The 67,500-nt window shown below is 42.0% G+C and overlaps 2 protein-coding genes across 2 annotated transcripts; one reads left to right on the forward strand and one right to left on the reverse strand.

The window, feature by feature from the left end:
• Nucleotides 1-11,267: 11,267 nt before the first annotated feature.
• Nucleotides 11,268-25,771, forward strand: tsg101a (tumor susceptibility 101a). Its single transcript, XM_080438381.1, has 10 exons — nt 11,268-11,634; nt 13,296-13,383; nt 13,520-13,585; nt 14,213-14,376; nt 14,780-14,906; nt 18,874-18,934; nt 19,102-19,196; nt 21,440-21,642; nt 22,087-22,326; nt 24,300-25,771. The coding sequence occupies exons 1-10, from the start codon at nt 11,593-11,595 to the stop codon at nt 24,387-24,389; spliced, it is 1,176 nt and encodes a 391-aa protein (XP_080294507.1). The 5' UTR covers nt 11,268-11,592; the 3' UTR covers nt 24,390-25,771.
• A 1,574-nt stretch (nt 25,772-27,345) lies between these two features.
• On the reverse strand, nt 27,346-36,816 carry ldha (lactate dehydrogenase A4). Its single transcript, XM_080437171.1, has 8 exons — nt 36,661-36,816; nt 33,255-33,380; nt 32,237-32,354; nt 31,543-31,716; nt 30,852-31,025; nt 30,338-30,455; nt 29,103-29,226; nt 27,346-28,512 (listed from the first exon to the last, which is right to left on the reverse strand). Exons 2-8 carry the CDS (start codon nt 33,378-33,380, stop codon nt 28,348-28,350), a joined length of 999 nt encoding a protein of 332 aa, XP_080293297.1. The 5' UTR covers nt 36,661-36,816; the 3' UTR covers nt 27,346-28,347.
• Nucleotides 36,817-67,500: the final 30,684 nt, after the last annotated feature.

Raw genomic sequence — 67,500 nt, forward strand, 5'->3', positions numbered from 1 at the left:
ACGCAGCTTGTTTAAGATGAGAACCCCATGCACACAAATCATGATGACATATAAGAGACAGACAGATATACACACTACTATACAGAATGTCATACAATCAGCTTTCAGATTACTGGTATGAAGAGAGAACAAAAAAATATACAAGAGAAGAAGCTGAAAGAGGGGGGGGGGTAGGGGGGGGTAGGTTAAGACTTAGACAGGGGCCATTTTCGAATTGCAGCCTCCTGAAGGTGTATCTTTAGGGCAGTTTTGAAAGTGAGTAGGGTTTTACACTCCTTTACTCCTTTTGGTAGGGCATTCCACATTTTTGATGAATAGCATGAGAACGAGTTCATTCCCTTAGTTGAGCCAAATCTGGGTTGAACATGATTTGTGGAGCTTCCTCTGGTGTTATGATCATGGACTTCATGAACATTTTGGAAGTATTTTGACAAATACAGGGGGATCCCAATGTTGTGGTGTATCTTGAAGACCAGGCCCATAGCAGGTTGCTGTACTCTGTCCTCAACCCTAAGCCATCCAATCCTAGCAAAATGAGCAGGGGTTAGATGGGTTTTGTGATTGAGGCCAAGAAGTAGCCTTACAAGTTTGTTTTGGGATGTTTGGAGCCTTGTTTTTAAGGCCTTGGAGGTGTTGTGATACCATTACAACATTATAACACATTATAACACTAGTGATATATTATAACATATATTATATATATTATAACACTAGTGACACCAGGCATGTCCATATATGGGCATATCTTTTCCAGACAGACAACTTGCACTTATAGAATAGAGTATCTTGTTTGGGACCAAAGTAATGGCCAGACAAATGGATGGAAGAACAACCAACAGAGTGCCCCACTGCTACAGCTATTAAAAAAACAATGATATATATTTTTGGGCGGTGAAACCGCCCCTATAAGTGAGGTTTGGATATTTGTACAATTATCCTGCGCTGTGATTGGCCAAAAAGTACCCCGCCTAACCCTGCACCGTGATTGGCCAATCACAGTCTATTCAGGACTGTGATTGGCCAGTGTCACATGACACATGTGCATAGCCCTATATAAGAAACCATAACTTTAAAAAAAACATAAAATTGTTTTTTTTAAGTTATGGTTTCGTCCATCATAAAGAGTGTTTCAATAAATGTATTTATTTTTTGTAAATTATTGGTTGACTCCATTCAGTATTGTGATTAGCTAGCAAGACACCGCCCACTTCACACAGGGTGTGATGTTTTTTACTGGCAAACAGTTTGTGCACTCTCCCTCAGGCAATATTGTTTGGCTCATATATTACATCGACTGATAGAGATTGTTGTGGAAATTCAATAATTCCTCGTGAGAGAATGAAGTGTCAATACTGAAATATGGTTTCAGTAGATTTATTAAATACAACAGATGACAATAATATAACAATAATTCCTATGTAATATAATGATGAGAATAATAATAAAGAACAGACAGGGAAAGGGAAAAGGGATGGACGGAGAGGAAGGAAAGGTGGACAGGGTCCGGTTGTCTCGGAAGGCAACGGGAGTCTGACACAGATCTGTATGTTGGGGCAGCTTAAATACAGATTCTACAAGGATACATACAACATTGTTAGGATAACACTGAGGACTGACATTCTTCTGTCTGACCAAAAGATGTGTTCTCAGCACTTGAGTATGGAAGGTCAATTCTGTCTGACTATGAAATGTGCTGCTCCACACTCAGCGTCCAAGAGCAGCGACACTACCCTACCAACTATAAACATGTGTTCCATTCTCATCGACTGAGAATGGAAGGCCCACTGCTATATGCAGAGGCCATAGTCACTGCCCTAGCCAGCATACTGACGCCTGATACGAGAAACATTCTCCTTGCGTTCATAAAACCTTATAACTCGTCGTCTTGCTGTCTAGGTCTGCCGCTTGCCTACAGAGGAATAGCTATTTGACCTTGCTGTGTGAGCCTGCTGCTTAATAAGTACACTGAGGGTGTACTAAACTCATATTATCAGACTAATTTACTTCTCTTGGGACATTACATTCAGACAAATCAGCATACATATATATGTATATACATATATTAATATAACTGAAGCAAGATGAATACTAAATGCATAATCAATAATCGATAAATCAATAGCCTAAAGGGAATATAAATTGTATTTCCGTTACAATTCCCCCTTTGGCCATAAAATGGACACAAAATCTAATACAATTTAGCTAATTTCAGTAAATACACACCGAAAGTTTTAAGTAAACACGTCATCAGAGTTAAACGGAAAGTAAATGCTGCTTTTGTGGCACGGAAGCGACCCGATATGTCAGCAAGCTGGGGGAGGAAAAGAGGTGAGAAGGTAGGAGGGGAAAGAACAATAATACATAACATTTATGATACCATATCAATTTCATCTTCCTCGCTAAAAGGAGGAACCCATCCGGGGTCAGGATTAAGGTCATTGCTCAACGGTACTCGTAATCATCTTGCTGATAACAGCCTTGATACATGGGACAACACAACACAGGAGAACCATGAACACTACAAGGAAAATTTGGACAGGCATCAACATGGTGAGCTAATGTCAGTGAATATACCCCAATGGTTCAAGTAAACACATCATCACATTGAAAAAGAAAGCAGATGCTGTTCTGTAGGATACATCTACACCTAGAGCTGCACATTTAATCAAATTTCAATTGATCAAAATAATCGTGCAGCTCTAGCTACACCCCCGCCAATAGGGGGCAAGCCACCGTTGAAGGAGGGTATACTGTAGGTCGCCATGCGTCTCCATGTTTGCGCTTGGTTGGTTGTTGTTCCATAATTGACTCTTTCTGACCTGCATTTAAAATATGCTTCAGAGGTTAGTCCCCCCAACCCCAAATATTTCTCCTTATGGGTAGTATGTAAAAACACTCCTTATTCACTGTAGTGGTGGGAGAAGTATTCAGATGGTACTTAAATCAAGTAGCAATACCACAATACAGAAATACTCATATACAATGGGAAGTTCTGCATTAGAATTTACTTGAAAGTTACGTAAAAGTGAGTATTGGCATCATAATATACTTATAGTCCCAAAGGTAAAGTATTCATTCTGTAGATTGGCCCACTACACAATAATGTCCATTTTAATGTTGCAGCTTGGTAGCTGAACTATATCAATACCTCCCTATTCATTAAGTGCATGGTTTCTCAAAGTGGGTACCATGATGGCAGTTCCGGTTGGGGCACCTTGATAATATTTGGAATTTACAAATATAACTTCTACAATTATTTTAGACATCACAAAGTTGGTTTCAATCAGTTCTGACTGAAACTGATATTCTCTCAAGTCCCTTGCTGTCCAGGTTACTAAAGACATTGAATTTCAAGTGATTGAAATCACAAAATGAAAGATGCTTTTTATGCTTTTTTAACAGTGTTGCCATCTGATAATACATTTGAGTATTATAAATCAGCTCTAAATACCCAGAGCCCAAAAGGTTTGAGAACCACTGACTTAGTATACGTGCAAAGTTACTGTAACTACAGTAAAGCTGGACATTTATAGTAGTGGTGCAAAGCACAATCATTTACCTGTGTAATATATTAGGGCAGAAGCATAAAATATCAACACATAGGTGCCATTAGAAGGTATCAAAAGTAGAGAGGAAAAAGTGAAAGGCACTATAAGTGTTTGAGTACATATCTGAGTAACTGTACTTAAGTTACTTAACCAATTTGCCATATATCCAATATAACAGATTACTCCATTTGTTACTTGAAATAACACTGTGTTACAAAGACTCAGTTTATTCTTGATAGAGTCATTTCATTTGATCTCTTATCTTAATTATCATAATGTGTCTAGGGTCCTTAACCTGGTTAAAATGTCATATTAATTATGGTCTCATAATGGGCCTGTAATACTCTGTCATGGTAAAAGTACTCTGTACTCTCAAGTCCCTCTGTCTGCCAACCAAGGTCAAATCCAAGCTACAGGCTTTCTCTGCGGCAATCTTGTTTTGGGAACACGGTATCTGGGTGTTCTTTTCTCTACAGCTGTCTCCCTTTAGTGTCACCAAATCTCCACTGACCAGTGACAGGTCAGAGATGTCAAACGTGTTTGACCCAGACATGGGGACGCTGCTGTCCAGAGATAAACTGTCACACAATCATCATCTACCATCATCTACCATCATCAGACGACGACGGAACCTCATCGCTCTCCACCAATGGCAGGATTACACCTCCGACGGCTGGACGATTGATGTCACATCCTATGATGTCATATGTTTATGTTACTGGACAATGTTAAAAGCTCGTGCTTGCTCTGTTACACTACGGAGAGACGGACGGCCGATGTTGCGGACCTGTGATATACTGTAAACCTTCTATTGTCTCTCTGATCTGAATACAAACATGGTTCCTTATACCCTTCGCTGCCTGTCTGAGTCTGGTCTTTCCTTATTGTCTCCGTGCTACAAGTATCTGTACTTTGTGTGGGTCATAAGGTGAAATTAAATTCCAACAATTGGTCTTTATCGAGCCAGGATATGTTTGAAGTATGGTGGACGGGGGGGGAACTGAGCTATTATCAGACTCTCTTTCCCCGGCGGACCATATTTTAATACGTATCAAACGAACCGGCCTTGGGTGTAACGACTTATCACTTCTATTCAGATGAAGGTTAACTTTGAACAGTATCACAATTTATTTTGTTTTGGACCTGGACGCGATCGCTGGACCTTTGGACTGGACCCTCGACATGTCTCAAATTCCACATGGTCCAGCCATCGGGGTCGGGATCCCTGAACCAACATCAGATTTGATAAGTATATAATTTTATTTTTATTGTACCATGGTCCAGTGATTGGGACCTCCATGTAACTTATCCCTGCCTTGATCTGATGAGTATACCTTTTTCTTTATTGTCTTTACCGAACCATGTGTCTCATAATTATCAGCCTGTTTGTAAATGACTGTTTAACAAAGCTCCGCCAGGGAGCCTGTCAAGTAAAAATGTTTTATCACCTTATATTCCTGGGAGGACATTCCTGAATGTCTCATAAATTCTCTTATCTAGTGGTCAATTATTTAGCTCGTTATTCCTTTTTCCGTTTCTAAGTTTCAGAGTGTAGTGCAAACACCCTAATCTATTTTTATCTACTACTCCTCCACGGTTTTCAGACTGTATTTTTTCGGTGCGATTTCTTTATGACTCAGGCAGACTCAGGCAGAACCCAGCAGACTCAGGCAGAACCCAGATTATGTACTTTAGACTCAGGCAGAACCCAGATTCTGTACTTTATTCCTGTTGTAATCTGTACCGAATAATATCTATATCTTTATTTTATCTGCCTCTCTTTCTCTCACCACCTCCGGCCGGGGTGGTGCGGGGGGGGAGCGTATATATATATTTTTTACCTTTGACCGGTTTTATTTTGACCACTGTAGTTAAATCATCCATCCATTTAATATATTAAACTTTGACAATAACTTTTAAATCCCTTATCCAATATACAGCCTCTCACTTCTCCCGTGTCTTATCTGTTTACATTCTCTTGTTCAGAGCTGGTATCATAACAAGGCTATGCCCACAGAAGAATACAGTCACACTATAACACTATAACTATGAAGGCTTGTTTTAAAAGTTTAAAATATATATATTTTAACTCTGTTCTAAATTCCTTGAACCATCAGTATAATTATTTTTGCATTAAAAAATAAGTTTTAATTTATTTAAAATATTTTGAATATAATTTAAAATAATAAGTAAACCAATCAGGTTAAAATCTTTTTCATTCCAAAATTAGTTTGTTGCTGGAAGATATCTATGTTCGGTATGTTTGTATGTCTGTGTATATTAATGAACGATTTCTCTCTCTATCTCTCTCTCTCTCTCTCTCTATGGGTCAGCAAGCTGTCTACGGTGTGTGAGTGTCCGGACGAGCGAGGGAGCGAAGGAGTGAAAGTGCCTATCTGTTTCTCTTTTTCTCCCTTCTATCTATGTATGAGTGATATGCAGGCATGCGTGAATGAATGAATGCGTGTGTCTGTCTCGCTAGTTCTAACCATTTTAGTCAAAATTTTAGTCATTCTCCAGTCAGTTAGAACAAAGTCACTCTGGTCTCTTAAAACTCCATTTCCCATAATTCCTTCTGGTCTGAGACTCCATTTCCCATAATTCCTTCAGCAGGAAGTGTTAGTGGTATGTTAGACACGGTTCCATGGCAACCTAATCCTGTAGAGTCTCTATTGAATTCCATTTAAAACATAGATCCGTTAAATTAACCCACAATAAGATTCAATTTGTTCCATATCAATATTGGGAAACATTAACTATAATATTAAGTTTATTATCAAGTCATTTTGATTTATTTTAAAAGTTTTGAAAATATTTTATCATTTTAACTTAAGATTTTTTTGTAAGCTTGCAGATTTGCTATTTTTCTGTACTTATCTCATTTCAATATACTCTTCAGAACAAAGATGTTTATTCCTTATTTTTCATTGTTATATTTTATTTTTAAAAGTTTTAATTATAACTTTTTAATTAGAAAAAAAAAATGTTTTTTTTCTCCTTTCTCATCTGACACACATTATATTATAGATATATGGGTGTCAAATAGAGGGGAGTTTGATGAATATCTGATTTAAATATGATTAATGTTTAATGCTGTGTTTTGTGTTTCATTTTCATTTTGTGTTTCATTTTAGAATGAGAATGTAAGCAACCACCCCAAACCCAATTCCTGGACAACAATAACAGTCACAATACCTGCTAATTGTACATACAATTGTACATACAGGGCTAAACTTTAATTTTATATCTGGTTACAAACTGTTTTAAACTCTGCCAAACAGTAAATTTGATTTCCATTCATCCTACAGATTTCAACTTGTGTCTTGGATAGACAGATGTTTGATGCCCACATGCCTCGACTGCTCAAAGAGGAAAAGTAGGTCCTATACGTCTGTGTGAGTAAAGGGGCATCACGTGAGTTTTTCCCGCCATAAATTATTTTGCTTAGGGTTAACATATAATTGATGGGTCACCTACCCAATCAACCCACAGTATTGCTTCAAGGAGAAGTAGGGCTAAAATTCGACTGAGCCTATACACACTTGGGGGCGGGACCTGAAACAACAGCTTCTTGGAAACAAGACTATGTTGGCTAAAGTTCCTGGTGGTACACACATTGTGGGATTTTCAGGAAAAGTTAAAAGTTAAAAAATTCAGATCCTGCCAAGGGATGGCCTTCAAAATAAAATAAAGAAAGGTTTGACAGATCTGTTCATAATTATAATACCTTATTCTGGGAACTTATGAGGTGATGTCATTTTTCTCATTTAACAGCATATAGAACCCACTTACCATTTTAATTATTCTATAGTCTATGTAAGATTTCATCCTACTAACGCTGATTATTTACTCATGAACTATAAACCCTGTTTTGCTTCCTATTTGAATTAATAAATTATACAGTCCTTTTGAAGAAGTATAAATGTGTATGTTATCTAATAACTAACCATTTATTTTTGGCCTTAAGTCATTTAAATCTTTGCCTGTCTGATTTGATTTTGAATAATGTCACAAGGTACAATCAACTTGACCTTTGACCCTATCCAAATCATGATAAGATGTAGGCTTGATAGAGTCATTTCATTTGATCTCTTATCTTAATTATCATAATGTGTCTAGGGTCCTTAACCTGGTTAAAATGTCATATTAATTATGGTCTCATAATGGGCCTGTAATACTCTGTCATGGTAAAAGTACTCTGTACTCTCAAGTCCCTCTGTCTGCCAACCAAGGTCAAATCCAAGCTACAGGCTTTCTCTGCGGCAATCTTGTTTTGGGAACACGGTATCTGGGTGTTCTTTTCTCTACAGCTGTCTCCCTTTAGTGTCACCAAATCTCCACTGACCAGTGACAGGTCAGAGATGTCAAACGTGTTTGACCCAGACATGGGGACGCTGCTGTCCAGAGATAAACTGTCACACAATCATCATCTACCATCATCTACCATCATCAGACGACGACGGAACCTCATCGCTCTCCACCAATGGCAGGATTACACCTCCGACGGCTGGACGATTGATGTCACATCCTATGATGTCATATGTTTATGTTACTGGACAATGTTAAAAGCTTGTGCTTGCTCTGTTACACTACGGAGAGACGGACGGCCGATGTTGCGGACCTGTGATATACTGTAAACCTTCTATTGTCTCTCTGATCTGAATACAATCAATTGTTTCATTATACCCAATGGCTGCCTGTCTGAGTTTGGTTTTTTCCTTATTGTCTCCGTGCTACAAGTATCTGTACTTTGTGTGGGTCATGAGGTGAAATTAAATTCCAACAATTCTGTATGAGAAATTATCTTTCCATTTATATTGACATGACTATCCTACCAGTCCTGCAATAGAAGTACAGTATTATCAAGCAAGATCAACCTCAATTAAAAAAACGGTTACTGAACTCTGCATTATGATGTGAGTTGTTAATATCTGTGTTAGGCAAGTTACTTACAAAATGTAATAATTAGACGTATTACTGAAATATCTTTAGGAACGAGCTATATTACTCAGTTACCACTAAAAGTAATATATAACAGTAATGAATTACCTTTATAACTAGTTACCTCCAACACTGGCAGTTATGTAACCCTGTCACATGTAACCCTGACACACTGAAAAGTTGTCTGTGGTCCCCAGGAAGAATAGCTACTGCTGCACATATTGTATGTCTTACTGATTACTGATGAATTGAGTACAACGGACCACAATGGAGACAAGCCCCTGGGGCTTTTGTGTTATCCTTTTAGCATAACGTTTAGACTGTACTCTATACCGTTAACAATCATGTTAATAAAGTCTTCAATCAAACAATCAATGCTGCAGCTAACGGTGCATCCTAAATAAACAATATGCTAATACCTCTAATATGTCCACATCTCGGTTTGGTGGGGTGTTGTGCTGTGTACATCACTGACTTCCAGGTTGCACACTGTTTAAGTGTGTGTTGAGAGCCTACATCACTGCTGCTTGCTATCAGAAAGGTCATAACAGCATGTGGCATACAAAAAACAATCCCCACCCTTGCAGAGAGTTATCTTACACTCAAAGTTAGCCTGTAGTTAGTGGGTTAGTTAGTTAAGTTTCATTCACTCTGTTTCACAAACACAAAATCACATACACAAAATATCCACCTGGAAACACAACATGAACATTTTCCCTGTGCCCCTTGCACAAGTTAATGAGAATTCATTGCACACAACAACGTCAAGGCAGTCCTTCTATACAGAGCAGAGAACTACAGCTGCCACCACCAAGAAAGTGCAGGTCTTCATGAACAGCTGCCTGCGCGAGATCCTTTGCATCCGATGGCCAGACACCATCAGCAACAGTGAACTATGGCAGAGGACAAACCAGCTGCCTGCATAAGAAGAAATTAAACGTTGATAGGGCTGGATACGACCCACTCTGCAAAAGCCCGCAAGCAAGTGAAGCAACATCACCGGACAAGCCCTAGGATGGAATCCACAGGGCAAGCGGAAAAGAGATCGTCCAAGAAAGAGACCTGAAGGCAGACATCAAGACCATGAGGATGACCTGGAGCCAGCTGGAGAGAACAGCCCAAGACCCCTTGTTGACGGCCTATGCCCCAGTAGGGCTAGTAGGCGTAAGTAAGTAGGTATCATAAGATTCACAGTAGTTGACATTGGTCTCGTCTGCAATCAACAACAAACAATCCTGTTTTGGAGGGAAAAAGGTTAATAGACAACATACTTGAGACCCTATAGAGATTAAATCACTACAGCCCACAGTGTCCCTGGCGGAGAGCACTGCTTCTTTTGCAGCAATAACATTAGGCTACAGGGCATAACTTACCACCATTCTCTTGGCAAGCATGATGTCATGCAATTCCCCCTTTGATCAACTGATGGGTTTGGGTCCATGGGCAGATTATAGACCGGGCTAATGGGGCAGTGCCCAGGGCTGCGAGGCCAATCAACCAGTTATTAAAATGTATACAGGTTAACGCCCACTTCTCTATTGGCCTTTAAAAACTGTACCGGTACCAAACCTGTGACCTGTCATTGTTGACCCAGCAATGTGTGCCCAAATCCTGCCAGCCTTTGGTGTCTCTTCTCTAAGAGAGATATGCAGCATACTCCCCTCGAATAATTTGCCTTGAGAATCAGATAGAGAGAGAGAGAGAGGCAGCAGCACAGTCCAAGGACTAGTAAACATTGAGCTTAACGTTTATTTATTGTATACTTAATTTGCACTTTGTGTATCTGTACTGTATGTATTATGTAACGAATTAGGACTCCTACAGTAAATGACCTTGCTCGTGTGCATCGAGTCTGGGCAAATGTTGTTAATTCCTGTGATACGCCAACATTTTATTTATTATTTTTTTTAACCACTATTGGTACACATAACAACTGACTCTGTATTGAACTATTTGGGGCACCTTAGGCTAGGGTCTTGTGGTCACCTCCACCCCATCAGGCCTAAAGGTCAGGAGGGGTCTCAAGCACTACACGTTTGTCTGGAAATAAATCATGCAATTTGCAATATTTCCTGAAGAGGGCGACTTTCATCATTCATCTTCTAAAAAGCTACTTTCTGCTTCACAACACAATATGTTGTGGTAAATATTTACATGTAATATCTGAAAGTTGTATTTATTTTTATTTTATTGCATGTGAGCAACAAATAGACAAATGACACGTGTGTTGTCAGTGGTGTAATAAAGTAACTAAGTACATTTACTCAAGTACTGTACTTAAGTACAATTTTGAGGTATTTTACTTTCACTAGTATTTCCAATACATGTTTTAACTTTTACTTCTCCGCTACATCTCAGAGGCAAATGTTGTAAAATTGTGATTAATATTACAAAACATACTAGTGGCAATAGCCGATGCGACGCATTGTGATCTGCTATTTTCAGAAGATTTTTATACATTTTGAAACTTGTGAAATGGGACATTCTGCATGAGTTCTAAGTAGCCTATACTTTCTACTTTTGGTACTTTAGTTTAAGTACATTCTGATACCAAAACTTTTGTACTTTTACGCAACAAAATGTTGAATTCCGGACTTTTACTTGTAACAGACTGTTTCTACATTGCAGTATTGATACTTTTACTTAAGTAATTTTTTTAAATACTTTTGCCACCACAGGTGACATGTTGTGGTTTCTATGACAGCGCAGCCCTGGAACAAACGAACAAACGGAACATACGGATGATTCGTGTGTCGTGTCACCGGATACAGTTAGGTGATACACCGGAAGTTTGTGTTGTTGACGATCAGGCCGTAGCAGCAGGCAGTGGCAGCTTGTCATTTATCTAGTGGTGTAACGTATGGTGTTTATACACAGCTTTAACAAGCCTGTCACATACATTTAACTTTAGTTGTCGTGTTTACTCTTGGCTTTTTGTTATCAGCACCCTGTCATACGTGTAGCTGAGCCCTGGACTGGGCTGAGCTAGCGTTAGCTTAGCATTAACTAGCATTAGCTAGTTATTAGCATTGCTGAGCTAGCATTAACAAAAAGAGTGTTGTTTGTTTGTTTAATCGGTTGTTTAATCGGTCTGTCGTCCACCATGGCAGTTGTCAATGAAGGAGCCCTGAAGAAGATGCTGAAGGTAATAACGGTCTATAACTAGCTGATGGTACATTTAGCTGCTTTAGCCGCAAGCTAAACTCTTTTTAGATGCTATGTTTGCTCTCTGGCTTCTAGACAGTGGTGGAGAAAGTACTCACATTTCTTACTTAAGTGAAAGTATCAATACCGCAATGTAGGAATACTCCGTTACAAGTAAAAGTCCAGGATTTAACATTTGCTGGAGTAAAGGTATTAAAGTATTGGTGTCAAAATGTACTTTAAGTACCAAAAGTAGAAAGTACTCATTATGCAGAATTTCCCATTTCACTAGTTTTCAAATGTATACAAATCTTGTGAAATTAGCAGATCTACAAATGTCCGAAATGTATATAAGGTTGAAGTGGTTAATGTATGTTTTGTGATAAGAATCTAAATCTACAAAGTAACTTGTAACTAAAGTTTTCAAATAATTGTAGTGGAGTAAAAGTACAATATTTGTCTCTGAGATGTAGTGGAGTAAAAGTATAACAAATTGGAAATACTCCAGTAAAGTAAAAGTTCGTCAAAATTGTACTTCAGTAAATGTACTTAGTTACTTTACACAACTAATGGTACATTTACCTCAGCCGCAAGCAACTCTGGATAGATTTTTGCTACCTGGCATCTAGAGTTTAAATAAAAAACCCTTGACAGCCCATACATCCAAACAGAAAAGTCCTATCTGATTGTATTAAACAACGTTAAACTCACCAACATTGCAGCTTGGATTATCCTCTTTGTATCTGCCAAGTTTTTGTTTCGTAAAAATTCACTGTAGACATGTTAAAATGTCTTCATCTAAGAGTTGCTTGTGGCTACATTTACCTAGTAGCTACCAGTAAGTTAGCTGACATGATTCTAACTAACATTACGATTTATTTACGACTTTTATCATATTACCTTTTCTATGATTCAATATCTAGAAAGCAAAGTTAACTCGTCCATACTGTATTTAACCACATGAACCCTAGCATCCATATTCTAGGCATGTAATAGGCGAACATTCACTAATTGAATGCCCACCCCCCAACTCTTTACTTTGCATATTTTTTTTATCATTATTGCTATTAGTATAGATGATGTCCTGCATATTATTGTATCGTATGTCCTTAATGTCTCGATGATTTGAATACACAGGACCACAATGGAAACAAGCCCTCAGGGCTTTTTGTATTTTCCTTTTAGCACCATTTGTATAATAGTATCACTGTGCAAACTGTTAATAAAGTATTCAATCAATCAATCAATGATGAAATAGAAAGTATATAGCATTTAGTAGTTCAATTGCCCTTTGGTCTGCTGAGCTAAAACATTTAAACAATCTAAACTTAACACTTACGTTTCTGTTTTATTCTAGATAATTAAGGGTATGGTACACAGTTATTTGCTATTTCTAACCAACTGACTCCTAGCAAGTTTAACAAAGTTTGACAATTTTATATATGAAGTGAAATCGACGCCATACTAAGACATGAAATGGTGACATATCTATCCAGATGTGCTTTAAATCTTTATTTTTGTTTGCATAAAGAATTAAACCACAGACCAAGCTGGCTTAGACTTAGTATGAAAAAGAGAATGGGCATCTCTTTGCAGTTGATACTCGGTGCTGTTAGTCCAGCGTAAACTAACGTTATATAACTGCATTTCTTCTTTTGGTAGCAATACAAATACAGAGATCTGACTGTTCGTGAGATAACGAACGTCATCACCAATTACAAGGACCTGAAGCCTGTTATGGATGCATATGGTAAATCTACTTATTACATTTACGCCTCAGGTTTGGTTATGTTCTGTTTTTTCAGGTTGTAATGCAATAGGTATATATATATATATGTATGTATGTATGTTTGTGTTCTGCTTGTGATGGGATATTTGTCTTTCAGTGTTCAATGATGGTTCCACAAGAGACCTGATGAGTCTGACAGGAACAGTCCCAGTCAGCTACAGAGGTATGATAAAAAAAATATGAGTTACACTCAGTCTAGAACTTTACATACAGTATATCAGTTATGATAATTAGACCTGTTTGATCCCGTAGGGGAAGTTTTCAGCATCACCCAGCTGATTGCTGCCCAAGTGGTCAGATTTGTATGCAGGGGGGGAGCAGTTGGGGGTTACGTTTCTTTGTTCAGGGACACATTGCCGGGGCTGGGAATCGAACCTGGGAATTTTTGCTTCCCAGGCGGGCTCTCTACCCCTTCAGCTATGTTCGCCCCCAGTTATCAAAGTTAATATACAGATACTTTATCATAAACGTCCTCAAACCACAGCTGTGCTGAGAGGTTGATTTTTGTTGCTGCATTAGCGACTCCCACATGTATGTGCAGGGTTGGCACCTGTCAGCGGGGGTGCTGAACGGGAGGAGTAGGACAGAGGCACCATGTCCTCCCGGTGGGTGCACCTCACTGGTAACCCAGTATGGTTTAAATACTAAAGCAGACAACTGGCAAGTTAGAGAAAAGTGTGGGGAGGATTAATTGGCATAATGAGTAAATTGGGAGGAAAAAGGGGTTAAAATGGTTGGCTACTCTAAATGTTATGAAGAAAAAAAGAATGAACGTATACTTCTCCCATAGGTAATGTGTACAATATCCCGGTTTGTCTGTGGCTGCTGGATACATACCCCTACAACCCTCCTATCTGTTTTGTGAAGCCTACAAGTGCCATGATGATAAAAACTGGCAAGCACATCGATGCCAACGGCAAGATCTACCTCCCTTATTTACATGAGTGGAAACATGTAAGTCTGATGCTCATCGTCATTTGTGTTCAAAGTTTGTATACTCCATAGTGCAACGGTTTCCCTTGCCAAAAATAACTGAACTACAAGCTAACGACGCGTCATATATTAGTGTGTTGTTAGCTTGTAGATCAGTTCTTTTTGGCAAGTGACACTGTGTGATGGAGTAGTTTAATTGTAACGGTTGACTTCTCTTTTGTAGACTGTTCATTGGCTAATATATGTTGACTGTGTGGAATTTCTTAACCTCAAGGGTTAGGTTAATCACTAACACGGCTACAAAAATCAGCAGTCATGCTGGCAATAAATGCTTCTATACAATCTTTTAACTTGGTAGTGGAGGGCTATTTTTAAGTGGTATTGTTTTGTTTATCGAGCATGTGACTTGTGCATGTGTTAACAGCCAGTATCAGATCTGTATGGTCTGATCCAAGTGATGATCGTGGTGTTTGGTGAGGAGCCTCCTGTCTTCTCTCGGCCCACAACTCAAGCCCCATATCAAGCCTTCCAGGCAGCAGGACCCCCTACACGTGAGTGACAGCTTTCTGTTAAAGAAACTGTTTGTGCATCTTTTTGTTGTGATGGTGAAAGAAGATTTTGGCTTGCTGAGTTTCACAAAGAGTCCAACATGCACAGCTCATTCACAAAACTCTTCAAAATGTTCTACTGCATTTTAGTGTAGCCCTGCTTCTGAGTAAAGACCAACGTGAGATTCATGTAAGTGTGTTTACAGCCTTACAATTTACAATTTACAATGTAGGCATCGCCCCCACTGAGCGGTGCTAACGACGTGGCTAGCGTAAATGCTAACATCCACGCCACAACCGTCAACCTGCCCGACTTTTGGCAGCATAACCCACGGCCGTGGTTTCAACACATCGAAGCCCAATTCCAGCTGAAAGGAATAACGCAGGATGTAACTAAATACTTCCATGTGGTGGCGGCTTTAGATGCTTCGACTACGGCACGAGCGATGATGCTGTTGGAGGCCCCACCGGCTGCCGGCAAGTACGATGCACTAAAGACATTCCTTCTGAAACTTTTCGAACTGTCGGAACTGGAGAGAGCGGACTACCTGCTGTCCCTCAACGGCCTCGGCGATGGCAAACCGTCGGAGTTGATGGAGAAAATGCTGGCTGTGCTGGGATCAACTGATCCCTCGTTCCTTTTTACGCACGTTTTCCTGCGGCAGCTGCCAGTGCCTGTGCGCACGGTACTGGCTAGTTCCCCCCTCTCCTCCTCCTCCTCCAAGGATTATCGCGCTCTGGCTGCAGAAGCGGACAGGGTTTTCCTCGCCAACCGGCAGCATGCGCTGCTGCCCCACCAGGGCACCTCAACCCCACCCCCACACCTGGAGAACTCTACAGACACCGCGGCTGCGGTGACAGCCCACCGCCAACCCGACGACGGGCTCTGTTATTACCATGCCAGGTTTGGGGCCAAGGCCAAGCAGTGTCGCAAACCATGCAGTTTCAGGGTACAGGGAAACGCCAAGGCCGGCGCTCATTAGCAGCTATGGGGGCCGGCCGTGACTGCAAGCTGTAGTCTGTTAGACACCAGCATCCTGCCAGCAGAGGCCGTGGACACAATGGCCGGCGGATAGGCCTGTCACGATTATTACATAATCGTCTAATCGCAATTATTTGAGATAATCGTAATTATTTTTGCATAATCGTCATAATCGTTTCCATGTTGAAAGATTTTCACACATTTTCAAATATTAGAAAAAAGCAGAAATAGCAGATCTACAAGCTTGTAAATCAGCTATTTCAGTTTTTTTAATGTATTTATGTATAAACTTAAAAAATATATATCAATACATTCTTTGTATATTTCAGTTATTTGTCATATCTGCCATGTGCAATTTTTGATTACGAAGCCTAAAAGGCTTAATATGTTCCAATATTCAATGCCAAACACACAATTAAATCGTTAATCGCAATTATTTGAGGGACAAGTAATCGTCAATTTAAATGTGTAATCGTGACAGCCCTACCGGCGGACAGGCCCCCAGATGGACGCCGTTAACGGCACGCCCATATGTACTTAACGGCACCAGGTATGTGGAGGTGTGTTTTGCGGGTGGCGTTTCGGCTGGGACTTCGTTATGGCTGCTGTGTCCACGGCGCGGACGCCTCGACTCAGCCAAGCTTGCAATCGCCACAACGCCACAACCCCCCGACCGGTACTCCGTCCTGCACATACAGGACTTCTCTGCCCACCTGGCGGGGGCCTTCATCTTTTCCAAGGTGGATCTGGTGCGGGTACCACCAGGTGCCGGTCCATCAACAGGATGTACCAAAAACAGCTGTCTTCACACTAGTCTCGCGTTACCAGACTGTTGCCTCCCACAATTTTCGAATGTTTCCGGCATACAGTCTGGGACTCGGAAGCTCTGATCATGATTAGAATATAAACCGGATGTGGAGCCTCCTCTCCATTTCCGTTTCGTCTTTACAGTCGCGCAAATTTATCCTAATATAAATACAAATCATCTAAGTATACATAGCTTGCTGCTTAGCAGAAATGGAAATTAAAAAGTAAAGTGTAAAGATATTTTAAAATATATTTTCGTGAACGGAAGTGCCAGTTTCCTCTCTCGGATTTTGGGAGTTGTAGTTCCAGACTCTATATAGCATTCGGAGATTGTGGAATAGTTGTCTGGCTACGCGAGACGATCTTCACACCCTTTGGGCTTTTCGAGTTCCTGCGAATATCTTTTGGGGCGGTGCAGACCTTTCAGCGCCTGATGGACTGCTCTGAGACATGCCGTTCTTGTTTGTTTACTTAGACGACATTCTCGTAGCCAGCGCATAACAACATAACACACCTCCGGCAGCTGTTTCAGTGGCCCAGTGAACACGCCCTCATCGTCAACCAGACCAAGTGGCAGTTCAGGCAGTCATCCATCACCTTCCTTGGACACCACGGGTGGATGCTGTCACCAGTTTCCCTCGTCCCCGCACCGTACATCTCTACAAGAGTTTCTTGGCGTGGTGAACTTCTACAACCGTTTCCTTCCCCATGCTGCCCACCTCATGCGTCCCTTGTATGAAGCCCTGCGGGGCAAGGTGCCCAAGGTCGAGTTGGACTGGTCCCCGGGAATGGACAAAGCCTTCGATGCTGCCAAGACCGCTCTCTGTTGGGGGCACGGTGGCGCAGTCGGTAGCGCTGTCGCCTCACAGCTAGAAGGTCCTGGGTTCGATTCCCGCAGGGGACGCTGTGGGCGCTGGGGGCGTGTTCTCTCCTCCGCGTCATCAGTGCCCATACCCTAGGTGGGGTTGGTGAAAGGGAGTTCGCATGTTCTCCACGTGTCTCCTAGGGTAGGTACCCTCACAAAAACATGCAGTAATCCTGGTCACTATACTGCCTCCCCCTGGCCAGCCGGGGCGCCTGATGGAGGGGAAAGGAACTGGTTGGAATAACGTGTTCCTTCCACGCGCTACGTCCAACCAGGGAACCTCTCCCCTGTCAGGTGATAAGAAGGTCAGTTGGCTCTCATGCATTGAAGGAGGCATGAGCTCGGCCCTGGCCTCCCTAGGTTGGCAGAGGGAAGGCAGTGCCCAGGATTACATAGACAATTGGCACTGGGTGTAAAAAATAGGGTTACAAAATCGTGGGATAAAAAAAAAAGAGCTCTCTGTGAAAAACGTTTGGATCAAACATACCTTGAACACATGAAGCTCTATATTTGAAAAGAGATCTAACAACTTACCAAGTTGTCCAGTTCTACTGTACATATCCCAAGAAATATAGTGCCTGTAGGCCTATGATAGTCTTGGTATTACATTTGTCTGTTTTTATAATTAACTTACACTGTTGGAAATGATATCACCCTGTATATGATCATTTCCTGAATCAATGACATTGCAGTCTTGTTCAGTTACAGACTCATTTTAGTATGATTAAGTCACACATGAACATGAATCTATTGTACCCTATAGTAAGTAACACTTTTTAAATTCAAAGTAAAGGAAAAGGTTCACACTCATAATGTAAGAAATGTCATTTATTTATCTTGGTGCAATGCAGTCTTGAGCAAAATTTAGACATATTATGATAAGAAACAGGACAGAAAACAAGCACGTAATTCATGATAAGAGGTTGCAATGACACTTTTCAATGTTATTTTCACATCGGGTACATTCTGGATTAGTTGGAAGAAAATGCCACCATTCATGGGATAATAATGATCATATTTTGTAATAACAAATAATTTATTTGAAAATGATTAAAAAGTATATGTAGTATTTTTACTCCACTAATAAAACCAACTAATCGACCAAGTGCCTGACTTATACATTGACTATAAGGGTTCAGCTCTAGTATTTGTACATCTTTTCTACACGATGCATTTACACCTGTCAGCTCCAGATGGCGCTCACACACCATGTTACAGCCCAAAACAGGAATGTGAAAGGAAAAGTGTATGTATGCAGTGTGGCCCAAGTACCTGTGTGACATAATGAGTGATTGTATTAAACTCTCCTCCCTCAGCCTCATACATGCCTGGGATACCTGCAGTCTCACCCTATGGACCACCAAATCCAAGCCCTGGGTAAGATAGTCTCCAGGTAGATGTTATGTTATCAGCCTTCTCTGCAAAATATCACGCTGCCTCCATAATTTCCACCAACCCTATTCTAGTCTTTAGAATGGGGGGGGGTTGCAGCTACCGTATATGCTGAATTGCTGATTATGTAATAATATCATATATCATTGCAGTGGTTACCCCGGATACCAGTACCCTGGGGGGAACAACTATCCAGCCAACGCAGGCCATGCACAGTACCCTACTCAGACCCCTGTCTCCACAGTGGGTATGTAACACAGCTCCAAGCATTCTGGATATTGTAGTTGTCCACCTCTGTAGGAAGACCATGCTCACTCAACGGCCTAATAAAGTGTAAAAAATAAAAAAGTGTAACAACATATTAATCCCATCAACTGATTAAAAAAAAGACTACACTCTACAATAACTTAAACTTTACCTGATCTGTCACGTACAGAAGATAAACATAACAAAACTAAAACAATGTCCGCACACTGGTTTGATGCTTCACTTGTTATTGGATTCAGTGTTTTGGTCTAATCGTTCTTCAGCAATACAGGATATTGAAAAACATTGATTTGATCGAAACGTTGAATGCATTAATCAAGTGGAGCATCTAACCAGTGTGTAAACACAAGCCACCCATGAATTGCAGTTACATTTAAAAAATCCAATATCAGAATATTTTATATATATGAGGTGTATACTAAAAAAGATAAAGGCAGAGTACCTCAGTTTCTTGTGCAAATGAAAGACACTACATAGCACACATATGTATGAAATGTACTGTATGTGAATGGAGTGTATTCAGTGATGTATACCATGTCACGCTGATAGTGCCAGTCGTGTAATTGGAGCGTGTAAGACTGTTATGGTGACAGGGCTCAGGGCCTGTTCAGTAGCCTGATGGCCTGGCTTTTGTTTGGGCTCTCTAATCTATATTTTATACATGGTCATCATATTTTGCTTACTGTGGTAAGGTTTGCTACGTTGATGATAATATACTTTTACTAGGCTTATTTAGTCAGAGGTCTTTTCCACCTTCCTGTGGCATTTAGTTGCCCACCCTGACTTCTGACCTTTGACCTTCTAGCTTGGTCTCTCGCCACTCTGTGACTTCAATGGAGCGCTGGCCTGGCTTTAAAAGGTCACCAGTGTAACCAGAGTGGAGAGCATTAAAGGCCAAAGGGTGTGATGGACCTAAAGGGGAAAGTGCCTGTCCCCCCACACACACAGAGTACTATATTTAGGAAGGGAACAGTAAACTCCCACCAGAAAAGATCTTTGACCAGGAGTCCAGCTGAGTAAATGTGATGCTGGTCAAGGATCAGTATGTTTAAAACCACTCTATACTTAGTAAAACAGACCTGGGTTGGCTCTGTACTTGATGCGCTCCCCCCCCCCCCCCCCTTTACACCAAATCTCTTCACCGAAAATAGCTATAATATCTACAAGCTCACAGCTTGTGAGCTTGTAGATTCTACGGGTTATTTCTAGCAAGTTCCCCCCAGAATAGGGGGGCACTAAGGGTTCAAGTTGTTAAGGGATGCTGGATGCTTACCACTGAGTGATACATTGTCCTCTAGACTCTTGTGTAGTAAAGACTGACATTCACACAGCTGACTCCAGACTGTACAGAGGGTGGCCTTGACTGTCACTCCCATCCCCCTCCACTGTACCATCTGTCTCTCAAGCCAGACTGTCTCTTCCACAGTCTTTGAATGCCACAGAGGGTCTGTAACTAACTGCCCCGGTAAAGGTTGAGAACAGGATGCTGTTATCTGCCCTTAAGACCGGAAGGGTATTCGATAAACGATGTATTCATTAAAATGTACTTTGAAATATATTTTTACATTTCCATTTCTGTTCAGCTAGCTAGGCTTCCACAAATTTGATTTCCAGTAGAAGTTATTTACGTGACTACGCAGGCAAAAAGGAAGTTGAGAAATGACTTGGCATCTCCTTTATTTTCTACTAATTTCAGAAGTAGCTTCTGAATTACAGACTGTTAGGCATAAGCATTTGAAAACTGCCAACACATCTGTCTTGAGACTACATCTCAGTCAATGAACAAAAAAATTGATTACATAAATTTGCATAATGACAGTCATGCAACTAAACATGTTAGTGTACCGTAGATAGATACATAACATATGATACCTGTCGAGTGTAATCATATCTATATTTATGAATGAGCTTTAAAATGCATATAAAGAGTATCTGAAACCACATTTTAGTCATTTTCCTAGATCTAATCTCTAAATATCATCACTTCACATAACCAGCATTAGATTGGATGATGACCAGGGTTCCCACAACCTGGTGTTGGACCATTCGCGGGGGAACCGTGGTGCCATACCTAGCAAAAATTTACCAAATTATATTATCACCACAATATGTGATATACATATCGCATGGTATTTGGTCAAAATGATCATGATATTTGATTCTGGTCCATATTGCCCAGCCCTAGACTCATGTCCTCTCTTTTCCCTTTGTCTGCTCCTTCAGGCCAAAGCAGAGACGGCACAATTGGAGAGGACACCATCCGTGCGTCTCTGATCTCAGCCGTGAGTGACAAGCTCCGCTGGAGAATGAAGGAGGAGATGGACAGAGCTCAGGCTGAGCTGGATGCCCTGAAGAGAACGGAGGAGGACCTGAAAAAGGGACACCAGAAGCTAGAAGAGATGATCTCACGACTGGACCAGGAAGTGGTGAGATAGACTTATATATATATCTTATATACGGCTAGACTCCTGTAGAGTAATGCCGTACAAATGCGCTGGCAACCAATGTCATTATAGGACTATCTTTTATGTTTTTTGAAAGAGAGCATTGAAGAGATTTTATTTTTAATGAATCCTGGAAACAAAATTAGTTTTTTTATCGATCATGCAAATAATAGTGTGTGTTTGTCCCTACAATCTAGGGTTAAGATTCCCTGCTCGGGTTTGTTGTCGCATTTTGCAAAGTTATAGTGCCTCAAAAGTTTTTATTTTGGGCAAATGTATTTATTTAGAGTTTCCAAATGTTTTGGAAAAATCAAGCGAAAATAACAGACCAAGTGAGATGGTAGATTGTCTATTTAAGCTATTTGTCGTACGCAAACATAACGGGGCTTAAGTGGTGTTAAAGAAATGCTGCTGCTTCCTGCACAGACTGATGTGGACAGGAACATCGAGCTGCTGAAGAGGAAGGATGAGGAGCTGAGCGAGGCGCTAGAAAAGATGGAGAACCAGTCGGAGAACAACGACATAGATGACGTCATCGTGCCCACGGCGCCGCTGTACAAACAGATCCTGAATCTGTATGCGGAGGAGAACGCCATCGAGGACACAATCTTCTACCTGGGAGAGGCCCTCCGCAGGGGAGTCATAGACCTGGAGGTTTTCCTCAAGGTAAACATACCACCTTTGTACCAGTAATTATTGCATTTAGTGTTATTATGCATTGGTTCACCACATTAACCCTGGTGTCCCTATTTTGGGCTTGTCATTACAGGCGAAAAACATATTTTCTTTTTTACAAAAAATAGCTAGAATTGCAGATCTGCAAGCTCACAACGCGTCACACCGTTGTTTTGAGTTTTAGATCGGCTATTTTTGCTATTCATCCTACGACAAAGTATATAGGGCTTAAGTGGTCAAATTGTTCCTGAGTCGGCACTCGTATTAACGTTAGCCCAGTAGACTGGGCCGGGGGTGGGAGTGTGAAATGTTTTTGTTTTCGAGCTTCTGGCTTGTTTAAACATTAAACGTGAAATGTCAACAGTTAGTCGTTGTGCACATCCCTACTTTAGAATAGAATTTAGAACACAGGTCTATTTTAATGATCATGAACAAACCTTGTTTCTACTTGAGTGTGACAGCTTCTTTATCCAAGTGGTTCCAAACAGCCTCATTCTGAATCTTGTTTTGAATCAACTTCGACTTCACCTTTATTTGTCACATCAGAAGTTTACACAGATGAGTGGATGAAAAACATTTTCGTACAAGCTAAGTACCCACTAACTGACCTACTCATTGGCCTTGTGGTTAGAGTGTGCCTTCAGACTGGGAGGTCGGAGTTCAATCACCAGCCAAGTTATACTTATAAATGGCCCTACAACATACTAGCGAGATGGGCCCATGACTAATGAATGAATACATCACGTACATGTAGCAGCACTGCAGATATAAAATATAAACTTAAAGTGTGTAAATAAAGGCAGCGTACCTCAGTCTATTGTGTAAGTAAAAGACCTCACGTGGCAGCAGATATCACATGTATAAAATGTGTGAATGGAGTGTATTTACTCATACAAACATAAAGTGATAGTGTTAGTGTGATGGGAGCATGCAAGACTGACATGGCAACAGGCTTTTTCAACAGCCTGGCTGTACCATGCCTTGCACTCCAGTGCTCTTTTGGCTGCTTGTGTTTTCTTTGGCGGAGCATCCTAGGAGCCTCAAGTAGGAACTTGTTCAACTTTTGGAGAAGAGTGCTTTGGAATTAGTCTGTGCATTCATATTTCTGATATCCAAAGTGCTCAAATTAGCTACAATTATGAAAGCCGATACAAATAACTACAATACTTTACTATTAGTCACTTAGCTTACTCCCATTTCCTCATCATCATCATCACACATAATCACTCATGTATGCAGTGTGTAAATTTACCTAAACCATGGTGCCTGTACTGTTGAGATGGGCAACATCCTCAATGAGTGCCACAAGGAACTGCCTTGTGGCACTCACTGACCCTGACGGGGTAACGACATCTGCCGCAGCAGGGTGAAGGGTATAACCTATTCAGCAGTCACTATGACAGGAGGGTGCATTGAGAGTGGGACAGGGTGACCCGGGACAGGGTGACCTGTCCATGAAAGCAAGAGTGTAAACAACACCACTTGTGAGCTGGTGATAACTAATGATGATAAGAGCAATAACAATGACTGCTGCATTTCACATTGCAAATAAGAGCATTATCTGCATCAATTTTGGAAAAGTGTAACCACACGTGACTGCTTTTGTGTCGTTGGGTCAAATGTCAAGTAATGTTAACACACGTTTTGTTAAGGGCAAACTTTCGATTTCAGGGTGAGTTAGTGATGCAAGGCAGTGACGAGCATTACTGCGAGCCTGACATTTTTAATTTTTTATCCACTATCTAATTTACAGAAATTTTGCACAGATTGATCTAATGTGAAGTGGTACTCAGTAGTACCAACTTAATTTACCCTTAAAGGTATTGAGTTCAGTACCAAACCCACATGCAACATACTGTGCACACACACACACACACACACACACACACACACACACACACACACAATCTTCCATTCCAGTTATCCTCGAGTGTTTTTTACTGACTCTTGTCTTCTCACCACAGCATGTACGTCTCCTGTCCCGGAAGCAGTTCCAGCTCCGTGCTCTCATGCAGAAAGCCCGCAAGACCGCCGGCCTCAGCGACCTCTACTGACGCACACCAACTCCCTGGAAATGCACACCTCTGTCTCTGTCGTGCACATCCTCTCTCTGTTTATTAATCCCTTCCCTGTTCCTACTTCACTTCTACTATCCACCCCCCTCTCTGAACTCTTGACACTTGGCCAAAGCCTGACCCAAAAAAAACAGTAAAACCACCACCTGAAAACACTGATGAATGGGACTCTCCTTTACCACAAAAGAGGCTCAAAGTTTACTCTGCAGCCGCAGTTTGAGCATGACAGGTACTGTATTTTGGTCATATCATACCAACTAATTATTTAGTTTGAGGTTATTATGCAGTAACAGTCATGAACCAAATTTGGGACGCTGTACCATTGCCTTTACCTTTTTTAAAGTAAGAAAACTAAACATTTGCCCTGAGTGTGTACGTCATCACTCGAAATGACAGTTGTTGTGATTGGCACAAGACATGCTTACACATTGGTAACTCATTACCATATTGGTAGTAGGTGTGAGTCTATGCTTTTCTTACGTTCATTCAGTCTGCTGGCAGTTCTTGCAACTGGGTTACCCACAGAAGGCTTTGCCAGGGGTGTCCAGTCAACCTGTTTCTGCTGCACTCCACAGCAGCTTAAATCAGTTTGACAAACGGCATCACTAGTAAGCACAAACGGAGGTAAAAGTGAAGCGCTTCTTTATGCCCGAGTCCTCATAAAGAAAAGGTTGCCCTCTGATATAAATACCCCAGGACCCTTTGAGCAGGGAGAGGAGCTCAACCATAGGATTGAATGCCATATACTATAAGTTAATGGGATAACCACTTTAACCCTGGCGTCCCTATTTTCAACGAACATTTTCAAAAATGTTCAACTTCTTCAAAAGAGGCCACAATGTTTCCATTGTGGTCCAAGCTTACGAGTCACATACCGACACACAAGCTTGTAGATCAGCTATTTTCGCTGTTCGTTGTGTGACAAAGTATATAGGGTTTAAGTAGCCATAGTATACTGGATCATGCAGATGTACACAACCTTGGCTCCCATCATCTTTTTGTTACTCATACCTCTTTTGTTCAGTGTCTCTGTACTTGACATACTTGATTCAAGGTTAAAGGTTCTTTCTGTTTCTTCTATTTCTGTAATTTGTTACCGCCTACTACCAAACTCTGGGAGTGGGAGTTCTTCAGCAAATATAACCATTGTGAATAAGGTTCGGAGGGTACAACCGATAAATGACTATTGTACTAATCATAATAAGTTAACTTATGTCAAGTTTCCTCTAAATTAGCTTTTTACTAAATGCACTTTGAATTGTATGATAGTACATCTACTGTTTTTGTTAGTTTCCAGTCCCCTGTTCTTTTATATCTGTAGATTTATGTAAATCAGTACAATTAAAAGATATTTGATTTGATGTTAATGTTTGCTATTTTATTGTACAGAGTACACACTACAAATACGTAGTGTCGAGGGAAAAAAAGTGAAACAAGCCAAATACACACAGCTTGGCGGTCATTGACATGAAAAAGTTTGAGGGGGGGCTGGAAGCCCAGGGAGGGCTATCCTAACCTCGCATCACCAGACTTTCCACCTAGAGCTATCCTATCCCCCTCTCGACTCTACGGATTTGAAAAGCTGAAGACTTGGGGACAGAGTTGGGCCATCATGTATATATGTGTATGGGGAACATGGGCTCCTTAGTGAGGAGGTCAGACTTCACTACAGAGAGATTTTGCTGTTAGTTGGACTCTCCTGTGACCAGTTCCGAGATGACAGTGAAGTGACAATTTCTCTACTTTTTTTAAGACCAGAAAAAAAAGCAAGAAAAGAAAAATACCATTACTGCATCAAAAGTAATCAGCAGACTATATTATAAAAACTGGTCAAACATTGGCTAAATTGTCAAATAATATAAGACGGACATTTGTTTTTGAAAATAGCTGATCTACAAGCACAACGCCTCGCAAATGTGTGCTTGTAGATCTGCTATTTTCACAATATTTATCTGTGGAACCGAGTCAAACTAAATGTAATGCCTCAACTCAAATACCTATAATTAACTTAAGACTTGCTTGATCAAATAAAAAATTAAATAAAAAAAACGTAATACTTTACAGCAAGCCCAAATATTAAAATGTTTAAAAAGTGTCCCATCAACTATTATTGCTATTTGTCAAAAATCCCAGGCGTCAGTAAGTTACCAAACAGACAACACACACGTGCGTTCACTCCTGCCGGCCCGTGGCTGCTGGAAGCCAGGTGGCAGAAAATGTCGAACCCATCAATTATATTGTTCGGTTTTAAAGATTACGAGGTGGAATGCAACCATACACGAATCGCTGTACGCAAGGCATGCAGTGCTAGATTCACCAATGGGATTGGTGTCTGTTAGTGTTAACTTGCTAGTCGCTATCATTGGTCTACAATACAAGTGGGAGGGAGAACATTACATACTTTACTTCATTAAATACCTTTTTGTTTTTGTGGCCCAGTGTTTTAAACAGGTTAGTGTTTCTTTATAGATAACATTTAACTTCCCTGAATTTAATAGGACTTTTATGAACATATGTGTACTGAGGGTGACAAATTAAATTGCATTGTTTTGTTATTTAAAGCTACAATCTGTACATATTATGTCCTGCTTTTTTTTTTTACCATGCCAGAGCAGTTCAGGTAAGCTGGCTGAAAGAATTACAGCACACCCAAACAGAATGACGCAGGGCTGGTATGCACGGTTATGAAATCCAGCAGTTGCCAAGGCTACACTGACTGACGTTGCACAGTGGTGTTACTTATGGGCGTTAAACATGTGATGACAGGTGTTTATGTTGGCCTCACTTTCATCTCCCGTCTACATAGGTTTGTGACCCCGGTGACCTGCCCGAAAACCAGTCAGAGCTATTGTTGTGTATTGAGAGCAGCCGAGTCAGTGCATTCTAAGCGGACACATAATGCACATGCTGGTACAGTTGAAAAGACAAAAGAGACTTGTATCATCATACTGGTCATAGATTTATTTGGTGGTAGAGAGCACAAGTCAACATCCAGCCGCCATGACAAGTATAGACAGTGCCTTTGTAAGTCATGTGACTGGATTATGGTGTCCCAACTCTGGCCATGCTATTGGACAAATACTCTAGGTTTCACATCTTGGTGAAGCCTGTTTAAATAATATAAAATAATCTTTGAGTGTTATTTAATGTGCACAAGCACAATCGGGAAGGATTGTAAATCTTAAGTTATGATTCATAACCTAGATGATTCTTTGCCAGCAGTTCTTTGTTATCCTTTTGTTGAGCTTGATGATGGCAGTTCAGTTTATTTAATGGTATGGAGTAAGGTACTCTGGTGTCACAGGATATTGGCCTAGTGATAAACTGCAGTGTTGTTATAGCTGGGAGTGGAAGAGAAGTCCTCTGCATAGACCATGGAATGCCTCCATTATACTCCAGACAAAAAACAAAAAACAAAACAAAAAACTTACCAGCGACAATCACAGATTGCTAATTAAATATCAGCGACGTACAAGGAGTGCATGGAAGCAGCAACAGTACACAATGATACGTACACAGACATACTTAAGCATAATTTTACGCCATTATGCAAAGGCCTTACAATCTGTATACAAACGTGACAGCAAAGACGCCCCCCCTTCTATCCAAAAGAGAAACAGACTGAACTATAAGGCTATATAGGTTTGAGGTCTGTTTCAGAAAATTCAGTCATGGAGGAAGGGGGGGACAGGGGGGACAGAGAAGGAAAAGGACACCTGTGAATCGTCTACCTAACTGTCCACTATAATATCTAGGTTCCACTGCTTTAGCCACACGCTAAACGGACACCGTTTTAGATATTCAGAGGTCCCTTTCGCCTAGCGCTGTCAGGGATACATAGAGGTACATTAATACGGTCGAGTCAATGGCCTCAACTCTGGGGGTGGGGGCGGTGGGTGGACGGGGGTATAGGTCAGAGGTCAGGGGGGGAGGCTCTTCACAATTCGAGCTCCTTCTGCACCCCCCACAGGGTCTCGGCGCTCTTCACCAGCTGCGCCTCCTCAGAGGGCTTCAGCGTCATGTGGATGACGTCTGTCAGGCCGCTGTTGCCAATAACACAGGGGACGCTCAGGAACACCTCGTCCTTCACTCCGTGCATGCCCTGAAGGAGAGATGGAGGAGGCATAACGGGGTCAGTATAGGAGAAACGTCTAGAGATATCGTTGCCGTCAGGCAGAAACCTCTTTATCTCCATATTCTAACTTTGTGTTTTTTCGTAAATTAACATCCTACTTGATCATACTACCGCGTCACACAAAAGTATCAAAAGTAGCAGATCCACAAGCTCGAAACGCGGCGTGAAGCAACACGTTTTGAGCTTGTAGATCTGCTACTTTTGCTATTTTTGAATTTGAATCCTGAAAAGTAACAGTTTTGGACACATGAGGTTTCCACCAGACAGAGATGATATTTTCTACTTAATCACTGATTGTCAACCTTTTTCAATGCAAGAACTCCCAGTTTGATATGCATTAGGCCATGGACCCCCATTTAATACTTTTTTCCCTTTTTCTTTTGTTTTATCTCTAAGACCCCAATCTGCACTGAGTTTATTTTACTCTGAAAGTGTACACATGGAACTAAAATGTTCCATTTGTACACTCTCAGAGTTACATTCGAACCCCTGGTGGTCCCCAGACCCGACGTTGAGAAACAGTGTGTATCATTTGTGTGGGTAGAGTGTCTTCTCACCTGGACCAGGGTGGACACAGGGTGCACCTTGTGGAGGTTCTTCAGCATGCTCTCAACCAGGTCAGCCACAGACATACCAATGGCCCAGGAAGTGTAGCCCTTCAGCCTGATCACCTCATAGGCTCTGGTGCACACAAAACAAAGTAAAAAACAGCAAGTTAGAATAGAGAATAGCAAGTATCTCTGACTGGCCAGGAGAAAAATAAGCTGCTGCAATTGTTGTATGACTTAATGATTCTTTCATTCCGATGCCGCATTCAAAGTAGCGGCTTGTTTGAAGTGTTGCTCAAGCCACACTGTGTACATGAAAAGGCGTAGACTTATAAAAAAATATGTTTTTCTTCCATTCCGCGGAACATAGCAGGAATTGTGTGGAGCGAGACAGGGAGCGGAAACGGTGAAACAAAAACAGATGATTGATTGACTGCATCACTGGAAAAGGTGAACTGAACTTTTTTTGCAGCACGTCAAACCCATCACATAGCAATTGTCTGGCGCCAGTTTGTAGCTTCATGTTGCTGGTTTCCATTGAAAATGACGTGCTTTGTCACCACTCGCCACCACGTGTGAACGAGTGAGTAGCTCACTACTACGGTCACTGGTTCGGTAACAATCGCTTTCCGAGTTAAAAAGTTAACATGCCTTTGATCAGCCTCCAGTACTCTTAATTTAATAAATATAAACTACTATTGCACACATACTGTATTGCACTGCTAACCACCACCGTCACTGATAGACAGTGATCTACACACTGTAGAGTATACAAGTCCTTTCATGCCTTTTGGCTTAGCTCCCAGGTCTGAATTCCTCATCTACTATCTACTTTCCTATCGACTCCATTGGATTCCTTAGAGCCCCTGACAATGTTGTATGTCCTACTGTACGTTGTAATTTTATATGAATGGCAAACTGTGGACCCAGATTCAACTCTAAATATTTACTTCTGTGATATGTCTTCTTTATGGTGTGCTAAGTGGACAGCACAGTCTTGCATCAGTACAGGATGTACTACGCGCATGATTGCTTTGAAAATCTGATTAACTGTGGCTGGATGAGAAATGACTTCCATGTAGGACTTCAGGCTGAGAGGAACAGATCCAGGCACTCGGGGCGGTGTGTGTGTGTGTGTGTGTGTGTGTGTGTGTGTGTGTGTGTCGGGGGGTGTACTTAGGACTTAAAGTTGTAATAGGGGTTCCCTGCACAACAAATAGTGAAGTCGCATAGGTTCAACTCACGAGTCAACCACCTCCTTGTGGACTGCCTTCCAGTTCTCGGGGTCGTCATCTGTGCCCATCTTAGGGTTGAGGGCCTGCAGGGGAACACCGGCAACGTTCACACCGCTCCACACGGGCACTGATGGAGAGAGAGAGAGAGATGATGAGTTATCAACGCAATAAACATCTGCTGGCCTTGGTCTTAGTCCACCAAGATTTGTTAGTTAATTACTTTGCTGACTTATTTCTTGAACAATCTCCTGCAAAATCAACATTAGAATGTTAAGTAACCTGAAAAGGCTGGTCTGTGCATGATCATATGCGCAGATTTGTCGACTAAATCAGCTAGTCAATTAGTGGACAAATTCCTATGACTATCAGTCAACTAAGACTATACGACTAAGACCATTCACAAATTAATATGATTTCATTCATTTATCTAAATATACTACAGAGCAGCCGCCAAGAGATCGCTAGAGATGTGATGACGTGCACTAGCAGATTGACAGAAAGTCGGTCACAGGTTTTTGCGTACCACTGGAGTCTCCGTGCTCTCCGACGATCCAGCCGTGGCAGCTGGAGGGGTGGAGGTGGAGCTTCTCTCCCATGATGTGGCGGAAACGGGCGGAGTCCAGGTTGGTGCCGGAGCCGATGACGCGGTGACGGGGGAAGCCACTCAGCTTCCAGGCGACGTAGGTCAGGATGTCCACTGTGGAGGGTGACAGAAGGAGACAACGGTTTAGGATCTGCTATAATTTTGCATTGTTCATCAGCAATCCACATTTCTCTGTTTAGTTTTGATTTGTTTTCAAAGCGTTTTCATTAGTTTTAGTGTTAGTTTTTTTTATTGTAATATGGATTAATCATGCAGGGATGAGATTGAACAAGGTCAGAAAAATAGCAACAATAGCAGAACTACAAGCTCACAATGGGTTGCGATGCGTCACGTCGTGAGCTTATTGAGCTGATATTTTTTATATATTTTTTTTGCCATTTTCTGACACAGTTATGGCTTAAAACTGGAACACCTAAAAATATTGGATTTTAGTTTGTTTTGTAAACACAAAAGTTTTTTTGTAAAGCCTAATTTTTCTGTTAACTAAAATTCAATTCAATCTGATTACATTTCTTGTTATTTCATTAGTTTTAGTTAACTATAATAAGCCTGCTCTGCACTGAGACAAGATGTCTTCCTCTCATAGACACCACCTGTCCCTCTGTCTCACCTGGGTTGGAGACGACCAGCATGATGGCGTTGGGGCTGTACTTGACGATCTGGGGGATGATGAACTTGAAGATGTTGACGTTGCGCTGCACCAGGTTCAGACGGCTCTCGCCTTCCTGCTGGCGGGCTCCGGCGGTGACTACCACCACCTTGGAGTTGGCGGTGCAGCTGTAGTCTGGAAAGGGGACAAATAATGGAATGCGTTCCATTAAACTTTGCAGGCTTAGCCTACATCAGTGGTTCTCAAACCTTTTTATTTGAAGGACTCCCCATAACTCTGAGAGTGTACAAATGGAACTGAACTGAATGGTTCCACTCGGTTCCATTTGTACACTCTCAGAGTTACAGACCTGTAAGGGCTCATTTGGAACCCCCTCAAGGAACCCTGAGGGTCCCTGGATCCCACTTTGAGAACCACTGGCCTACATCGTATATGACAAATAGAGAAAATAACAGATCTACAAGCTCACATTGTAGATATGCTATTTTTGCTATTAAATGATTTGAAAAGTTGTGCCAATTTAAAAAAAAAAATTTGACAATGTTTGCCTATAAGTATAACGTCACGCCCAAAATAGGGATGCCACGATTAAATGTGTTTAAAAAGCTAATAACATGATAATAAAAAGCTTTTGGGGGGTTTTGTACAGATGATATTTTCCTAAGTCACCCAGGTGGATAGTCTGTCTGCACACCTTTGTCGGCCACAATCTTGTGTGTCTTGAGGAAGAGGGATCCGTGCTGCAGGTCCATGACTTCACCCTTCAGCTTGTCCTCCATCACATCAACCAGGGCCATCTCGTCACACAGGTCCTGATTAGCACACACACACATACGGTCATCCTGATCTTTGGCTGGACAAACATCTTACGTATAAAAGTTACGTTAAACCACGTTGACCCCGTGTCCAAAACCCAGCAGTCTCCTTTGTAACTTTCTGATTGTAAATTTAACATTGAGATCTGTGGTCTGGTTTCTCTACTGCTGAGTTCGCACTTAGTGGCGATACAAGCTACAAAACATCAACGTCTTGCCCGCTATGTTGCTGCAGACTCGCCGTTGTAAGTGTTGCTCAAGCTACACTGTGTAAATGAGGGTAGGGATAAACAGCACAGGGAACTGGTTAACTGCATGAGTTTTTCTTCCATTTGCAGAACAGAGCGGGATTTTTGGGGAGAGATAGAAGGGGAGTGGAAATGGTGAAACAAAAACATAATGATTGATTGATGCTTCACTGCGTCATTGGAGCATTGAAAAAAGTTCAAGCACCTCATCTTTTTTTTTTGTCACACCTGTCCCTCAGCGACGAGTGACAGGCGTCAGCTTGTAGCTGTTACTTTGTCGCTGCTAGTGTGAAAGCAACATAGGCCTCACACTTTTCTCTTCCAAATCAACCACAAGGGGTGATTTCCCTCACATGAGCTATGGGATAAGGGCACACCTCCATTCAGGGAGGTTGACCTAACCTCCCTGAATGGGGCCACTTAATCAGAAATCTGATTTGAGTAAATAAAGAAATATAACACAGGGAGATAAACTCTCAATTTCATTATGAAATGGGTTTAGGGAAAACGTGACATCGTTGAGACATATCAAATGCCAATATTTGATGTATAAACATTTTGACAATCCCTTTAGGACATATCAGTATCACTATTTACACTGCGGTTGATCGCCCAACCATATATCTTGTGTGTTTTTTTGCTGTCTTACCTTGAGCAGGACGCTAACGGCGGAGGCCATGCCCACCATGCCAACGCCCACCACTGTCACCTTGTTCCGGCAGCCAATAGGCTCCTCCTTCATCACATGGGTGATCAGCTTCTCCTTGGTGGACATCTGAAGCACAGAGGAGGCAGAAAAGAGTGGGCGGTGAGACAGAGAAGTAAATGTGAGCGTTGTACGAGGAGAAATAGTAGGGGCGCCAGTGGCTCAGGAGGTAGAGTGGCTGCTTGGGAAAACGGAAGGTTCCCAGTTAGATCTCCGGCTCCCCCAGTGTTACTGTCGAAGTGTCCATGAGCAAGACACTGAACCTTCAATTGCTTGCATGGCTCACATGCCCCCCCACTCGTGAATATGTGAATGTAATGCACATTGTAAAGCACTTTAGATAAAGGCGCTATATGAACGCACAATTTACCATTTTAAATAAAAAAGGATGGTGAGATAGGTGAGAGACTGGCAAAATAAAGGAAAGGAGAAATTGAATAAAAAAATAACAAAAAACTAGAGCTTAAAAGAGGGAAATGGAGAGTTAAGCAACGCATGCCAGTGGGCACAGGCATGCTGTTGCCTAATAATGTAATGCTAACAGGCCTACACAAGGCTGTACAGTATGTGACTTCCTGTCATCCCTTCCACTTTCTCATTCTGCCTTCCTTTCTTTTAGTCACTCTTGAGTTTAGTCAAACGAACAAACTAGTTGTGTGACTAAAGTTCACTAAACTCAAGACAAGTGTTCTCTTTCCATGACACTTCCACAGGGGGAAGTGTTCCATTCTAAGGAGTTTCCCGCAGAACAGCTTTGGTGTCTTATATACTTCAGACACTTGCCAGACAGGCTTTCACGTGAGCCTGAACAGGAAATACAATGTCGTTTTATTGCATCCACCAAGGCACCCGTGCGAGTTTCCATGGCAACCTATGCCTGGCTGGCGGAGCGCGGCAGCCTGTTGCCGTGCAGCACAGCACATCCTTCAGTGACACACTGCTATTTATACTGTACTTCCTGGTTGAGTGCTCACAGGCCAACTTACAGTACGTACATCACTGTCATGACTAGGCAGCTTTGCCGCTGTGTGCTTTGCCGTTGTGTGGACACAAGCACGTATAGCGGAGAGTAGCAATCCTTATTAATTTGTCATAATACCTTCCAGGGAGGGTTATTTAAGACCACTTCTCCATGGCTTAGCACACACTGGCACTAAGGATACGTGAAGTAGGACAGTCACACACCTACTACTATCCAGTCATCCAATTATCTGTCTCCGTCAGGGGGATGCAAGCAAGCTGTAAACCCTTAGTCAGAGCTGGTGGTGTATAGAAACTAAGTAGGTTTACTCAAGCACTGTACTTACGTACAATTTAGCGGTACTTTAACTTTACTTGGGTCTGTCCATTTTTTTATTCTTTATACTTCTACTCCACCGCATCTCAGAGGCAAATATTGTACTTTTTGGGCCACTACAATTATTTGACAGCTGTAGTTACTAGTTATTATTTATTACAAAACATACATTAACCAATTAAGCCCTATTTCATACAAGCCAAATCTACAAGCTCACAACGCATCATAAGTGTATTTTGATGCCAATATTTTTGTACTTTCACTCAACACATTTTTGAATACGGGCCTTTTACTTTCTACATTGTGGTGTTGCTTTTCCCACCACTGCCCCGAGCAGAGCCACAGTGGGGGGTGGGGGTGGGGGTCGTGCTGTAAGAGTTCCCATTGTCTGCCTATAGTACAGGATTACAACAGGACAAAATGTTCATCTCTGTGGTTACTTCCTGTTTCTGCTGCTGAGGAAACATGGCCAAAAAACCTGTAAGAACAAGTCAGTCCTATTGAGGGTGAATGGGCTATGGGATTACTGCAGGGATTATTAGCACTGGGTGCACAACAAACTACAAGTCATATTATTGCTGAGTGAGAGAGGCCAAGGGATGTAACTTGAAAAGAAAGAAGCCATGACCTTTTCAAATATCTATTTGCCTCATTGGGACTGTACCCGGTGAGGTAAATACATTTTTGAAAAGGAGTGCTGGCATTACAGAGTGCTGGCTTCTTTCTTTATCACATTTCTGTGACCTTGCCTACTGTATGACGTGCACGCCGCAGAACTAAAAACGTTATGTCCCCTGGGGGGACCTGGGACCATGTCTCCCAGGACACTTTGACATTTAGTCGACTTTAAAACCAAGGGGTGCATGAGGGCTCTGCCACTGTGGACTGATAAGTGTCAAGTGTCAAGTGACTGATGTTCATTATAGGTCATTCACATTACTCCACTAGTCCAGACCACATGATGACCATGTAGGATTTCTCTTTCTGAAATATTTTCACATACAGGCAGAGGTGATAACTGGGGTTTTCACTAATAATTTGACAGATTCCCCCCCCCCCAAAAAAAAGCATAATCAGCCACACCTCTTAGTTTTGTCTGCCATCACCTCCTGGCATTTCGCAACAAACTGGAAAAACTGGACTGATTCACCACTAGATGAACAGTGAATGCCAAGTGTGTGCCAAGTAGGTCTACACACTTGTGGACAGTCAGTCTGACTGTATGAACTAAGAACCAAATTAAGGCTCGAAGATCCTGGATCCGTAGTTCCGTATAAAAAACATATGACCAAATGATTGATTCAACTGCGTTATATAGTTAATTTTACGCAATTTAACTGACCGATCGCCGTAGTCCTACGGTGTCTCTAGCCAAAAGGAACGCGACGCATATATATATCGCAAGTTTCGCAACAACATACATCCTACAGTCCGCAGCAGTCATCAGGTGGGTGTGGTTCTTCAGCACAGATGAGGAACTGGCTGGATGATAGTCTGACTGCAGTCACGTAGGCTTGCCATGGTAACATGATACAGGCTAGTATAGAGTACACGATGTCTACTGTGTAAGTACAAATACCAGCATCACTGATATGATTGCTTAGCTTTGCTTAACGTCAAGACATTGATGTATTTTTTTTTAAACGATTTTGACATTTGCATATCATAAATCCGAAAGTAAAAGTCAGACTCGATAAAAAATACATCTATGATAGTCTTGATCCAAGGCTAGTTTAACGTTAACTTCAAAAGTTCACAACTCTCAAGCCCATCGATTACTTTCCGTCATGCAATATTGCAGCATCCATCATCACGTGCTACTATAATATCGCAATAATAGGGGGAAAAAACAACAACAACTTTCGCATCCCAGCCTAGATATAACTTGTTGCGTTGGTAAAAGTAACACCTATAACCTAACGGTAGCCTAATAATTATACACAACATTTCATATTGTTCTATTTGCCTATTATAGGTTATTGTAGCCTTTAAAAAAAACAAAAAACTATTATTATTATTATTATTATTATTATTATTATCCAGATGTCTTACCTTGGTTTTGGTTTAGTCTGTGGATGTAGAAACAGTGAATAATGTGAGTTGGAATGTCTTGGACCCCTCAGCCTGTGCTGTGTGTGGATGCAGTGACTCTAGTGGAGGTGGATCCCTGCTTTTAAAGAGCTGACGGGGTGGGTCTCCACCGGCCCAACGTGTCGTGTTAAATGTCACGTAACTCGAGGCAACGTGACTGCTGCGCCAGGATGCGGTTAAGCGCACTATGGTGGCAGCAGCCTGTGTACTAGCCTACTTTTTACAGTCTTTAATGCACTGCAGTGATTCTCAAATGTTTTAGTTTTAAGGATCTCCATTACTTTAAGACCTGTTAGACCTGTACGGGTCCATTTGGAACCCTGAGGGACCGAAGACCTCTTTGAGGGGTTAAAGGGATATTTCACTTTCAAAAAAACTTTTGGTCATTTTATCGTCTACTCAGGCTTTTGTGAGCCCCCCCCAGACCGTTTTTGATTTTTCATTTATTTAATCTAATTTTTTTAATGTATTTAATTGTTTTAATTTTCCAAAAAAAATATAAAAAATTAATGAAAAAAGTTATCGAAAAAACACGGCCCCCTCACGTATTAGGAGGGCAGGGTGAGTGACCAGAACCAAGGACGGGTGTTTTTGACGAATCTAACATGTTAAAACTGGAGTTTGAAGTTATAATGGGTTTGTATAGGAAGGGGGCATGTCTGATAAAATGATTATCAAATATCTAAATACTGAATCAAGCAACTTAAAAACTGTCTGGGGGGCTCACAAAAGCCTGAGTAGACGATAAAATGACCAAACGTTTTTTTGAAAGTGAAATATCCCTTTAATAGAATAGTAGAATAGTCCCCACTCCTTGGAGTGTTTTTTTTTCACTGTATATGTATGTATATTCACATACGTGAAATTCGTCTTCTGATTTTTACCCATCCTATAACAACTAGGAGCAGTGAGCAGCCATTTACTCAGAGAGCTGGGCAGGGGAGCAATTAGGGGATAAGAGACTTGCTCAGGGACACACATCGACACATTGCTGGCCTGGCCTGGAATACCTGGGACAACCCGGGGCTCTGACTCCCCAGGTGGGCTCAGATAGATAGATATAGTGTAGTAGGCTACTAACCCAAATTGTACAGGATTACGTTTCTGAGATTTCGAAAAATAAGACTATAATCAGCCCAGATTACATTCGTAAAATTAGCAATTTGACAATATAGGAATTGATGAAGGAAACATATTCCCCCCCTTCAATTTGCTGTTGAATAATAAACTCAACCAGCCGTTTAGGATCGTATTACAGAACTCACATAGGCATATGCTTATTGGCTAATTCATTTGTCTTTACACTAGTTTAACTGTGGTGAGAGCGAGGTGTGAGGATAATTAGGCATTTTTTCTGTCAGTTTGCTTTAAAGGGACATTTTACATGTGATTACATCACACCAGAGCCTCTGCATCCCACCACATCCCACTGCATCTAATTGACCCCCCCCACCCACCCACACAACCACACACACACACACACGCGCACACACACACACACACACACACACACGCACACGCACGCACACACACACACACACACACACACACACACGCACGCACACACACACACACACACACACACACACACACACACACACACACACACACACACACACACACACACACACACACACACACACACACACACACACAAACATACAAGCTACTTAACATAATCCCATCAACCTGCCTTCTATTGTCAGACAAATTGAGACAATAGGTGAGCCCAGCAGCCCACACCTCACCTATTGTGAAGCTAAATTCTCTCACACAGGAACAAGATCCAATTCTTATTACAATCACAGGGGGTTCATCTTGTCACCTCCTCCTCATTATCTTCATCACTTGGGTTCAATGAAGGTATCAGTCCTTGTCAGACAAGATCTCAGTGGGTTCCTGGCTAAATAAAGGTTAGATAAATAAAATAAATAAAAGAATAACAGATTTTTTCACCTTCAAATGGAACATTAAGTTGGATATATAGCCCAATTCAAATAGAACCCATGATTTATGGTTGCGAGATGGGGTCCACGTCCACTACCAAACAAGACTTGTTTCATGTGTGACTCTCTGGAACACACATCTGGTCACTTAAACAAACAAATGGTTTAGATAGATCCACCTTTATTGATCATGTGGGGGGAAATTCAGTCGCAAGAGACAGCACAGGAGTTAAGTACAGATACAGAAAGTACTGTGAGGTACAGCAAGGATATACAAAGGGAACAAGGGGTTCAGGGGAAGAGCATCACATAAACTAACAGTCTACAATAATATAGTGACAGTCTCCTCACAACCTCCTGCCCAAAGCGCAGTTGAATACGTAAGCAAACAAGTTATTTGACAGTAAGTTGACCGTGCAGAGTGACCATCGTGTGCCTCATTGTAAATCCTCATAGCTACCGGCACAAAGGACATGTCAAGTTTCACACAGTAAAACCCGGGGTAGATTAATCTATCATTTCTCCTCCTGCTCAGATGTCCCATGATCTCCATGTGGAGATCTACTGTCCTGCATGGCAGGATGCTGCCACTCGCCGTCCCTCTTGACCTTCTGCAAGCTAGGAGAATAGGCTATAAATCATGTGGTTTTCAAAGTGGGGTCCAGGGACCCTCTGGGTTCCTTGAGGCGGTTCCAAATGGGCCCTGGCATGGGTCTGTAATTCCCAGAGTTATGGGGGTCCTTGAAATTAAAACGTTTGAGAACCACTGCTATAAATGAGTCTTTTGGATGTTGATCTCCACACTAATGTTATGCGAGAAGAGAGCTACAACACGCCATTCAACTGTAAATGATGCTGAATATGCTAAATGTTGTATTTGCAAATGCTGAGATGATTAAAGTGAAGAGTAATCCGGCCTATTTGTGGAACTCAAAAATGTGTGACTGCATCAATAAAGGTGCAATCTTTAGTAAGTAAACTAGATTACAATTGTTTTGTAATCCAAGGGGTATTTTATAGCCTATATTAACTGACTACATTTCAAAGTAATCCATCTGAACCAACTCTATTAGGCTGTATTAAATGAATTTTATTGCAATATAATATACACTTAAATTCCCACTTTTATACTTTAGAATTAAGATTTCAGCAACATTTTACAGGCTATTCCTATCAACAGCTATAATTTAGCCTTATTATGAAAGATTATTCGGGTTGAATATAAGCTGCGCCTTCTTTTGTCTTTTTTTTTTACTGTGGTCTGTGGAAGATAACAGGTTTATTCTAAATGAAACGTTCACAAGATAAGGATGGACTTGAGATTGTGGCTACATTTCTGCCCTATCACTGCCTTCTGTTGAAGCAACAGTGTCTCAATAGCCCCCTCTCCTGTCTAGGTTTAGTTATTACAACAGGTCGTCATTCTTAATTTTTTATTGGAACCAGAAAAAAGTGTAGTCTGGACCCCCCCTTCCTATCTGTCCCCTTCCCCTGGACCCCCTGATACCCCCCCCCCCCACCAGCAACAGCAATGTAGTTTGTAGTTTGAAAAACAGAATTTATAGAATGTTATGGTTCTTGTTATGGTTTCCTAAGCAGCATGACTGTTGCTCCTACTTCCAGCTTCATTTTATGGTCAGGGATGCCAGAGGGTGTTAGTGAATTGACGAATTCTGATTGTCCTCCAGGATGTAATCAGCTGGATAGTAGAATCTGTCTTCTCCAGAGAACTCATGATCATCCAAGCACCTGTTGTTGATGTTCTCTGATACCCTTGTTCAGAGGAGTGTATAGCCTACTGGGGGCCTTTGAAGATTCTCTTTGTCGCCACATCCATTCTGGAGGTCAGGGAAGGTGTCGACCTTTAAAATGTTTCAATATGTGAAATGTGATTTTATGATGAATGATTTAATTACTACTACATGTGACTATAGTGGATTCTATGCATTACAGCAGTGGTTCGCAACCTGTGGGTCGGGACCCCCAGGGTCAGGGTTAGGGGGGATGTTGGGGGGATCCCCAGATGACAGTGAAGTGACAATTTAAGGACTTTTAAGACCCTTTTAATACCTAAACAAAAATAGGAAAAGTAAGGAAAAAATACCTTTACTGCTTCAAAAGTAATAAACTATACCCTACTATAAAAACTGGTCAAACATTGGCCAAATTGTTAAATAATGTAAGAAAGAGGCAAACATTGTGAAAATAGCCAATCTACAAGCTCACAACGCCTTATAGCTTGTAGATCGGCTATTTTCACAATATTTATCTGAGTCAAACTAAATGTAATGACTCAACTCCAAGTGCTTGTCAGGGTTGGGGGTCCCCAGTTCAAATATGATAAATTTTGGGGGTCACAGTCACAGCCTGAAAAGGTTGAGAACCACTTCATTGCAGGTTTAATCGGAAAACATGTGTTGTACAGTAGCTAACCTGTGCCCTTGGGTGGCTCCATTGACCTGGTGCAGCTCATTTTCTGCCGACTGTCTTCACGGTGTTCAACTGAGAAGGCAAGACAGCTGTTTGAAATGAGATGAACATAACCAAAGTCTATATAAGCAGCCATTGAGCAAATTCACTAAACAAATGATGTTTGCACATGCTTAAACCCTTTCATGTTAGATACAGCAAGATTTGAATTAGGCAACTACTAATATCTTGAATATAGAACAACTTTTAAAAACTTTTCAAGGATATATGTATACTAGTCCATTTATTGAATGCATGTCGTTCACTAGTGACTAGTGAACGACATGCATTCAATAAATGGACAGTTTATGGGACTTTTAAAATGTTTATATAGATTTATGACACACACACACACACACACACACACACACACACACACACACACACACACACACACACACACACACACACACACACACACACACACACACACACACACACACACACACACGAGCGCACACACACATACAAACACAGTAGTTTGTTACCTGTCGCATCAGTGGGCTTCAATAAGCTGATCTTGCTCATTTTCTGACAAATCTTCTCACGCCCTCAGCTAAGAAGTGAAGATGGTTGTAGAAATTCTATGCAAATTGAAAGGGGGAAAAGTAGCCTGTACAAAGGCCCGGCCCCTGAGCAATATTTGTGACAAGTTTGGAGAAAATTGGAATACTGGTCTGCGAATTGCCTACAAAACTATAACGCACGCACGCACACACACATAATATGCACAATCACACATAGCCACATGCGCACGAACGTGTACGTACACACTCACTCACTCACTCACTCACTCACTCACTCTCTCTCTCTCTCTCTCTCTCTCTCTCTCTCTCTCTCTCTCTCTCTCTCTCTCTCTCTCTCTCTCTCTCTCTCTCTCTCTCTCTCTCTCTCTCTCTCTCTCTAATTATACAGTAGTACAGTAGTAGTAGTATACACTGTATACTACTACTACTGTACTACTGTATAATTAGAGAGAAAGAAAGAGAGGATCACAAAACCTGTTTATCTTTTTGAACCAATGAGGGCTTTGTACACAGTGGGAGATGACTGTTATTGTGACAATTTTAGATTTAGCTCTTGGTGCAGATGGTTCAGACATTTTTGAGAAGTTAGCTGTTCTGACAAACCTTTCTCGTTTTGTTTGTTTTTGAATTAGAAGTATTTTTTGGATACGTATACGTGAAGGATATATAATACCTGCAGAATAAAGTTAAAGGCAAGCGTTATTTACTTGAGAGTAAATCTTCCTTATACAGTACTACCAATGGATTGCATTCAAGATCAATATGCTAGTTCCAACAAAGTGAATGAAAATGAATCTACTGAAGGAGTCCTTATTGATTTTTCTTCAATGCTGAGTTTTGTACTTTCTTGACAATATTTATTTTGACCAGCAACAATGATGAAGTTGGATTTCTTAACATTTAACATCAGCAAATAAAGTAATATAATTTAGTTTTTGATACTGCAGCAATGGCATTTATGTCAACACAGGCAATGTTCTGTGATGTCCAGTAATCAGAGATATTTTTAACCACAATTAAGCATCCTTAGCATATTTATCTCCAAGCTATAAAGGTAGGAAACATTACACTATAGCAGATGAAGAAATCTTGATTTTAGTGCTCTCATGCATACTCACAATGTTCATGTCGTAAGTTATAGTCCTTTGAGGAGCCAAACCAAACAGTTTAGCATGTCCTCTATGTAAACCAGTGCATTCTATTTGGAGAAAACGACCACAGGAGCGAAGGAAAAATACACTTTGCTTGAATCCCAACATCTTTGGTTCTGTGTTTCAAGTTGACTGCTGAGCAGATCTAAAATGACTCGCTTTTGACCCACCCATCAAGTCTATAGCGGTCTGATATAATCCTTTTATGTTTTCAGTTTATGGACCTATGTACTTAAGACATGTTTTATGACCACTGTTCAACTGGGCCAAAAATGATAACGGATTGATAAAACTGGAGTCTAGTAGACATTAGCACTTAATTGTCTGACACTGGACTTTGTTAAGTTGATTAACTTCAGCTAATATATGGCAGATTGGCAGTCATTACTCATATTCAGCGGAATGAAAATAATATCAATATAAATCATTACTAGCCTTTGGGCTTCATGTGTAGGCTATTTTAGCTCTCCTGTTATGTTCAAATTGAGTGACATCTTTTATGTTTGGGGTGAAGTACTTGGCCCCCACAGCATAAACTATAAGGATATCCTCTTAATAGTAATTACCCAAACCTTATACCCAGGAGTTAAATTGGGATTGTTTTGTGCTTTGTACTTGGTATGAACTTGGTATTAACCTTTTTGAACCCTGTCTGCAAAACAATTCTTCCATAGTGGGATAATAAAGATAACCTTGAACCTTCAACCTTGCTTCAGGGGGGTGGGGTCCCACTGTAATTTACTACTGTTATGTCTGCAGTGTGTTTTTTCTTGTTTCCTGCTCTCTTCTGCGTCTCTCTCCAGGTACTCCCACTCCCCCATGATTGATTAATCACACCGGTGGCCATTCATCTCATCGGGGCCTGATAGTTAAAGATCTGGGGAAGTGGGCCAGTGGGCCACATTTGGCAGCATTGAGGCTGTGTGTTGGTTGTGTGGGCAGGTGCATGACTTATGTGTGGTGTGCCCTCTGTATGTTGTATTGTTTTGTCCATGTGTGCCAGTTTTCTTCTTTGCGGATTTCAGTTTGGAGGCCTTCCGTTAAATGTAGATCAGCTACGGGTGCCTGTGAGGCACAACCACCTAGTATATGACATTCTGTAAGTTTGATTTAAAGTGTAATAAATAACTATATTATCCATACACTTACGTTTTCCTTCATTATTTCCCCCTGGGTGTTACTCCCCTCATCACAAGATGTTAAAGTTAACATAAATAAAACTATCAAAATCAATGCCCATTGGAATTGGTGCTCCCCAGAATTCTGTGTATTTGTATTGTAATGTTTTGTCTTCTGAGCTCCAAATGTACATTCAGGTGTACCCTGTTGATGAATACTCTGAATACTGAAATCTATGCAATAACTTGGACTATCTAAATACACAATGTTTTTTTTAATGATATTAACTATTACATGTATTAATACAAAATGTATGATAACCTCAATAGGTAGAGCCCTCTACCTCTCAATTTCAGTCTCAGAATAAGGTCATGAACTTCCTCCCAAGACATCATTATAATCTTATCTCTCACACAAGACATCCATTTACAGTTCAGAGAACGGGACAAGCAGATACCCTGATTCATTATAGGGTTTTCTGCAGAGAAGGGCTTTGCTTTATTGCACATTTATAGGTCACTTACTGGGAAGTCAGAATTCCTCAGAAAAGGCAGTTATAATCTCAAGAAGGGGAGGTGGTGCCTGCAAGTATCTCCACCCAGCACAATAGTGGTCCCCAGGCTGATTCTTAGTCAGATTGGTGGTCCCTGGTTCACATAGATCAGTTACTGGGGTGTCAGAATTCCTCAGAAAAGGGAGAAGGGGAAGTGTACCAGATAGCCTGGTTGAGTCATCTTTACAGAATATACTATAAAGGAAATGTGTCCAATTAGTTGCATGTGTCTGCTCACTGTCACTCATACATAAATAAATAAATTACAAATCAGTATATCAGTTAACATGAGTTTAATATGGACTGTTGGATAAAGTAATAAAAGGGATTCCGGAATAAGGATAACTGTAGGACAGGAATAATCAGTAGTTTTCATTTATTTATTTGTATTTACCACAAGCCTATCAATGAGCCAGAAATGAACACCTGTTACATTTATTTAACAAAATGCTACGGCCAGGTAAAAAAACAAACAGGTGCATAGTAGCCTATATTTTGATTAAAGCTGCAGTCACGTGAGAGGAAGTTTGTCCTGTGCGAGCCCAAGGAAGGTTTTGTGCTAGCCCCCAGCCCAGTCATGGATGAACTTCAACCTGGTGTTTGCGTTTTCTCCATTTACGGCCCGTACATATACATAAACGTTCAGATTTCAAATATAAAGTGCTGACCCCATGGCCACGGATGTTACAATTCTGTACGGGACCGCAGAAGTACCCGTAGCCTCCGTATTGGTGTGATGCACTTTGATACATTATAACTCTGAGAAAATGGATCTCATAAAGCAAGCTGTAGCTAAATCCAGATTAAATCCGTAGATCCAGTACAGTTCCAAATAAAACAGGTAGCCTATATGCAATATTTCTTTCCAAATGAAAAAGGAAGGCAGACTGCCACGTGCAGCGCCGTACTTGGATGGGGATTGAAGTCTTGGAACTCGACTTCCCTACGTCCTACAATTGGGCCTTGAGCTTGTGTTGAAGGTTCTAGCAGGGAGAAGTGGAGCTACTGGTATACCAACGATCGTGCGCCAGGAATCGCGTCCTCTATCGCCGAGCGCGGAGCTTCGGGAGGGGACACTCTTGGAGCGGGGAGGGAGGAATGGAAGGGGACACCCATGAACCAGATGAGCCGAATAAACCCTAGCGTCAAGGAGGTGACAGATGTCGCAGCCAGATCACCCTCACATCCGATAAAAGGAACGCGTTCCCCAGGTATTTATGCCTCTCAATCTTCTAACTACTCTCAGTCATGGTTGTAATTGTCCATTTTAAAATGTATACATTGACCGTATGTAATGTGTTGACCATGGCACTTGTTTACTATGTTAAAAATAGTTCTATAAACATTGTTTTTAAAATGAACTTAGTTTAAACCGCAGTATGTCCCATGATGCATTGTTAACATGTAAATTGGGTGTTTTTGGTTGGTTGCCACCAGATTGCCAAAACCAGTTGGATTGGTCAAATAATGGTTTACCCCCCTTCTTTGGTGGGTGTGGGTGGGGGAGGGGGAGGGGGGGGGGGGCTATATTCGTTTCCCAAACATAGGGCCATGTCTGTGTGACCCATCTTGGGTCATTATGTATCCCTTTTTAACCTTTCCTACAAAAATAAATAAATGCAAATACATTTTTTTTTCTGGAATCTCACAACAAGAGATTTTGATTGTACGACCTTACCTATGGGTCAAGAGTTTGACACGGATCGGCCCAGCAGTTTGTGAGATTAGCGCTCATGCACAGACATGCACACAGGGGCAAAAACATAATCTCCTAAAGTAGTGTAAGTGATGTTAGTTTTAAATGACTGCAAATGTAAATAACTAAACAAAATGGTGGTGGCATGGGTGAGTCTTTTCTGGCTGTGGTCACGGCCATCACAAATGATTAATATAGAGCTATTTAATCACTTACTGCAGCCTTAATACAGAAAGCGGTGGACAAATGACTAACTAAACCCAACGTAACTCTATACTTGTTGTCAGATATGCTTTTTTAATGTTTATGTTTTCCCCAAACAGAATTCTAAACAAACGATTGGACTTGGAGGGTGTGTGGATGGATGATGATGGACGACACCCATCTGTTCTGGACCTCTCCCCCATTCAGCCCTTCTGGACAGAGGTAGGATCAGTAGGCCAATATTTATTTTTAAAATATTGGATTTGAGCATCGATTGGTTTATTTGACTGTAGCCTATATTATAAATATTCAAAAAGACCTGAAAACGAGTAGGCAAGCTGAAGAGGAAGCCTCATGCTATCCTGGAGAACCCCTCCCAACCCTTCTAGGATGAGCTAGTGGGGATGAGAAGCACGTACACTACATGCACAGACTCATCCCTCCTCAGCACACCACAAGGTGCCCTGACCAGTCATTTGCTTTGTTCTAGTAGCCATAAGGCTCCACAACCAAGCTTGACCTTTTAAGACCTGCACTGTCTGTTACTGAAATGTGACTTTTGACTGCACTCCTATATGGACTGTGGCACACTTGAATATGGACAACTATGTGCTTTGACAGATGCCTGTTAAGGCTTAATGTTCAGAGACGGTACTTATATTCATTTACAGACTGTTGATAAATTGCACATATAGTCACTTTCCTCCAGCCATCAATAAAGTTTTATCTTATCATACGTTAAGATAAGATGGCCTTTAATCCAGAGGGGAAATTGGTCGACACAACTGCAGCAGCAGCAATTCTGAACAAGAACAAGAAAACGAGAGCAGCAAATGATAATGAAATGATGAAAATAGTTAAAATAGCATACAATACCATCATACAATGGATTTATGGTACGATGATGATGATGATAGACTCACACGTATATTGTACAGAACCTGCAGTTGTCTTTCTCGTTCAAGATAGGGAGCCACAATTATCTCATACACAGTCAAATCCTCAGTGTTAATTTAACTCAGAGAGTGTTTGTACAGTTACAGAGGGTCCATTTGGTCCCATACACCCTCAGAGTTAAATTAACACTGTGGTTTACTGTGCCAGGCTCCTGTTGAAATTAGACAAAACATAGCAGAATCAGCAATAATCTCATTAAGTTTGTTCTATGGTGATTAGTTCAATTCAGTCAGTTCCACTAATGTTATAAATATGCCTTGTCTTATTGAATATTGCAATCAGTGTGCTCTACAACAACTGGACCTGTTTATATTTCCTCCTTTATTAAATAATTGACTCGTTCTGGCCCAATATAACTCCTTTTTATACCTCATCTACTCAAAGTGTTCATATTGATCTAATGGTAAATGTAAACATTTGATAAATTCCCCCTTCTATAAACATCATCTTGCAAGGGTGTCGCTGATTTGCAGTGAAAACTACACCGTTTAACCATATCCTGACAAAGAAAACAATACAATAGATAGCTTGCAGGCGAATATAAAGATGTGCAACTATACAGCATGTACACAATATACAACTAAACAGCTTGTTTAATCATATGATTTTATTTATACATTGCTTTGACTGTCGAGGAACCTGTAATTCTCTCATGGTCAGTTTAATGATCAGATAAGTACAGTATGTGTTTCTGCTCACTTAGCATTTCTATTTGACTGACAGTTCTCCAAAACAGGTGCAAGGGTTGCAGCTAAAGTGCTAAATGGAGCAAATGATTAACATAATCCCACATTGATTAATTGATTAAATCATTGCAGAAGAACATGCTTATAATACGTTATAGTACAGTTAATTAATGGTCTGCAATAAATGAGCAGAAAGAATACTTTTGTTATGGTTGTTATTATTATTATTATTACTACTGTTGTTGTTAGTAGTAGTAGTAGTAGTAGTAGTAGTAGTAGTAGTAGTAGTAGTAGTAGTAGTAGTAGTAGTAGTAGTAGTAGTAGTAGTAGTATAGTAGTAGTAGTAGCAGCAGTCATAGTAGTACTATTAGGAGTCCTAGATATCATAGTACTACTGTGACTGTCCGCTACACAAATCACGTTGGTTCTACATTATTTCATAAATAATAAAGTCTGCACACTGGATCATGCTCCAAAGTTTAAAATGTTTTGGTTTCCACCATTTGGACGTGACGTTTTGAGACCTGGTCTGGTCTGATGAAAAAAATCATGAATCACACACACACACACACACACACACACACACACACACACACGCACACACACACGCACGCACACACACACACACACACACACACACACACACACACACACACACACACACACACACACACACACACACACACACACACACACACACACACACACACACACACATACATACTGTATACCAATATACCATTATTTGTATTGATTATGTAAAGTATGTTCATTCAGGTCACATTAGGTCATATACAGGAGTAGATACATGACTATTGAATGGGAACCACTGGCGCAGTAAAGCCTTTTCACCACTGGGAGGTGCTATTGTAAAGGCAACACAACATCCTCACGGCAACTCTTATTAATACACTGACACCATGATACAAAACCATTTGTGTATGACTCTGACTTGTCTTGACCCACAACATTATGCTCTCAAATCGGGCCACCCGGGGCATCCTAAAGCTGTTATCCAGATATTCATTTTTAAATGAATAAAACATGTATAAAAGAGTATGATAATACAATATAACGACCACATCTGCAGTGGTTTGACTGTTTTAACTCGTCATTTTGTGTTTGTGTATTTGTTTGCGCGTGCACCATATCCATATGTATGTGTTGGTCAATTGTTCTTGCTCAGTTACAGTAGCTATCCTACAAAACAGGGATTCCCAAACTTGCCAGGTTGACACAATAGTCTCTGACACAAAAAAAAAAGTTTATATACATTTATATTTTATTGTTATTATTTATTTATTGTTCATTTCTTTCTTTTTTCATTTCCCTCTTATTTCCAAAATTGCCCCCACCTGGCGCCCCCTGGGGGCTGCTGCCCCCACTTTGAAAACCACTGCTATAAAACGCTGTCAGAGACAGATGAGGGTCCATTAGAAGTGTGAGATGATACATCATCTTTTGTCGTTTTAATGTCCACAGTTCTGCTGTAGCAGAGCACACAACTACCAACTTCGACAAAACCCCAAGCAACTTTCCTGATTTCACCGCCGAATTACTTTTCCTCTCATGCGCCGCCGTTGGTGGTCTCCGGCGTCACTGAACGTGCCAATACAATCATCACCCGCCCTCGGTGGAGTGAAGCAACACTAGTTTCAGTAGTTTGTCACGTTAAGGCTCCGTAGAGTAAGTCGCCAACGCATTGTTATTGCACAGGGCATTGGGACTGCCGCGGGTCTGCCACGGGCGATATCCTGCCTGTCTCGGCCCGCCGCCTAATGGGAGGGAATCTAATCACCTCGCCCCAGCCTCTTCCTCCTCCTGCTGATGAAGCCTGTTTTTAGAAGTATAGAACCGAGGCCAAGGAACAGCAAGACCGCATCAATCTTAAGAGGGTTCCCCAAGGGACACTGTCTCTTTGTCAGAGTACAGCATCCTCTGGAAGTCCTGTGAATTTTACCTTACTTTACCTCCAGCAGCGGCACTGAATACTGTTTCAAACCTTTAACATCCAGACCTCCTTTATCTCCTGCTTTGGTTTTGGCCCTCGTGTTTTCTCTTCCCTCACCTTTCAATCTGAATCAAACCTTTCATCTAACCTCTACCTTGTCATTGCCTTTGTCTTTCCATAATCACTTAACCCATCAAAACCGGGAAAGCATCGTTGGCTATTCAAAAATAGCAGATATACAAGCTCACAGCGCGTCACTTCGTGCGAGCTTGTACATCTGCTATTTTTGAACATCTTTGAAAAATCTTGAAAGTGTGAGAACTACTTACTGATTTAGAAGGTATTTGTAGAATCGGCCTCAGGGCTTAATGGGTTAAGCCCTATTTTAGGTTACACTTGGTTGTAGGATGATGCAAAATAGGAGGTTCCTTTCCCACTTCCAGCCGCCCTTCGCCTCATTTTCTCCTCTTCCAGTCTCACTCCATGCTCCACCTTCTGTCTGCAGTTGATAACGGTCCAGAAGGAGTTCCATTATTAGCCACCCACAGGCAGATTACCCAGAGCAATAATAGGCCAAATCAACAGCAATTAAACACTGATAAGCCTTGGGAAAGCTTCTCTGAGTTGCAGTGTAGGATGGTGGGGTGACCGGCTAATGCTTTTCTCTATAAAAACAAATCACGTGATTTATTTATTTATTTTCAACCCCTCCATTAAGTGGATGAAGTAGTACACCATAATCAGATGTGAGCTCTTTTATTTATCCGCAGGCTTTAAATCAGTAGCTGATTGAAATGCACTGACATGATCAGTTTGCAGATCCTGGCCTTGCCTGGCACAGGCATCCGCCCCCCCCCCCCTCCCCCTTGCTGATGCCTAATTTAATCTCCGTCGTTCGATGGTGTCGCACGCCGAAAACACCCTCGCATAAAAGTCAGCGTTCGATTCGGACCCGATCGGACAGATTCCCTGTCCCTGTCGGCATAACCTCAAACTTCTCTCTGAAAGGGCGAGCGAGAGGGCTTGAGCGGGCAGCCGGTCTTCAATCGATGCAGTGCATCAGTATTCACCGGGGCGCCTCGATTATGATTGAAGACATCCTCTCACTCCATCATTAGTGCATATTATACCACTTCAGTTACAGCGCTGGCACTCGTTAGGTTGTTTTGGACTGCGCTGCCTATACGGCATTGTTATATTGCATTTAAATGATGATGATGAAAATGAGTGGAAGGGTACATATGAGTTTGCTGCCGATGGGCATTCGAGCACCAGCCAAGACTGATTCAAAGAACAGCTGTGTGGATTTAACCCTCCCCCCCTCTCCCCACTCCCCACCCCGTCTTACACTCACAAGCGCACATACTGTACGCATGCATGCGAGTGCACACACGAACACACATGTACAGCATGCCACGCATGTACGCACGCATGCACACACACACTGAGGCTGGGGTTTGAATCAATGTATGGCCAAAGACCCTGGAAGCTGTTTACTGTTTTACTGTTGGAAAGTCCACAAATTTTCCTGTTCCAAATTTGCTTTATACCTGCTGACTTTTCTGCCAAACCGTGTGTGTGTGTGTATGTGTGTCTGTGCGTGCGTGCGTGCGTGTGTGTGTGCTCACAGGCATGCAAGCATTAATTTGATTCCTCCCCAAGTGGATCCAGCACTCACATCATTCTAAACGGACATGTGGCGGTGTTTAGTTCATTAAATGTGGATTATTTTGTACATCAAAAGGCAAATGTAATGCACATACTGGCATAACAAAGGATGTTAGGAGGGGGGGGGGGATCAGCAGAGGGATATTCCCAGAGACTAATTAATATACCGTACTTCATTGTACGCTGGTGTCAGTTTGTAGATCGGCTATTTTCGAGCATGACACCGGGACACAGAGCATAAATCAAGCATGAATGGTGTAGGATCCTCTCTTCTCCTTGGTAGGCCTACTACTGGCCATGTATGCGGTCTACACCCGGGGGCATCATTTTCGACCGCAGAGCATGGCAGTTAGCCTGGTAAACCCCCCTCCCTCCGGAAATCTCATTTGCATTTGGTTTCAGGAAGGAGGGTCTGGAATTGCTCACAGAGTAAAGCTGCCCGAACTGCTGCGCATTCGAACCAATCAGCGGCTGCTAGGGGCGGGATCATCCAATCACCTGCCTAGTAGCTTGAAAAAATGAAACTCCGTCTGTCATCGATTCTGCGACCGGAGTCTCAGATGCAAGTACGCTGTGAAACAAAATGTGTGTCGCAAGCTTCTTCCATTTGACGGAGTGAGGTTACATGGCAGTTGCCACGCCCTAGAGTTCACATATAACCTCAAATTCAGTTATTTTATGCATATTTTCTCCACTTCAGATCGGCGCTGAGGGCATCTCAATCCACGCCTGTCCATCTTGTGACACACATGTTATAGACACATCTTGTCTGCACCCATACATTCAACCTGGCATCCCTATTTTGAGCAAGGCATTATACAAAAAAATGTAGATCGGCCATTTTCGCTGCACTACACCATCTTGATGCCTCGGTGTCGACACCACACGACCTCCAAACTTTAATCCCAGGGTGTAAAAGCCCTTTCTTTTTTCTCCCGGAGCATGTAATTAAGCTCACTTCCTCTGCCACTAATTATTTCAGGGGATTTATGACTGGAGTCATTGCTATTTGCATAAGGACATTGTTGTGTGCCCTGCACCGTGTACAGGTGGCGTCACATTCCTTTACATGTCACTGGGGAAGCGTTAACCAATAAGCCTTCCATTCTCCCAAGCTGCCGGTGACCTTCCCACCTGTGAGTGGTACCGGAGGACGTCTGCACCGCGTACAGACGATAGGACACGGTGTACGTGCTCGTGTGTGTATGTGTGTGTATTTGAGTGTGCGTGTGCGTGGAGGGGTAAGGTTAATTGAAGTTGTTAGAGTGAAAATTATTCCCTCAGGGGGACACGCGAGGGACTGTGTCTGCAGCAGAGGGTGACAGGGAGAGGGAGGGAGAGAGAGAGAGAGAGGGAGGGGGGGGGTAGACACACATAGGATGGGACAGGGAGAGAGAGAGGTAGACACACATAGGATGGGACAGGGAGAGAGAGAGGGGGGGGGGTAGACACACATAGGATGGGGAAAAGGGGGTCAGAGAGGGGACGCCGCACCCCCCCTCTCTGCTTAGTGGCAGTGATACATGAGGGGAGGAGATGAAATGATTCATATAAAGGTCAGATGTGTCTGTCCTTTCCGTCCGACCTCCCCCCCCGACACACGTACGTATGCACACACACTCAAATACACACACACACAGTTTTATTACTATACTTGAGAGGACGTCAACATTTTAGGACAGTGATTTTACAAATGCCTTTAAAAAAAAAAAAATACATTAAGACCTGAGGTCGATTCTACAAATGCTTTCTAAATCACACTGTACCAGCTCAAGCTTGTAAATCTGCTATTTTTGAATAGCCAACGCAAAAATCTAAAATGACACAGATGCTTTCCCGGTTTTAACGGGTTAACCCTAACGCCAAAGTAAAAAATAGCCGATCTACGGCACACCGCACTGTGAGTTTGTAGATCCGCTATTTCCGCGTGTGCGTTCCCACCGAAAGATAACATTTCTAGTCGCTTGAATCTCTTCACTTTGGTCGCGCTGGGCAGCGTTGGTTGGGGGGAAAGAATCGACCTTTTCAGCTGGAGCGAAGACGCTAAAGCGACGGAACGCTTCGTTCGCCTCGTTCGCGCCACTCGATGCAACGGCGTGCCAAGTTGCGTCTTCGCATTGACTTAGTATGTAATCGAGCTGCCCGAACAAATTTCGATGGGAACGCACCTTTACTCTAAAAATACATGTTTAACCATAAAACAACCAGTTCTCTTGTGAGGACCAGGAAAAATTTCCTCACAATGTCTATTACTCAAATTCTACTATACTTGTGGGGACATTTGGCCCTCACAAGTATAGTAATGAACGCACGAACGAACGAGCGCCCGCACACGCACGCACGGCCGCACGCACGCACACACAGAGCAACACCTACCTACCTACCACTGTTTCCTGTTTGATGTGTACTTTTGATCTTGCTCTATTTAACCACGGTTTCTTTTTCTTCAGCTGTCCATGGATATCTCTGTCTCCTCTGTCATCATGTTTGTCCTGTTTGTTTGATCCACCAGCGAGGCCTTTCTCACACCTTTTACTCTAAAGTCACGTTTCTCTCCAAACAACTTTCTCTCTCTCTCTCTCTCTCTCTCTCTCTCTCTCTCTCTCTCTCTCTCTGTAGCCTTCATTTCACAGATGACAGGCTGTCTGTCTGTAATCCAACAGATGCCGAGGCGAGGAGGCCTGACCAACAGTTTTAACTTCAATCACATTTTATTGCTCTCCAGAGGAACCCACCGCACCCGTTTTAGCTTGACATTTTAAAAAGGTGTAAAGTAGCATAACGTGTATGTGCATCATGATGTATCTCGGTACACAGTAAAATGCTCTGTGTTAATTTATCCATTTGTAACTCCCAGAGTGTAGAAGTATAACTGAGGGTCACTGTGTGTGCGGGGGCACAGTATAATAGGCATAGTATGTTACTTCAAACACAAAAGTATCAAAAATAGCAGATCTACAAGCTGTTTTGAACTTGCAGATCTGCTATTTTTGATACTTTTGTGCGACATAGTATGACTAAGAAGGGCATTAATTATATATAATATAATAATAATATATAAAAAAATTAAATACGTTGTTGGTCAAGGCAGGAGGCTGATGGGAAATGGGGAACAGTCATTACCCCTGGGCCAAACCTCTGTCTTCAGTCAGCTCGTGCGTGTGTGTGTGTGTGTGTGTGTGTGTGTGTGTGTGTGTGTGTGTGTGTGTGTGCGTGTGCGTGTGTGTGTGTGTGTGTGTGTCTCTCTCGGTCTGTGTCAGCAGGGATGGAGACGTCGCTGGTAATGCATCTGCCAGTGTGGCTCGCTCCCGACAGGCCCAGCCACCCCTGCATCGCACGCGTCTGTCGCCTCCTTCCCGCTATCCATCCATCTCTCGCTTCCTGCCGCATCCAGTGGTGGAAGAAGTATAAGTAGCATTACCGTTATGTAGAAATACTACAGATCTGCTATTTTCAAATAGCTGAAGTACAGAATAGGGTTTGTATTAATAATACAAATCGGAATGAATAATTGTAGATGAGTAAAAAAGTACAATATTGGCCTCTTGAGATGAGGTGGAGAATTGAAAAATGGAAACGCTCAAAGTGAAAGTACCTCAAAGTTGTACTCGAGTAAAGTACTTCCACCACTGCCCCTCCCTCCCTCCCTCCCTTCGAGACAAAGACAAAAGGCACACGGCCTCAGCGGGCGTCTTCTCACAGCATCACTTTGAAGCTGCTGTTCAAACAACACAGATTCACGCCGATTCTACAAATGCCTTCTAAACCAGTAGTTCTCAAACTTTTTCGTGCCAAGGACCCCCAAATTGATATGCATTTGGCCGCGGACCCCCATCTGAAAATGTTTTGTGCCAGGGACCCCCCAGAAGAGAAGATTTGTGTTAAAAAATTCTAAACGATTTGCTGTGAGCTTGTATATCTGCTATCTTTGAATGGCCAACGCTAAAATCCGGTTTTAATGGGTTAACTGTAAGCGAGTATTGTTTTCGTAGGATGCGAGACGTGGCTTATGATTGCTGAGTCGCTTGAAGCAGACTTCGCAACGTTGGGCACGGCGACTCGCTCGCCTAAGCTCGCTCGGCGGTGCCTCTCGTGGCTCAAGTCTGCTTCAGGCGGCGCGCCTCCGTCGCCTCCGCCGAAAGCAAGCGCTCCCTTACGTCTCGCCTCCTAAGGAAACAATAATAGCTAACTGTAAGGAGTCCATTTTCTACACTCTCTGAGGGTGAAATGAACACACTGGATTTGACTGTGGACGATGCTATATCTTTGGTTATTCCGATGGCCTGGGCATGCCTCCAGAGTGTCCCTCAGAGTCACGGCACAAAACACACGTGGCATCAAAAGCATAACGTACACAGTAAAATATAATAGTCTTCATTTAACTCAGAGATGGAACCAAATGAATCCATAAGGGTCCATTTGGTTCTGGACCATTAAAACCGGGAAAGCATCCGTGTAGATTTTAGCTATTCACTCTTAGGATTTAGAACAGTGGTTTAGAACAGTGGTTCTCAAAAATAGCAAATATACAGGCTCACTTGTACATCTGCTATTTGTTTTTACATTTTTGAAAAATATATAAAATAATTTAGATTTTTTTTTTACATAGTATGACTTATTTTCTGGGGGTCCCTGGCACAAATCCTTTTCAGATGGGGTTCTGCGGCCAAATACATTACACAGAATCGGCCTTAATGGGTTAACTCCAAATAGTGTCAACTCCAAATAGTGTTCAAATGGGACCAAAATGTTTCCATTTTTACACAGACACTCACAGTACTGCAGGAAAAGGCCCTGGATGGTGTCTACACAAGAATCATGGACGGACCACATCAGAAACGTGGACCCTCTACGGAGGCCTCCCGCGGGGGTCACGGACAAGGTCATAGAGAGAAGGACGAGGGTGGAAGGGCACTTTTTCCGGGCGAGCAAGCTGACTCTATGGGAGCAAACCCACGGTTAGAGGGTTGTTGACACACTGCGCGACAGCGGAGCTAGCAACACTGCAGAGTTCAAGATCCTGATGCTAGACTGTAGAGAGTGGAGGGCAGTGATCCAGGAGTCCTGAGTTGGCGTTGGGATAGTCCACACTGCAGGGCCTCGCTTGACATCGGAATCAAATGGACCCGTAATGGTTTGGTTCCATTTGTAAACTACATTTGGAGTTAATTTAACATTGTATATCATATTCATTAGCATAGAAAAGACTAGAATCTGGCGGCTAGACAGTATGGGGCCTGTTGTATTCCGCCTGTCTGCACTTGAGCAATTCCAATTCCCGCCTCTTCCAATTCCATTCCCCAGCAGAATTGCAGGCGACGTGGGTCTCAGTTGATAATAGAAGCCACATCTGTGGATTGATGGGGTTTCTGTAGAGGCCTGTAAGGCTACTTGAACCCCCCAGCTTGACCCGCAGAGGCTATTAAAGCCAGCGGACACTGTAGATACGTTTATGATGCTGTATGAATCTTGTCTCATCACTGTTCACACACACACACAGGCGCGGACACACGCACATACGCATGCACGCACGTACGCACGCACAGGTGAGGTGACCTTGGACAGACACCTTGGTTTGTTGCGGTTGGAGCTTTATCGCACACAAGCAGGCTGACAGCGCAATGCAACTGCATCCGTGCACCCGCGTGCACACATGAATGCAAGCGTGCACGTGGGCTACTTTTCATACATATATGTGTTTATGCAAACCGAAACCATATAGGCAACGCGAGTAGGGACAATGTAATTTACATGTACATGCAAGCGAGCGGTACACACACACTCACACACACACACACACACACACACACACACACACACACACACACACACACACACACACACACACACACACACACACACACACACACACACACACACACACACACACACCCCGCCACACGCACACACACACAGCCACATGCACACACACACGTACGTGTGCGTACCTTTCATACATATGCAAACCGAAACCATAGGCAACATGAATATAGGGTAAAACACATATAATCACACGCGCGCAGTCGCGCACACACACAGCCCCCGTTACAGCTTGGCTGTGCTACAGCAAGGGAGCGAATGACATTGCCAGCAGCGAAGGCTCCAATGTGCCAGGGAGGAAAAGCACGCTTTTGCCGTGTGTATGAGTCATTTTCAAGGGTATACCGCTTTGTACTCAGCCATTGTAAGACAGAGAATCGGGGAAAGGTCACCTATGTAACCAGCCACACGAGCCACTGCACGACATCTCTCCTCTGCACGGGGACTGCAGCAGGGTGGATGTGGGAAGCAATTGTCGGCGGCTTTGTAAAAGCTGTGCTTTCATCTATCTGATATAGCATCTACAGATCATGTACCATAACACCAGCTACACAGTTGGAGTGCTAGAACATTAACCACTTAAGCCCCGTTTTATGCCTTGTCGTACAGTGGTGGTCCATAAATAGCCAGTCTACAAGCTCTCGACGCGTTGCGAGGTGACGCATTGTGAGCTTATAGATTGTCTATTTGTGCATTTTTTTCCTATATCGTCTATCATGGAAACCTCATATGTCCAAAACTGTTCGTTTTCAGGATTCAAATTCAAAAATAGCAAAAGTAGCAAATGTAAAAGCTCAAAACGCGTTGCAGCTCTGCTGCTTTTGATACTTTTGTGTGATGCTGTAGTATGATCAAGTAGGGCATTCATTCACAAAAAAAACCACAAAAGGTTAAATATGGAGATAAGAGGTTTCTCCACGACAGCAACGATATACTGTATTGTCTATGACAGGGTCTGTTCACTTTTTGAAAATCTTTGAACATTTTGAAATGTTTTGAAAAGCTTTCCTATTTTTTTTTTATGTATGACAAAAATTATGTCTATGAAGAGCTCTGGGAGTACTGTAAAATAAAAGACTCAAGTTGGCAGAGTGAAAAAACTAAACTAATCTTGCAGTATTAAACATTAAACAACCGATATTAAGCTTCATCAGAGTATGCCATGAATTCATAGCGAGCTCCTCTTTCAACATATCGTTGCTGTGGGGCAGAAGGTGTCCCCATCAAAATGAGGAACAGTTTAATTTCACCGTTATTTCACCAGCTGTAGTCCAATGAGAAAATGTAAAAGAATGACCATTCAGATCCAGTGGTGGAAATTAAGTACCTTTTATACTTTTATACTTTCACTTGTACACTACAGCTCAGAGTCATATATTGTACTTTTTACTCCACTGCAATTATTTGAAAACTTTAGTTACTAGTTACTTTGTAGATATGGATTATTATTACAATACGTACATTAACCACTTCAGCCCTATTTAAACTTTGGCTATTTGAAAATAGCCGATCTACTGTACAAGCTCGCGTTTTGAGTTTTTAGATCTGCTATTTTCAAACGATTTTTATACGTTTTATACATTTGAAACCTGTGAAACGGACCTCTGGACTTTTACTTGTAGAGAGTATTTCTACATTGCAGTATTGATACTTTTATTTAAGTATAACATTTGAGTACTTTTACCACATAGGTTTCCGTCTCTCCACTGTTCTCTCCCCAACTACTTTATGCATGGACGGTAAACGTGAGTAGACTGATGTTTGCTCATGTCTCTGGTACCTTTGCTCATGGACTACTGGGATTTCCACTGGTGTCATAATTAAGAGGCCTGCCAAGGCAAACCGCTGTAAATGCGTTTCACTGTGGATAGATTGTATTTTCTTATTCACTGTAGATTACTCTCCATATTTATGATGACACTGTATATAATATATATACCGTAGGCCATATATATGCTGTGGATTGACTGTTCATGTTTACTCACACTACTGGGGATAGATTGTTTATGTACATATACAGTATGTACATTCATACATAGATATACGTTTAAGTGCATTAGTTTATTTGCTAGGCCTACTCGGGGACCACGCAAGTCTGGAAGTCCCACCTGGAAGTCTTCACAACGCAAGTTGTGACTGTGTGCCCCACCTGCTTATGCAATATCCATTGACATGCAAAAGTGTCACTTTTCAGCTACAGTCACCTTTTTGAACCCAAATAGGGCAATTGTGTGACACCTGACCCAAAATAAAACAACATGTTGTCACCTTTTTCACCTCGGGCTGTTTGCATCGCTGTCGAGTACCCAGTGCGGTATCCATTACCACAGTACTGCCATAACAATTGAGCTTCCCTTGTGGTATCAAAAAGCTCTATCTGTAGCTATAGTTGTTGAATTCTGGTATACATTTATTCTGACAAAAATATTCTCTTATGGGGGTCCCTGGTACAAAATGTTTTCAAATGGGAATTTGGTGGTCCTTGATGTGAAACTGTTGAAGAACTACCGAGTGTTCAACTGAAGTCCTGTCTTAACTCCTGCCCCTTAGCTGGGCAAGCTACAGTGTATACTAAGGTAGATGTTTATAACCACAGTGGTTGATGCCGTTCTTTATGAGACTACAGTGGAACCATCACAGAACAAAACATTTGTTATTATAATGCAATTATTCCTGTTCACTCGTCTGGTTGTGGTAGTGCAAAGTGCAGCAGTAACAGAAGTAAAATGCATTTGCACTGAATGAGTGATCAGAGCGTTTATTAGGCTGGTGTTTAATAGCTTTGGTCCTTCACCCACTATTGCCTTTAAATGTGCCAGTGATTTGTCAGGCAACACAGTGCCAACCTAATTACCCAACACCATAGCCAAGCCCTCCGCCTGATTGCTAACAATTTGCGTCCTATACTGCAATTATGTTCATTGCATTAACTAAGGATTGTGATTAAAGAGGGTGTGCTTGCTTTGTTTTTATACATGCTTCAGTGTGTGTATGTTTTCGGAGCGCATGTAATGTTAAGTAAGTAAGTACCTTCCCGGGTATAGCCTACAGTACAGTATGTTCAACAATTAAACGGAATTTAGTTTTGGCACTATTCGGTCATACTGTAAGGAGCGACAACAGCTGCCCCATCTGTACGGCGCTTAATTGTCATAAATGAAAGTAATTTTGTGGACCCGCTCAAGCTGCGTTCCACTGTGCTGGGCAGGCGTCCCATTTTGTGTCCGACTCGTTGCAGGGGGAAGAAATGTCCCTCTGAGTCGACCTGCTTCCTTCTGGAGTCCTTGTGTGTTCGACTGCTTAGAGAAAGTACTGCATTGTTCAACGCTTAACCACTTCCAACCTGGTGCTCCTATTTTTGGAATGTGACGTCATTATAGCTGAGTCAAACTGGGTCAGATGAGTGGTTGTGTTTTCATGACGTCACATTGTCACTTACAACAGACAGACTGAGGAGAGACAGAGAAATGGGTGAGAGTACAGCTGGTTGCTCTGTGCACATCTTGTGTCTTCACGACAACACTTATTGTATATGTATATAAGAGGATACAGCCGCAATCGTAGAGGAACGACGGTCTCCACTCTCCACGTCCTATTATTAGATTTACTGCTGTACGACAATCATTTTGGGGAGGGGGGTACTATTAACTTTGTTTGACCAACAGGGGGCAGTAAAGCTGCAGCCCTGTGTGTGTGTGTGTGTGTGTGTGTGTGTGTGTGTGTGTGTGTGTGTGTGTGTGTGTGTGTGTGTGTGTGTGTGTGTGTGTGTGTGTGTGTGTGTGTGTGTGTGTGTGTGTGTGTGTGTGTGTGTGTGTGTGTTGTGTGTGTGTGTGTGTACTGAGAGAAAAAGTCATGCATTTCCTGTGGTGAATATTCCCTCCTAAATAAGTCTCACTCATGGGCATGTCCGGGTGCAGACTGCGTGCTGTGTGACATTTGAAAGGCGCACCAGCCTACCATTATTTGCATGTTGAAAATAGCAGATCTACAAGATCTATGAGCTTGTATATCAGCTATTTTCGGTTCGCGACACCGACGCTTGACTACGGGTAACTCGGGCGTGACCACTTAAACCCCATATGGTTGAGCGGAGTCCCCCAGGGCTCTATGCTAGTGTATTTTCAGTTTGCTGTTATTGTGGGGACAGCTTTGGCTGAAAATAGCCGATCGACAAGCTCACAAGTTCAGCTTGTCGATCTGCTATTTTCTGCGAAAGCTTTCCCCACAATACGAATACTAGGGTTTAAGTGGTTAAAGCCCATAATATGGAACACCAAGTGTCCTCCGGTGTCGAGTTAATTATGAGACTTTACTGGCACACATTTCCCACAGAATGCGGCATTCTTGTGTGCGTGTGACATACTTTTCTTTTGTCACCCAAAGCCATGTAGGTGAGTCTTATGTATTTTGTTACCCTGTTACCCTGTTACCCATAATGCAGCACTAATGCCTTTTTTTACACACCCCCACACACACACGCACACACCCCCACACCCCCCCCCCACACACACCCCCCCCCCCCACACACACACACACACACACACACACACACACACACACACACACACACACACACACACACGAAACGGGGAGAAGAAACAATATTGTGTTCTACCGTCGCCTTCAGATACGCCCATCCTCATCAACCAACTCTTTGTCTGTTCCATAATAAACAGCCTCTTCTGAGTGTGAGATGGAGATAGGGTTCACTAATAGCCTGTAAATAAACATATATTTTTACTGAACATGTCTTATCCATTTGCAATCATAACACAGAACAGTATTTATTTATTCAATGTGGACCTACCCATGCATCATCACTTTTTTGTACCTTATGTATAACCTCATGTACATAAAGCTGCTTGTATGTGTATATATGTAGATATCTTCTTTATTGTTTTTCTCCCTCTCTTTGTTCCTCTCTTTTTTTCTTTCCTGACACCGAATGATCGGAGCTTTGCACAAAAACAAATGTCACCCACTTCTTTACACCTGTAAACCCGTGATGTGACAATAAAAATGGATTCTTGAATATACCGCAGTCTGTCCTTTTGCACTCTGCAGTGCCCTCCTTTTCTCTCCCACTCCGCTCTCCCTCACTTCCCATTAATTCCTTTCTTGAACCACATCCAAGCTCCGCAGGGCCAACAGGTGATAAACGAGTGTTACAGCTGACAGATAGTTGTCGGATCATCCCTCTATCCACCGTCAATCCTTCTTTCTTGCATCCCTCTCTTCTCCAGCTTTTTAAACGTTTGCAGATGGACACTAATAGTCTCCTCTGTATGCGGATGACACGCTAATTAATCTGCCACGCCATGCTGGCCAGACCAATAACAGCCAACAGCTTCCAGCACACAGCTAGCTAGCCATAACCAGTTTGTACAACCCTGAAGGGCGATGCGTGCATGTGTGTGTTTTGCATGTGCAGCAGTTGTTCCCGGGCCGACACTTTGTAATGTATTTTTTGTGTGCACACAAGTATTTGTGTGTGTCTGTAGGCTATGTACACATATGTGTTTAATCTCGATTGTGTTCACATCTCCCTGTCGACTACTTGTTCTGCCTCTGCAACAAATCTATTCACTAATGATTGACTGATGACTAGTGATTGGATACTTGCCGCACATCAAGCATGTTTCACTTGCTTCCCTCTCTCGCTGTCTTGTTGGTCTCTTTGAGAGAGACATTGCATTCTGCATTCATTTCAAATCTTCCATTAATGGGAAAGGGTGTGTCGTGTAGTTTGCACACGCTGTTGTATATTACAGCCAGTGGTTGCGTTTAGTTGATTGCCACTTATCCGGGAGGAGGTGGTCCGCTTGTGTCATGCCACAACAGTCTTTGTTACTTTCTTTCTTGCTTTGGTGAACGTGCCTCAGAAAACTGGGATGAAATGAGCTGTTTTGAATTTTGTTTACCCAGTTAAATTAGTTCTGCAGCCTGGTGGTTCTGTGCATAAACACACTCACTCACTAGCACACACACGCACACGCGCACACACACACACACACGCACATGCACACGCACACGCACACGCACACGCACAGACACACACACACACACACACACACACACAGACAGACGTGTCTCATTAATTTCCTTGCAGATGATGAGAGAGGTCGGTCGCACGGAGAGAAGGAGAGAGGGAAGCAGGGCTGGTGAGAGGGGAGGCGCAGGTTACAGATGTTTCCGGAAAACATCAAAGTGCACTGAGTCTCCCATGCAGTGCCAGCACTGGGAGTGATGCATTATTGAGATGGTGGCCATGCCACCTGGAACCTGGCTCTGACATCACATGCCCGTTCCACCTGGCACCCAGGCACTCACTCACTCACGTGGGCATTTCTCCCAGGTCACACACACCTCCCACCGCCACCCAGCAAGGGGAGGTTAATGTAAATTCCCATCGAAAGGAGGTGTCATTCACTGCCGCCGTTTTTTTCTTTTTCTCCTTTGTAGTGTTTTGTATTTGTTGATGACATGTATTATTGTGTTATGAATTATGTTATGCTATGTTGAATGTTATGCTATGTTATGCTATGTTGCTATGTTGAATACTATGTTGAATACATTGAATACAATGGAAACACAAAAGTCCCCAGGACTTTTGTGTTATGCTTTTAGCCTTCATGTCTGTCTGTACCATGTGCTGTTTACACATTTCTGACTAGTAAAGTATTGAATCAATCAATCAATCAATCAATCAAAGCATCCAGTGGGATGAGGAGCGTTTGGGCATGGGAAGTGGTGGAAAGTAACTAAGTACATGTACTCAAGTACTGTACTTGAGTACAATTCTGAGGTGCTTACATTTGTTTTAATACTTTATACTTCTACTCCACTACATCTCAGAGGCAAATATTGTACTTTTTACTCCACTACAATTATTTGACAGCTTAGTTACTAGTTATTTTGCAGATTTGTATTATCATTACAAAACATACATTAACCAATTAATTAAAAACAAAATTTTTTTTTTTTAAACATTTGATTACTTTTACCTAAGGCACTTCAATTATATTTTGATGCCAATACTTTTGTAGTTTTAACCATGTAACATTTTGAATACAGGACTTGTACTTGAAACAGAGTATTTTTATACAGTGGTATTGCTACTTTGACTTAATTAAAAGGTTGGAGTACCACTGCATTTGGGAAATCAAAGGATTTCACTGTGTGTTTGCATGGTGCCCGGGGCCAGGGCACCATGCAAACAACACACAGCGAAATCCTTAGTGGTCCCCAGTGTTCAGTTAATGAGAATGTAACCAGAATGTAACCAAATGGACCCGTTTGCACACTCTCAGAGTTACAAATGGATAAATGAAAACTGGGAATTTGACTGTTGCACCAGCCGTGTCACAGAGAGACGCAGTATCGACTTCCCTGCTTCCTTGTAATGAAGTGCAGGGCAGGGAGACAGGAGTTCCCGTAATGCATTAAGGCATTGCGGTGCATTTCTATACTGTATAGCACTGCTGCTGCCTGCACAGCGATTTAACTCTGAGAGTGTAAAAGTCCATTTTAACACTCCCAGAGTTACATTGACACTGGATTTTACAGTTCATATATTGTATCAATAAATCAGTCAATCAAACTTTATTTGTACACCACTTTTCATACATACATCGGGTGCAGCAATTCAACACACTTCAAAGAAAAGAAAGATGAAAAAGGAAGGACATTTTAAAACGCGATGAAGGTAAAAATACATTTAAAAATGAAAAAGATCCAATTAAAAGCAAACGAGTAATGCAAAAATTATTATAATTTCTTTGAAAAATAAGTCTACGGATTTAGTATAAAGCAATGCTGTGTGAGAGTATGATGAGTTTGCCCTACAGGATTTAGCTTGTGTGATTTCTGTGACTCTAGCAGTGTGTGCCACAGTAATTGCTTTCTTGTACAATATGTTTACAATGTGGCACTGTTGTGACACATTTAAGTAATATAATGCTACATGTTGTCTGCCAGAGGAAAGCTTTAAATTAATGCAAATGAATGAGCCGACGCGTGAAGATAATTCTTCCTCCATTAAATGTGTGAGTCAAGTGGAAGACATTAAGCATAATTTAATAGAGTGATATGATATTATGAAAAGGTTAACGCGTTCTCGCACCCGTCAAACGGGTGACTGCTGGGGACAGATTTGGCCATACGGCAACATGTGACGTGAGGGACATGATGATTTACGATCCTGTAAATCAGTACGCAACTCGAACGGCGCTGAGTTGTCTGAAGCGGACTTAGCAGCGCTCGGTATGGCGACTTGCTCGCCTGCAGCTCACAAGTCCGCTTCAGATGTCGTTTTAACTGGGTTTTTTAGTGGAGTCGTCGCCCTTTCTACGTCTTGGGTTTTGAGAATGGCACTTCCGCATTCCAGTGTGGGCGGGACTATTGGGACGTTGCAGATCTGCAAGCTCGAAACGCAGCGCGAAGCGATGCGTTTCGAGGTTGTCGATCTGGTACTTTTGCTATTTTTTCATTTGAATTCCGAAAAGTAACAGTTTTGGACATATGAGGTTTCCACCCGACAGAGGCGATACGTTGTCAGCTATTGTGTTTGTTTGCTTGTGTGCGGGGCAGAGAGAGAGAGAGAGAGAGAGAGAGAGAGAGAGAGAGAGAGAGAGAGAGAGAGAGAGAGAGAGAGAGAGAGAGAGAGAGAGAGAGAGAGAGAGAGAGAGAGAGAGAGAGAGTGAGAGTGTGAAGCGAGACATTGGACAGGCGTCCCCTGACACCTGTACTGTCCCAGCATGACAGGAACACACTGAGGCCAGAACCACAGTCACAGGTCTCAGACCAGTGAGGTGTGAAATGAACTGGAGGGCCAACACTTTTTCCACACACACACACACACACACACACACACACACACACACACACACACACACACAGAGGTTATAATTGTATGCTCGTGTTTGTGCGCATGCGTGACAGACAGACAGAGCGAGAGAGGGAATAATAAAGAGACTAATAATGGTGATAGAAAGAAAGAAAGAAAGAAAGAAAGAAAAGGATGTGAAAGAAGCAATGAGGAAAGGCAGCCTTTAAGGAGAGACAGAACCAAACAAAGGGACACTGGTGGATTTCTCTGCTGTGAACGTTTAAATAAAACAGTCCATAAATAATAGCAAAAAGCATTTGAACGTAACGTTTCCCGAGATGCTACTTGAAGTGCCTGCGTCAATAAAACTCAAAGTTGTGCCTGCCTAGTGTTGCCTGCTGCATCCTGTTACATCCAGTGGTGGACAGTAATGGCGTACATTTACTTGAGTACTGTACTGTATTTGTATTTCTGGATACTTATGACTTTCATTCCACTGCAATTCTTGACTCCATAACATTTCTAGGAGGGGAAAACGCAGGCAAACGTTATGAATTAACCACTTAAGCCCTATTTCAAATATAGTGGAAAATAGCAGATCTACAAGCTCACAACGTGTTGTGATCAGTGATTTTCACTAAAAAAAATCTTGTTTGTTTTTAAATGTCTACATTTCAATTCAGCAATACACTGATATAAAAAAAATTACTTTGTAATTTGTACTTCTGAATAACATGCCTTAAAAAAAACAGTAGCCTATTTTTTTTTTTAAGCATGTACTTTTGCATGTACTTTAGCTGAGTAAAACTGGGCTTGAGTGCTTTGTCCACCACTGGTCAAATCTCACAAACTACTGTTGTGTATATTATTATTATTACACACACAGAAGTTGCTCCAGCAACAAACTGTGTGTGTGTGTGTGTGTGTGTGTGTGTGTGTGTGTGTGTGTGTGTGTGTGTGTGTGTGTGTGTGTGTGTGTGTGTGTGTGTGTGTGTGTGTGTGTGTGTGTGTGTGTGTGTGTGTGTGTGTGTGTGTGTGTGTGTGCGCGCGCTCTCCGTTTGGCTGGATCCGCTGTCAATCATCCTTAAGAAGAAAAAAAAGCTTGCGGTCGCCGGCGCCTCTCTCTCTACAGCACCCCCCACAGGCACACGGCGGCAGTGCAGGCAGCCTCCCTCTCCACCTACAATGATATTCACATTCTAAAGCACTTGCGGCTTGTCTGCAGCA

Source organism: Gymnoscopelus braueri (genome assembly GCF_963280865.1).
Source record: "Gymnoscopelus braueri genome assembly, chromosome: 9".
NCBI lineage: Eukaryota > Metazoa > Chordata > Actinopteri > Myctophiformes > Myctophidae > Gymnoscopelus > Gymnoscopelus braueri.

Coding starts and splice junctions, on each gene's coding strand:
- tsg101a (XM_080438381.1), top strand. CDS start 11,593: ATGGCAGTTGTCAATGAAGGAGCCCTGAAGAAGATGCTGAAG. Junction 13,586..14,212: donor AGTCCCAGTCAGCTACAGAG/GTATGATAAAAA, acceptor CTTCTCCCATAG/GTAATGTGTACAATATCCCG. Junction 18,935..19,101: donor CCACCAAATCCAAGCCCTGG/GTAAGATAGTCT, acceptor ATATCATTGCAG/TGGTTACCCCGGATACCAGT.
- ldha (XM_080437171.1), bottom strand. CDS start 33,380: ATGTCCACCAAGGAGAAGCTGATCACCCATGTGATGAAGGAGGAGCCT. Junction 32,355..33,254: donor CCGTTAGCGTCCTGCTCAAG/GTAAGACAGCAA, acceptor TGTGCTAATCAG/GACCTGTGTGACGAGATGGC. Junction 30,456..30,851: donor AGAGCACGGAGACTCCAGTG/GTACGCAAAAAC, acceptor TCTCTCCATCAG/TGCCCGTGTGGAGCGGTGTG.